This window comes from Oncorhynchus mykiss, chromosome 14 (assembly GCF_057628025.1).
Source record: "Oncorhynchus mykiss isolate SJ-2025 chromosome 14, ASM5762802v1, whole genome shotgun sequence".
NCBI classification, from domain to species: domain Eukaryota; kingdom Metazoa; phylum Chordata; class Actinopteri; order Salmoniformes; family Salmonidae; genus Oncorhynchus; species Oncorhynchus mykiss.
The window spans coordinates 27,813,475-27,877,500 of NC_143035.1; the positions used below are offsets into that span (position 1 = coordinate 27,813,475).

The 64,026-nt window shown below is 43.8% G+C and overlaps 3 protein-coding genes across 4 annotated transcripts; all 3 read right to left on the reverse strand.

The window, feature by feature from the left end:
• Positions 1–17,115: 17,115 nt before the first annotated feature.
• LOC110489033 (protein Wnt-8a) lies at positions 17,116–21,423 on the reverse strand. Of its 2 annotated transcripts, XM_021561581.3 has the most exons (6): positions 21,148–21,423; positions 21,005–21,038; positions 20,530–20,668; positions 20,058–20,183; positions 19,815–19,957; positions 17,116–19,630 (listed from the first exon to the last, which is right to left on the reverse strand). In XM_021561581.3, exons 1-6 carry the CDS (start codon positions 21,216–21,218, stop codon positions 19,073–19,075), a joined length of 1,071 nt encoding a protein of 356 aa, XP_021417256.2. In that variant the 5' UTR covers positions 21,219–21,423; the 3' UTR covers positions 17,116–19,072. The 2 variants fall into 2 exon arrangements, with proteins under 2 accessions (XP_021417256.2, XP_090054803.1); XM_090198677.1 differs by having other exon boundaries at positions 21,005–21,423.
• Positions 21,424–21,642: 219 nt separating this feature from the next.
• On the reverse strand, positions 21,643–26,354 carry LOC110489479 (protein Wnt-8a-like). Its single transcript, XM_021562178.3, has 7 exons — positions 26,334–26,354; positions 24,268–24,401; positions 24,084–24,117; positions 23,711–23,846; positions 23,374–23,499; positions 22,992–23,134; positions 21,643–22,738 (listed from the first exon to the last, which is right to left on the reverse strand). Exons 1-7 carry the CDS (start codon positions 26,352–26,354, stop codon positions 22,163–22,165), a joined length of 1,170 nt encoding a protein of 389 aa, XP_021417853.2. The 3' UTR covers positions 21,643–22,162.
• Positions 26,355–36,628: 10,274 nt separating this feature from the next.
• Positions 36,629–39,926, reverse strand: tmsb2 (thymosin beta 2). The gene is made up of 3 exons (XM_036943241.2): positions 39,674–39,926; positions 37,555–37,659; positions 36,629–36,823 (listed from the first exon to the last, which is right to left on the reverse strand). Exons 2-3 carry the CDS (start codon positions 37,652–37,654, stop codon positions 36,786–36,788), a joined length of 138 nt encoding a protein of 45 aa, XP_036799136.1. The 5' UTR covers positions 37,655–37,659; positions 39,674–39,926; the 3' UTR covers positions 36,629–36,785.
• Between the last annotated feature and the right edge of the window lie 24,100 nt (positions 39,927–64,026).

The window sequence follows — 64,026 nt, forward strand, 5'->3', positions numbered from 1 at the left end:
AATAGAGTGGAACAGGGGGTGGGTGACCTGGTCAAACATGACCTCATGCCGAGGAGTGAGGGAGAAGATGAGGAAGATGGAGGAGAATGGAATGGAAATTAAGGTGAAGGAGAGGAAGTGTGTGTGTGTGTGTGTGTGTGTGTGTGTGTGTGTGTGTGTGTGTGTGTGTGTGTGTGTGTGTGTGTGTGTGTGTGTGTGTGTGTGTGTGTGTGTGTGTGTGTGTGTGTGTGTGTGTGTGTGTGTGTGTGTGTGTGTGTGTGTTGAAAGCATGGAGCCAAAAGAACTGGACAGGGACCATCAATTGTCCACATATTCACACTTGTAATAAACCAATTTTTCTCTCAGGTTAATAATGATTACAACCTAAAAATGACAGGTGAAGACCCGTATATACAACTTCACTACATTTAGCTTACAACACGCAACTTCATAACATTTAACATTATAACATGAAAATAAACCCTCCATTGTGAATTGGCTACTGTACCTAATACAAATCTGGTTCCCTCTTTTCTCTTCTCCATACCAGCTACTTTGTACTCTTTCCCTCTGCAGAGTGGTCACTAGCTGGTGTAGCGTGGTTCGTTCTGCGTTGTGTACTTTTAATTAGGACGCTGCCACAACTGGAGGTCTGCTAGCTGTCCTAGCTTTCAGGCACCTGCGCAAGCACATTAAACACTCACTCAAACACTGTCCCAAGTACTCACAAGTTACAATAGATAGCCTAGTTAGCGAGCTTTGTGAAACTTGTTAACATACATTTTTATGTTTATCCGCATTGTAACAAACTTATGGTAGCATAACAGTACATTGTGTAACATTATGAAGGTTTTATATTAAACAATTTCGGAGCCAAGGACAACATACCTCGCTAGCTGAAGGTCAGGCAAAAGAGAATGGAAATGGAAATACAGATAACCCGCGATGGACCAAACCAAAATATACAAAACTTTTACAATCACATGTATGTACAATATTGATGTGAAAAAGTGTTTGTACACCAAAGAAAACATTAGCTATGCAGCTGTAATTAAATAAAAAAATACACTGAATTATTATTATTATTACTATCAAATTATTAACATCCCCTCTTTACCTGGCCTATTTGAATTGGTCATTGTGTGCAACTTGGTGTATAATCTAGGGGAACAACATCACACTGCTACATTGGCACAGCCATAAAATCTGATTTTAAACCTAACATTAACCACACTACTAACCCAAATGCCTAACCTTACATTAAGACCAAAAAGTAAAAACATTTTTTTTTTGTTGGACTTTGCAGCTCGACCATCTAGCTCTAGCGGATATCGCTCAGTTCTGCCTCCAGGGAAAGATTCATGACAATAAATGTCAAACTGCAATATCAAATTATTTCTGGGTAACAATTAAGTACCTTGCTGTGATTGTTTTTAATTAAAATGGTCAAAATAAACAAATATTGCTTCTTAGCAAAGAGCAATTGACATATTCACACTTGTAATCAAATACATTTTTCTCTCAGTTTAATGATCATAATTAAAAAATTACAGGTATAATATTTTAAACGACCAGTATAATATGTACAACACTACATTTAACTTACAACATGCAGCTTCATAACATTAACCTTATAACATGAAAATAAACCCTCCATTGTGAATTGGCTTAAGATGGTGCCAACAGAGGGGCCGCCTCGCTTCTAGTCCTCAGGAAACTTTGCAGTATTTTGTTTTTTTAATGTATTATTTCTTACATTGTTAGCCCAGAAAACCTTAAGTGTTATTACATACAGCCGGGAAGAACTTTTGGATATCAGAGCGACATCAATTTACCAGCACTACGACCAGGAATATGACTTTCCCGAAGTGGATCCAGTCTCTAGACAACAAGGTAGACGAAATTAGGGCAAGGGCTGCTTTCCAGAGAGACATCAGGGATTGTAACATACTCTGTTTCACGGAAACATGGCTCTCTCAGGGTATGCTGTCAGAGTCGGTACAGCCACCGGGATTCGTATCGCGCCGACAGAAATAAACATCTCTCCAGGAAGAAGAAGGGCAGGGGTGTGTGTTTCATGATTAACAACTCATGGTGTAATTGCAACAACATATAGGAACTCAAGTCCTTTTGTTCACCTGACCTAGAATTCCTCACAATCAAATGCGACTGTATTATCTCCCAAGAGAATTCTCATCGGTTATTGTCACAGCCGTGTATATCCCCCTCAAGCCGATACCACGACGGCCCTCAAGGAACTTCACTGGACTTTATGCAAATTGGAAACCATATATCCCGATGATGCATTTATTGTAGCTGGGGATTTTAACAAAGCCAATTTGAGAACAAGGCTACCTATATTCTATCAGCATATTGATTGTAATACTCGTGCTCGCAAAACACTGGATGACTGCTACACTAACTTCCACGATGCATACAAGGCCCTCCCCGCCCTCCTTTTGGCAAATCTGACCATGACTCCATTTTGCTCCTCCCTTCCTATAGGCAGAAACTCAAACAAGATGTGCCCGAGATAAGAACTATTCAACAGTGGTCTGAACAATCAGAATCCACGCTTCAAGGTTGTTTTGATCACGCAGACTGGGACATGTTCTGGTTAGCCTCAGAGAATAATATCGATTTATACGCTGATTCGGTGAGTGAGTTTATAAGGAAGTGCATAGGAGATGTTGTAACCACTGGATGTTGTAACCGTGCAAAACTGAAAGCGCGAACAACCGCATTTAACCCTGGAAAGGTGACTGGGAATATGGCCGAATACAAACAGTGTAGTTATTCCCTCTGCAAGGCAATCAAACAAGTGAAATGTCAGTATAGAGACAAAGTGGAGTTGCAATTCAACGGCTCAGACGTATGAGGCAGGGTCTACAGACAATCACGGACTACAAAAATAAAACCAGCCACGTCACAGACACCGTCTTTCTGCCAGACAAACTAAACACCTTCTTTGCTTGCTTTGAGGATAATACAGGGCCACCGACGCGGCCCTCTACCAAGGACTGTGGGCTCTCCTTCTCTGTGGCCGAGTAAGACATTTAAACGTGTTAACCCTCGCAAGGCTGCCGGCCCAGACAGCATCCATAGTCGCGTCCTCAGAGCATATTCAATCTCTCCCTATCTCAGTCTGCTGTCCCCACATCCTTCAAGATGGCCACAATTGTTCCTGTACCCAAGAAGGCAAAGGTAACTGAACTAAATGACTATCGCCCCGTAGCACTCGCTTCTGTCGCCATGAAGTGCTTTGAGAGACTAGTCAAGGATCATATCACCTCCACCTTACCTGACACCCTAGACCCACTTCAATTTGCATACCGCCCCAATAAGTCCACAGACGATGCAATCGCCATCACACTGCACACTGCCCTATCCCATCTGGACAAGAGGAATACCTATGTAAGAATGCTGTTCATTGACTACAGCTCAGCATTCAACACCATAGTACCCTCCAAGCTCATCATTAAGCTTGAGGCCCTGGGTCTCAACGCCGCCCTGTGAAATTGGGTCCTGGACTTCCTGACGGGCCGCCCCCAGGTGGTGAATGTAGGAAACAACATCTCCACTTCGCTGATCCGCAACACTGGGGCCCCACAAGGGTGCGTGCTCAGCCCCCTCCTGTACTCCCTGTTCACCCGTGACTGCGTGGCCATGCACGCCTCCAACTCAATCATCAAGTTTTCAGACAAAACTGAAATGGTCCACCCACAAAGACAGTGTGGTGAAGAAGATGCAACAGCGCCTCTTCAACCTCAGGAGGCTGAAGAAATTTGCCTTGTCACCTAAAACTCTCACAAACTTTTACAGATGCACAATTGAGAGCATCTTGTCGGGCTGTATCACCCTTGGTTCGGCAACTGCTCCGCCCACTTTAATAATGTTTACATATCTTGCATTACTCATCTCATATGTATATACTGTATTTTATACCATCTATTGCATCTTGCCTATGCCACTCAGTCATTGCTCATCCATATGTATATGTATATTCTTATTCCATTTCTTTACTTAGATTTGTGTGTATTAGGTAGTTGTTGTAGAATTGTTAGATATTGCTGCACTGTCAGAACTAGAAGCACAAGCATTTCGCTACGCTCACAATAACATCTTCTAACCATGTGTATGTGACCAATAACATTTGATTTGATTATTTGGCTACCTAATAAAAATCTGGTTCCTTCTCTTCTCCCTACCAGCTTCATTATTTCAGATATCTCTTCCCTTGTACACCTTTTTTATTTGTTTGTCCGTTATTTAACAAGGTAAGTCATTGAGAACATGCACACACACACACACACACACACTGTGTCTCCTGCACTGCTGGTTCTGGTCAGAGTGGTGTGTGTAGTGGTCTATCATCTCCTTCACTCCTGGGAAACTCTGCATCAGCAACAAGGCAGCAGCATAGATTTGAAAGAGCCATTGGTTTGTTTGTGTTAGCAGGTTGGCATTTATTGTTAAGAACTCTGCAGAGTGTTCACTAGCTGGCACAACCACAAAGTCATAAAATTGGATGTTAAACCTAACCCTAGCCTCAACCCTAACCACACTGCTAACCCTAATGCCTAACCCTAACCTTAAATTAAGACCAAAATGCACATTTTTGTTTTTAGGAATTTTTAAAATATAGATTATTGTGACTTTGCAGCTGGAAGAGCAATTCCTCAAGAAATAATTTAGCTAGGACTGTCTGGGAGTGGTCTGAGTGGGGAGGGGAAAACTGAAAAATAGCTGTTATTGGCAGAGAGGTTTGGAACTCTACCTTAAATTTGCAATGGTCTATTAACCATTAATGGTCTATTAACCATTAATGGTCTATTAAAGCCAAAACGCCATCCCACAAAAACAGGCTGAAATTTCAGGTGGCCTTTTCAAACAGCTCGTACACTAAAAGGGCATAATTTTCACAATTTCAACATATTATTCCAATATCATACTGTGGAAATGTATATAAAACACAGGAACTTCTTGTTTTTGACTACACTGGGCCATTAAGGCATCAAGTCAACAAATGGGTGTTTATCTGTGCACAGCCAATAAACCCTACAGCCCGAGTCTCTGATCTGTTTGTAAACTGTAAGCTGCTTTAGACAAAAGCGCCTGCTAACTAGATGACCAATGTTTAATTGCCTTTGCATGCTAAGCTGAAAACCCTTGAATTCCCCTGGCTGGTCTAGTGATAATGACGCCGAGACACAGTGTTGGCAAAACATTTCATCCGGCATGACCTCTATCTTTTCCCACTGTCATTCTCTCTCACTATCTGTTCAATAATAATTTAAAAAAAGAAGTAGAATTATTTTTTGTGAGGGGATCCCTTGACGGAGCAGAGAGGAGGCTGTTTGTTTACCTCGCTACCCATGAGGCCAGTGCCCAGGTGTTATGTGTTGCCTTGGTGACGTATCTGAATGTTGTAGACCTTGCCTTGGTTCAGCACTATGAGGGTGTAGGATTGCTCAGAAGAGCCTTGGAACTGACCCACACCAGAAACACTCCACCCTGAAACACACACAGCTACATTGATACACACAATGTGTGTGTGTGTGTGTGTGTGTGTGTGTGTGTGTGTGTGTGTGTGTGTGTGTGCGTGTGTGTGTGTGTGTGTGTGTGTTAGTGAGGCCCACCAGGGGAGGGGGATTCCTGACCTTGTTAACCCATCTGAGAGATGCTTCAGACTGGCCTCTGGTCACTAGTCTTCCATACCACCCAATGTCCATGGGTGGGGAACAGCAACCGACCAAAATTGTTAGAATGCAAAATAGAAAGAAAAAAAGTCCATCTAGATCCACCAACACTCTAGACCAGTTGTGCCTGGTTGTGCTTTGTTGGTTTTGTAGTGTTTTGTGTGTGGACCCTAAAAGAAGAATGCAACCATGGCCCAAATGTTTGCATACTGCAACAGTGCCATCTAGTGGCATCAGACCCCTACCGTTTCTTTCATGTTACAATCTGTCCATCTCTTACCCTCCTTTCTTTCTGAAATCAATCGTTGTTAATTTAGCTTCCAACTCTCTCCCTCTCTCTGTCACTCTCTCTTGCTGGCCAAACCTCCCACAACCAGGCTAGACCCCTCCCCTCAGAGGCCATTCAAAGCTGCAGGCTTTTTTGTCATTCTTACCATGTACTCTGAGATCACACTGTCTGTCTTTTAGCTGCTTGTGTTTCTATTGTAAAAGCAGGACTATTCCGATGTGATCAGCACCATGAAAATAAGGAATGGGAGGATAGTGGTTTAGAGCAGGGTTTCTCAAACTCTGTCCTGGGGCCCCCTGGGTGCACGTTTTGGTTTTTACCCTAGCACTACACAGCTGATTAAATAATCAAAGCTTGATGATGAGTTGGTTATGTGAATCAGCTGTGTAGTGTTAGGGCAAAAACCAAAACGTGCACCCAGGGGGGGCCCCAGGCCCGAGTTTGGGAAACCCTGGTTTAGAGGTAGACCAAGCTCACCGATGTAAAATTAGGACAGAAAATCAGGACAGATTACATTTGAGTCATTTAGCCGACACTCCTACATACTGGGACAATCAGTGCATTCTATGAGGTAGCATTCAACTAAGGTAGGTAAAACCATAGAATTAAAATGACTAGAACGGACGGACATGGGCCTAATCTAATTCAATGGTACCTTAGTTAAAACAACCTATCAGATCATACCTCTGCAACATCTTTAAATGCTTATCCCCCAGCCCCTTCTGTCCCCCTGATTGACCGAAGCAAGAAGCCTGGACAGTCTGCTCCCTCCAAGAAACAACCTCCTCACCATCACCTACAAGTTACCATCTGTCAACTGTCTGTTGCCCTGTTGATTTAGTCTCCTAGTCTGTTTATTCAGGTCGTATTTTCAATTCAATATTAATACCCAAGGGGCAATTAGAAAGGCATTGTCAGTGTGTGGAGACCCATTATGCTATATACTGTAGTTGCCTGGCAAAGACAAAGAAAAGTCAGCTTCGGTAGGAACAGATAGCCACCATTATGGCTACTATTGACTAGGTTGAGAATGCAATGTGTTGCCTAACTTCTATCTTTCTTGTGTCTGTTTGGTGACTACCCACAGTGTCCAGGAGAGGACAGTCCATTCAGCTCTCCCCAGCCCGCGATAGTGAAGCCACCTCAACTAAAGGCCCCAAAGCCACCAGACTATTCTAACGGGTAACCTAACCTTGACCTCTCCATTCCCATTAACCCCTTGGCTGTACCTCAACAGTCTAAAGGTGCTCCTTCCCCTTCTCAGTTTTACTATTGAAAGACAGTCTTGATGACAACAATGAAAGGAATTGTCTTTTTACCGGTTCAAGTTCACTCAGTAAATTCAGAGTGAGAATTAGAGGAGAAGAATTGAGATGAAGATCAAGCCAATACTCCTAACATATTGTACGAGAATATTTTCTCTACCAACAGATACAGCTCCAGTAAACTTCCTACTCCTCCTTCTCACCCTCCTTCAAATGCCCCCAACACAAAACCAGGCACTTGGAAGGTGAGCGGATAAATCAATCAAACACTCTTTTTATATCAGTAGTTACATCAGCAGAGCCTTTACGAAAAAAACACAAAGTTTTAATGATGAGAATGATAAACTGCATGTAATTAGCGTCACTGGCCACTAGATAGCACTGCTGCAGTATGCAAACATTTGGGCCATGGCTGCATTCTTTTAGGGTCCACACACAAAACACAACAAAACCGATCAAGCATGACCAGGCATAAAAAAAAAAACATAGATACAGTGCCTATGAATTGAACAGCATTAAAAAACAGGTTTAAAGGCCGGTGTGTGCGGTCTAGAGTGTTGGTGGATCTAGATTCTAGATACAATGCATTTTTTTTCTTTCTTTTTTGCATTCTAACAATTTTGGTCGGTTGCTGTTCCCCACTCATGGACCCTTGGTGGTATGGAGGACTAGTGACCAGAGACCAGGCTGAAGCATCTCTCAGGTGGGTTAACAAGGTCAGGAATCCCCCACCCCTGGTGGGCCTCACTAACACACACACAGTGTGTATCAATGTAGCTGTGTGTGTTTCAGGATGGAGTGTTTCTGGCGAGGAACAGTTCCAAGGCTCTTCTGAGCAGTCCTACACCCTCATAGTGAATGTGTGGCATGGGACCAATGTCATGTCAAATTTAGAGAAACACTACAGTACACAAACACTCACAAGCTCTTCTGAATACCAGGACTCTTCTCATATATATATATATATATATATATATATATATATATATGGAGCAGTATGGCAAACTTTTACCGTGTCTCTATAAATAGCACATCTCTCTCTCCTAGCTATCGAGAAATGTGCTATTTATAGAGATTCATAATTTTGGGGTGGCATGTAGCCTAGTGGTTAGAGCCTTGGGCCAGTAACTGAAAGGTTGCTGGATCGAATCTCTGAGCTGACAAGGTAAAAGTTTGTGATACTGCTCCTGAACAAGGCAGTTAACCCACTGTTCCTAGGCCATCATTGTAAATAAGAATTTGTTCTTAACCAACTTGCCTAGTTAAAGAACATTTAAATCTTGCTTTTTCTCTTTCTCTGCCTTTTCATAAGAAGATTCAACAGCTTTTTCATGGCTTACACTTACTCTTACACTTACACTTACTCCAGCATCAGACACACCACATCACGGTTATTATAAACCACTGACTGAAACAGTACTCAGCCTGAAGTGTCCCGCTTGCGTCACCTCATTAGCTAGCGTTTGAGGTGTCGTGATCGGCTAAGAATCTTGAGGGAGGACGGTCACGTGTGTTTGCGAGGCAGAGGTCTTGTGTTCGCACCAGGTATGGGTTGAAGTGGTACTCGCTAAGCAAGCAGCGCGACGTCCTTTACACGCACACGTGACCATGTCCAAACCAACGGTATTTATATGTGGGTGACTATAATTTCCACCCTCTGTAACGGACCGATTAAATGGTCTCAGTAAAATACTTTAAAGGAGATTTTTGTGCGGTAGACTTATTTAAGGGACCAGAGTTGCTTCACAATTGTTACTTTATCTGAATATGAATTTAAATAGTTTTGACTTTGGACTTGAATCGTGGGAAAATTCTGAATATCGCTCTCTTCTGTAATGTTAGAGTTTACAGCATAGATCATTAAATAAATGTAATTGACCATCTTAGTTTTATCACAGAAAAAAAATATTCATGAAAGCAAGAGCAAGAGCAACTGCACATACACACACCTACATACAAGCATTTCGCTACACTCGCATTAACATCTGCTAACCATGTGTATGTGACAAATAAAAATTTGATTTGAAAACCAACAAACCCTCACGCACCCACAAATACACACACACACATTCTCAACACCAGCACAACCCCTCACACCAATGCACACTCACACACCAGTGTTATGTTTGAGACCAATTCAAGACCAAGACTGGAGAACATCGAGTCTGAGTCAAGACCAAGACCGGGAGGGACCGAGTCAAGACCAAGACTGGGGGGGACCTAGTCAAGACCAAGACGGGGGGGACCGAGTCAAGACCGAGACTGGAGAACATCGAGTCTGAGTCAAGACCAAGACCGAGGTGGACCTAGTCAAGATCAAGACTGGGGGGGACCTAGTCAAGACCAAGACGGGGGGGACCGAGTCAAGATCAAGACTGGGGGGGACCTAGTCAAGACCAAGACCGAGGTGGACCGAGTCAAGATCAAGAAGGGGGGAACAGAGTCAAGATCGAGACTGGGAGGGGGGACAAGGGGTCTGAGATCGAGTCAAGACCATAAAAATGCGAATCCAATTCAAGCCTATGATTGGAATACAGAGTGGCAGGCAGGCTCGAGGTCAGGTCAGGCAGGCGGGTTCAGAGTCAAGGCAGGCAAGGGTCAAAACCGAGGGGACTAGCAAAAGAACGGAACAGACAGCACGGAATAACACGCTGGTTGACTTGACAGACAAGACGAACTGGCAACGGACAAACAGGGAACACAGGTATAGATACCCAGGGACTACTGAGGAAAACAGGTGACACCTGAAGGTGGGTGGAGACAATCAAAAAGACAGGTGAAACAGATCAGGGCGTAACAGATGTTCTGATTTAATCTCTTCATTTTTTGTTGGAAAGTTAAGGGTTAACACTGCTGATCTCTGTGGAGATAAATCTAGTTAATCTAGTTAGCTAGGTCATCAGAAGCTAGATAAAGGCATCTGCTATTCAACTGTATTAGTGCAAAATTTGGAGTGACAGAGGAATCAACCAATCACATTTTGACTTCATGGGTGGGACCGTTGTTTTTACAAAAACGTATAGAAACTTCTGCCTTATTGAAGGCCAACAATAGCGAGCAGTAATTTTCCCACGGTCTAGCTAGCTAGCTTTTGTTGTCGGTTAGTTTGCAGCAGCTGCAGCAGGTGTTATCAAAGAAGATGTTGTTGCTAATTTGTTAGCTTCTCCCTTTTCAAGAATAACTTAACTTTCAAACTATCATCATCTGGTGAGTGGAACTGTGTTATTTATTGGAGCGCGTTTGCTGTTGTTAGCCATCTTTTATAAAATAACTAACTTGTTGTGTGTGACACATTTTTGCATTTTAAAGGAACTGAAAGCATTTTAGCAACATGAAATATTGTTCAAATCTGTTCATATACACCCCCAGGAAGAATGACACTTTTTAAAACAGTTTCTGACAAGCGACCACTGTAGATATGGTCATTTTCACGTTTTCATAAATTCATAGAATGTTTGGGAATGATGTAAACTAAGGCCATTTGTGAAACTTCTATAGTAATATAGGGTGGGAAAGCAACCGTGTGTTTGGACAATTAAGACACTGCCGTAACTACAACCGAATAAGAACATCTGTTTTGTCAAGGACCGGAGTCTACACAGACCGGTGCGCTATAGCCAATCAGAGCTACAGTAGGCCTTTATACAAACAAGCCATTTGCCACACGAGTCTGCCATCATTCACTTTGAACTGTACTGTGCGTTTACAGGCAGTTACAACAGCACGACATTAGATCATTAGAAAGCATTCACCAAAAGCAACAAAATACACCAAATTCATTTCTGCAAATACAGTGGGGCAAAAAAATATTTAGTCAGCCACCAATTGTGCAAGTTGCCGGACTTAAAAAGAAGAGAGAGGCCTGTAATTTTCATCATAGGTACACTTCAACTATGACAGACAAAATGAGAAGAAAAAAAATCCAGAAAATCACATTGTAGGATTTTTAATGAATTTATTTGCAAATTATGGTGGAAAATAAGTATATGGTCACCTACAAACAAGCAAGATTTTTGGCTCTCACAGACCTGTAACTTCTTCTTTAGGAGGCTCCTCTGTCCTCCACTCGTTACCTGTATTAATGGCACCTGTTTGAACTTGTTATCAGTATAAAATACACCTGTCCACAACCTCAAACAGTCACACTCCAAACTCCACTATGGCCAAGACCAAAGAGCTGTCAAAGGACACCAGAAACAAAGTTGTAGACCTGCACCAGGCTGGGAAGACTGAATCTGCAATAGTTAAGCAGCTTGGTTTTAAGAAATCAACTGTGGGAGCAATTATTAGGAAATGGAAGGCATACAAGACCACTGATAATCTCCCTCAATCTGGGGCTCCACGCAAGATCTCACCCCGTGGGGTCAAAATGATCACAAGAACAGTGAGCAAAAATCCCAGAACCACACGGGGGGACCTAGTGAATGACCTGCAGAGAGCTGGGACCAAAGTAACAAAGCCTACCATCAGTAACACACTACGCCGCCAGGGACTCAAATCCTACAGTGCCAGACGTGTCCCCCTGCTTAAGCCAGTACATGTCCAGGCCCGTCTGAAGTTTGCTAGAGAGCATTTGGATGATCCAGAAGAAGATTGGGAGAATGTCATATGGTCAGATGAAACCAAAATAAAACTTTTTGGTAAAAACTCAACTCGTCGTGTTTGGAGGAGAAATAATGCTGAGTTGCATCCAAAGAACACCATACCTACTGTGAAGCATGGGGGTGGAAACATCATGCTTTGGGGCTGTTTTTCTGCAAAGGGACCAGGACGACTGATCCGTGTAAAGGAAAGAATGAATGGGGCCATGTCTAATGAAGGAACATTAGATAAACCCTATCAAACTTTTTCAGCTAGTTGGCTGTCAAAATTGCACTGATGAAAGATGGGGAACGGTAGCCTTCTCGTCCTTCTGCAGCTTGCCTGACAATGCATGCTTGTCCCAACCAAGCACCCAAGCTAACTGGCTAAAGTTGGCTAGTTTGCTAGCTACACTACCAATCAAAAGTTTTAGAACACCTACTCATTCAAGGGTTGTTCTTTATTATTGCTATTTTCTACATTGTAGAATAATGGTGAAGACATCAACACTATGAAATAATACACATGGAATCATGTAGTAACCAAAAAAGTGTTCAACAAATCAAAATATATTTTATATTGAGATTCTTCAAATAGCCAACCTTTACGCTTGATGACAGCTTTGCACACTTGGCATTTCTCAACCAGCTTCATGAATGCATTTCAAAATGGAATGCATTTCAATTAACAATTGTTCCTTCTTCAAAGTTAATTTGTGGAATTTCTTTCCTTCTTAATGAATTTGATCCAATCAGTTGTGTGGTGACAAGGTAGGGGGGTTATACAGAAGATAGCACTATTTGGTAAAAGACCAAATCCATATTATGGCAAGAACAGCTAAAATAGCAAAGAGAAATGACAGTCCATCATTACTTTAAGACATGAAGGTCAGTCAATACGGAACATTTCAAGAACTTTTAAAGTTTCTTCAAGTGCAGTCGCAAAAACCATCAAGCGCTATGATGAAACTGGCTCTCATGAGGACTACCACAGGAACGGAAGACCCAGAGTTACCTTTGGTGCAGAGGATAAATTCATTAGAGTTACCAGCCTCAGAAATTGCAGCCCAAATAAATGCTTCAGAGTTAAAGTATCAGACACATCTGAACATCAACTGTTCAGAGGAGACTGTGAATCAGGCCTTCATTGTTGAACTGCTGAAAAGAAACCACTACTAAAGGGCAACAATAAGAAGAACAGACTTGATTGGCCCAAGAAACACGAGCAATGGACATTAGACCGGTGGAAATTTGTCCTTTGGTCTGGAGTTCAAATTGGAGATTTTTGTTTTCAACTGCTGTGTCTTTGTGAGACGCAGTGTGGTTGAACGGATGATCTCCGCATGTGTATTTCCCACCGTAAAGAATAGAGGAGGTGTTATGGTGTGTTTTTTTGTTGTTGCTAGTGACACTGTCTGTGATTTATTTAGAATTCAAGGCACACTTTACCAGGATAGCTACCACAGCATTCTGCAGCGATACGCCATCCTTTCTGGTTTGGGCTTAGTGGGACTATCATTTGTTTTTTCAACAGGACAATGAACCAACACACCTCCAGGCTATGTAAGGGCTATTTTACCAAGAAGGAGAGTGATGGAGTGCTGCATCAGATGACCTGGCCTCCACAATCCCCCGGCCTCAACCAAATTGAGATGGTTTGGGATAAGTCGGACCGCAGAGTAAAGTAAAAGCAGCCAACAAGTGCTTAGCATTTGTGGGAACTCCTTCAAGACTGTTGGAAAAGCATTCCAGGTGAAGCTGGTTGAGAAAATTTCAAGAGTGTGCAATGCTGTCATCAGGGCAAAGGGTGGCTATTTGAGGAATCTCAAATCTAAAATATATTTTGATTTGTTTAACACTTTTTTTGGTTACTACTTGATTCCATATGTGTTATTTCAAAGTTTTGATGTCTTCACTATTATTCTACAATGTATAAAATAGTAAAAATGAAGAAAAACCCTTGAATGAGTAGGTGTTCTAAAACTTTTGACCGGTAGTGTACTTCCAGACACAAATGAGAGAACACTTCACTCTGACCATTTTACTCATCGTAGCAGAGCTGGTTAGGCTGTTTACATGTTATCTAGAGCGATCTTGACTAATTATTACTTTTTTTGCCTAAAATTACTGACAACGGTCATATTTAGTGGGTGATGCTCATTCGTAAATTCATCAGTGGTTCTTCGCTCTAGCACACTCGGAGTAGATAGTGGAAATCGGAGTAGATAGCCAGAGTGAATTTGCGAAAGCAAGAGATATGCTAACTGGATAACAATCATTCAAGTTCTTTCTAGCTAACCAAATGACACCTGCGTCTCTAGCTGTGTATAGCCACCGAGAAACGATATGAGGGAAAAAAGTAATTCACTCACCCACTCCTCCAATGACTTGACATCCTCCTAGCAGCTAGCTATCTAGCTAACGTTATGCTCCGTGTTTTTAGCTTGCTACATAAATAGATATGCTAGCATATTAGCCACGTTAAAACTGACTTGTAATCATTGCCCTTGCTAGTTTGATTGTATTGATATTCCCAGCCTTAGTTACTTTTGTCCATTTTTTGTCTTTGAAACTGAAACAGTGCATCCAGAATGGAGGCAGCAAACAATGTACCAGACCAGCTGTGATTTACAACCTGATAGCAATATTTGTTAGATTACCAAGAAATGTATTGGTGAATTATATTGATCATGCATTGAACTGCATCCATCTATTCTGCCAACAATGCCTTAGTGTACGTGATGCAACATTGAGTCAAATACAACCTATTTTTAAAAACTCTTATCAAGTTGGTTTTTGTAGCATAAACTGGGAATTTTATATTTTTCGATGATATTATGATTGTCTGTTTATTTCATATCTGCAAAGTAGTTAAAACGCTGTAGTTCCACTTTAAACTTGGTTAATTTGTGTGCTAAACGTGAAATGCTTTTTTTTGCAATGGGAAGTAATAGTTGTAAATTTCAATTGGGAAATGCTTAATGGTTGTGTTTTTGTATTCTTATGATTGGGACCTACTAGCTTATTATGTCTTAGTTTATGGACTGCTTATCCTTTAACATCATGCTGTGTGTGACTGCTGTTTTTCCATCGGCCCTATGCAGTGGTGTAGTGGTGCCTGGTCTGTATGGAGGAGTGGGCCAAAATCCCTGCTGCAGTGTGTGCAAACCTGGTCAAGAACTACAGGAAACATATGATCTCTGTAATTGCAAACAAAGGTTTCTGTACCAAATATTAAGTTCTGCTTTTCTGATGTATCAAATACTTATGTCAAGCAATAAAATGCAAATTAATTACTTAAAAATCATACAATGTGATTTTCTGGATTTTTGTTTTAGATACCGTCCCTCACAGTTGAAGTGTACCTATGATAAAAATTACAGACCTCTACATGCTTTGTAAGTAGGAAAACCTGCAAAATCGGCAGTGTATCAAATACTTGTTCTCCCCACTGTTGGTGGACAGATAAATACTTAGCATTAGTTTACTGACGATGGTACTGTTTCTACAGGGCTCCCTGGTGTCTCTTTAACTGTGAGTTCAGCGCAGTCACTACCCATGTGACTTTAAGTGTTATAGAAGATCATCTGTAATATCAATATGTCGCAAACCAGATATAAGGCCATTATAATTGTTCTTCTCCCTCTGCATCTGACTGGCACTGTGTAGTAACTCAGCCTGCTTAGATATAACATTACATTTCAGACTAATAGGTGTCGTCAAACACAGTTGCTAGTCTCTCTTTCGACCCTCCTCTTGTAAGATTGTTTAGGGACAGAAAGACAGTTTGCGCCTCCATTACTATATAGTAGGTTGAGTTTAATATCTGCCCAGCAACAGTGATTATTAGATGACATGTGATTGTGTCCTGAGTCTCTACGCGTTTAAATAGACAGTCCAATTCTGATATTTTAACCAATCGGACGAGCTCTGAAAAAGACAAGATGTCAAAAGATCTGATGTGATTGGTTAGTGGGACCAATCAGTGGGAAAAAGTTCAGAATTGGTCTGAATGTCTAAACGCAGCCTATGGCTCAAATGATGTTTTATTCAGCCTGTTTCCTGTATTTGATGTCTTATTCAGCCTGTTTCCTGTATTTGATGTCTTATTCAGCCTGTTTGATTTGATTTGCCTGAAGTTGAAAACCAAACAACATGAATGTAGCTCTAAACTCCATATTATATTCTTCACACTCCAATATGGTGGCCGAGCGTCCCACTTGGATCATAGCATTTAAATTAGAATATCTATTGTACTGCATTTCTAGCTACATGGACCAGGCCTGCAGACTGTTGTGATGGCACAGATAGCCAGCCCACCGTGCAGCCCACTGCTGTGTCTGGTATCTCACACTAAGGTGAGAGAGGAGGGGATATAGGAGGGATGGCTGATCAGTGAACCCCCAGGCATGCAGGGCTGTCTAGGTATGAATACATACCCCTGGGGGGTCCTAACAAAGGCTGCCCCCCAGCCTCCAGGCTCCACCATATTGAGACATTCCTTCATACGGTTGCAGCTGAATGGCACCGTATTACCTATACTGTGAACTGCATTTAATCAGGGCCCAGCTCTGGCTAAAAGTGAACTGAATAGGTAATAAGGCATGTGAAACCTAAGTTAGCCTATAGAGAACAGTGTTACAGTCTGTTGGTTGGTTGACTCTCAGGGACTCTATAGAACAGTGGGTTGGTTGACCCACAGGGCCTCTAGAGAACAGTGTTACAGTGTGTTGGTTGGTTGACCCCCCCGGGGGCTCTAGGTTACAGTGTGTTGGAAGGTTGGCCCCCGGTGCCTCTAGAGAACAGTGTTACGGTGTGTTGGTTGGTTGACCCCCCCAGGGGCTCTAGGTTACAGTGTGTTGGATGGTTGACCCACAGGGCCTCTAGAGAACAGTGTTACAGTGTGTTGGTTGGTTGACCCCCTAGGGACTCTAGGTTACAGTGTGTTGGATGGTTGACCCCCCAGGGACTCTAGGTTACAGTGTGTTGGATGGTTGACCCCCAGGGCCTCTAGAGAACAGTATTACAGTGTGTTGGTTGGTTGACTCCCAGGGCCTCTAGAGAACAGTATTACAGTGTGTTGGTTGGTTGAGCCTCTAGAGAACAGTGTTAGTGTGTTGGTTGATTGACCCCCAGGGCCTCAGCAGGTCTCCACTGTGTCACAAATGTCACACAGAGATGTCAGATGGTCCAGCACCACTTCAGGCAATTGAATACATTTTTGGTGTAATTCCTATTTCTGAATAAGGCTTAAAATACAGGATACAATCTTGCACATGATGTGCAAAACCCAGGGCATGGCCTACAACAATGACTTAATTGACATGTTATATGTCCCTAATAGGTTGATTGAGTCTTAATGGAACACATTACTTGAGTGGGGTAGTCAGTAAAATATACTATTGAAAGCATGCCTCCTCCCATAACATGATCTATATCTCCCCTCCTTCTCTTCTCCTCCCACAGCCACAACCACACTCCCCTTCTCTTTCCCACTCAATTCAAATTGAATTCAATTTAATGGGCTTTATTGGCATAGGAAACATATGTTTACATTTCCAAAGCAAGTGAAATAGGTAATAAACAAAAGTGAAATAAACAATAAAAAATGTACAGTAAACATTACACTCACAAAAGTTTAAAAAGAATAAAGACGTTTCAAATGTCATTATGTCTATATACAGTGTTGTAATGATGTCCTGTATTTGATGTCTTATTCATCCTTTTTCCTGTATTTGATGTCTTATTCAGCCTGTTTCCTGTATTTGATGTCTTATTCAGCCTGTTTCCTGTATTTGATGTTTTATTCAGCCTGTTTCCTGTATTTGATGTCTTATTCAGCCTGTTTCCTGTATTTGATGTCTTATTCAGCCTGTTTCCTGTATTTGATGTCCTATTCAGCCTGTTTCCTGTATTTGATGTCTTATTCGGCCTGTTTCCTGTATTTGATGTCTTATTCACTCTCTCCCTCTCTGCCTCCCACCAGCCAGACCTCCCCCCTCGCTGTCCTCCTCTCCTCCCCGAGGCAGACCCCTGGGTGGGGTAATATCCTTGCCATCAGTCACTGATCAGGGACCCAGTGGCAGGTTTATGGCATGTCCAGCAGAGAGGGAGAAATAGGGGAGGGTTGAGAGAATTAATGAGTGATCTACAGGGGAGAGGAGAGAGACAATGGAATAGTATTCTGCTATGTTTCTCCTGGTCATGCTCTCTTTCGATCTCTCTGAAAACCGTTAAATGTATTTTAGTGTCACATAAAAAATCATTGCAACAAATAGAGCGCATCATAGTCGTCGGTGCATGTTCATAGCCAATCAAAACAATGTCCTTCTAATAATTTAGGTAAAATTGAAATGTTCCTGAAACGCATATTGCCGATAACTACCATCCAGTTTGTAGCATCTATCCAAAAGATGGAGTGCAGCTTTTAAGTGACAATTACTTCATCACACATGTGGCTAGGTTACGCAAAATGTTGCCACGCCATCTTTCATAATAGGCTACAATTAATTACACTGAGATGCATTCCTGACCATAGTATTGTCTTCACAATGTAGCGTTCCACTTTGATTTATTGTGATGCAGTTGCATTAACTTTAAGTGTGACAGCGTACACGGTCACAGCAGTGTCCCGGATTACCATGGCAAACACCTATAAACACACCGGTAAGGAGGCTTCCTTCAAAAGGCTTGATCCTCATTCCGATCCTTAAACATGCCGTCGATACAACGTCCACATCAAAGCGCTGTTAAATCAACGTTGAACCTGAGCCCTGGTGGAGGTGTGAACCGCTACATGGTAACAATCCCCTTCTAGTGTATTCACCACTGCCTGCCTATTCACCTATTATTTTACTGAGTGAATTTAGTGTTGTTCTAATTTGTTTTGCAGAAGGATAAAATGCAGTCATTGAGCAAAAATAAATACATTTTCTTAACTGTTTATTCATCAGAAGATTTGTATGTAGTCCCATAAATAATAATTGAGAAGCAAAAACAACGAAGTATATTTTATATTTGTTTATTAAATATTTCCAATGAGTCACATACATAAATATATAATTTACATCCATATAGGCCTACAATAAGACAAACGTGGGTGGGTGACGGGGGAAGTGCAGAACATTTCACATAATCACGTGGAGTGGAGGGCAGTCTTTGTGAATAAAGATAGATTTGAAATAAGACAAAACTCATGATTTAACATTTGCCATCATAATAGTTTGCATAGAATAAAACCACAGTCCTCCCTCTTTTCATTCATTTAGGTCCTCGGTATCTCCTTCTGTAGTTGTGTCCGTGGCCTCCCTCTCTTCTGGCACACACGTGTTTGACCATCACTTGAGAGCAGTTCTCACACTTGACCGTGCAGCACCATTGGAACTTACAGTTACAGCTGCTGACTATCTCTGTCCGCCTCTCCTCTACCCTCAGGCCACACTCATGGCACAGTCGGCGGCAGCTCCTCTTCTCCCACTGGTTCAAGCCCTCGCCTTGCTGCAGGCACTCCCTGCCCTCAGTACCGTGAAGGCCCAGGCTGGCGTTCTGACTACAGTAGTCCGGAGATTCCTCCAGGTAAATGAGCTCCGTTCGGGCGATGCTGCTGAACGCGTCCGCAATGGCGCCCCTGTTGTCGGCGCTGTTCCCCGACCTCATCCGCCTCTTGTCCATTTCCAGTTTCTGCGCCTGGTCGTGTTTGATTTTGAGGTAGTTGCCGATGTCTCTGAAGTCTGACAGCTGCATCCAGCAGGTCTGAACGGAGCAACTTTCAGACATACCGTGGCACCTGCAGATGCGCTTCATGGTGGCTTTCACCGCCTGATCAACAGACACAGAAAATGGGGTTATAGTGGGTATTAACTCAAATGTGATTGAATTGAAGCACACAACCAACGCGTCACAACATGGCCAATTAATGTGTATTAACAAGATTAACCAATGCCTAATACCATGGTCAACCCATGCGTAACGCCATAGCTCTCCATGGAGCGAAATAACTCACCAGTCTACCGGCCTCGTTGTTATGAAGGTTGACAGCCGCCCGTGAGTCCTGGCCAGTCTCAAGCGCGTCCACGTACTGTTTTGACATCCTTTCCCCAAAGTCCAAGTTATCACTGCAGCCGCCCCACAACCACCCACGCCCCCCTGTGGACAGGAGACAAGCAAAAACATGTATGGGCACACATAGCAGGATGCAATAATATTATCACCTTCAGGTCTACTCTCTCAGTGTTGTGTGTGTTACCAATTTGACCATTTCTCGAGCCGTCACAGCCGCAGTTGTCCAGGTCCCCGAGACTACAGTTGCGGGTCAGTGTGTACATGACACCTGCTGCACTGATTGCGTGCACGAAAGAGGTCTCGCTCGTAGCTACAGAAACAGACATCAAACGTATAAATATGTATTCAAATATTTCACAATGTCAGGTAATTATCAATTCATTTTTATGCATTATGTAGCCAAAGCCTCGAACACACCTACAACGTTATGTATAAAATGGTATTCTGCATAATCTGGATATGTGTGCAACAAAAGCTCAACTTTCACCTTCTGCTACCATTTCTGCCAAGCCATCTACTCATACATTCGATTTATCCAACATATGCACGACACACAACGCACTGCAACTGTCTCTGTAACGCAATGCTGCTTCTCAACTCGCATACATGACATTTTATGCATTAGATTTGACTTATTGGGTATCAAAGCTCTGTACCGCTTCGAAGGCCTTTATGAGTTGACAGTTGGAGAGCACTCTCTGGGCAGTTCCACCTGTCCCAAGCAAACTGGTGTTTACATTCCTGGATCCCGCTCTGCGCGCCCACTTGCACGCTACTAGCATACGTCAGATAGGCCTGAGGTCACACGGATACAGAGAGGGAGAGAGCATGTTAAATCCACTATTGAATATCCTAAAAAATAAATAATAATAATCCAAGTGACATTTGGATGAGGTTAATAATTTCCTGATACTTTTGAATAGCCATTAAATTGTGATGAAAATGCTATTAAAGTAGGCTATGCATTCGTCTATCATTACGCACTACTGAAACGATTCTATTGAAAGACCATCAATGTTTCGTGCACTCATGATGCCAGGAGTGCCTTTTGAGAATCTTTGCATAATAGTTTGGAGCACTTGTTTTCCCTAAGGTTACTTATAAAGCAAACAATTCGAATACACATCTTACCTTGGGTCCAGTCATAAGAAAATTGTTCACGGCCCTGAAAGAACAAAGAAAATATAGAATGAAACAACCTTTTAAAACCGAGACACTAGCTGAATGAAAGCTAAAAACGTTATAAATAAAATGTGTTAGAAGTGGGGTCTTACCAGGCATGTCCAAGAAGAGTTTTGTGGAGAAGGAAAAGCACCAGGAGCCAGAGGAACGAACAGAAGACCATTGTTAGTGTTTTTACCTCCGAAACTAAGGGAGAGATCTGGGAATGTGATGAGGACACGCAGCTTTCACCTTTTAATTTAAGAGAAGGAATCAGAAACAAATGGGAACCTTGTCCTTTGTCTCGGGGTTCCGAGGACGCTGATTGGACAATGGCCACATAAATAAGACTGGAGGAAACGCCTATTGAGAACTTCAAAGGGTGTCAGGACAAGACAGTTTATTTTCTTCCCTCAGGCGATGACACCAGCGGCCAGATTAATGAGATGATCCCAGCCTCCCGTGGAGACCTCGCCCTCAACACCATCAATAAACAAAAACAGACTGCCGAATCAGAATATTGAAAGCGACAAACTTCGTCGGCACAGGAAGTAAATTCAGAACAGGACTCGAAATAAGATTCAAATATTTAATATGCAATTCCCCGTATAAAAATAAAAACGTGATAATGACACTTAAAACAATGTCATAATTGATATAAAAAGAGGACACACCGAATGTACGCATAGGCTTCTAACCCATTTAGACAACCATGTTTCTCCCTGTACACCCCCAAAGTGACAAGTGAACTTAAACGTGCATTAACAAAATAACATTGTGATGATAGACATTTATCAAAGGAATATATATATTTTTTAGAACATATCACATATCTATTCGATTGTCAAAATGTTAGCCTATAAAGTGCATTTTTAATAAGGGACAAAAGTGGAAATAGTTTGTCACCCGATGTGGGATGGATGAGAATATGTTGATCATAAACAAGTTACAGGAGAAATCACGTGTAAAATGTTTGGGTAACAACATACAAGACATACAATCCCAGACAGATGAACATGGATCAAATGAACTGTAATAAAACATGTTTTAAATAGCGAATATTAAAATAAACTGTCCCCTTCATAGTTATCCTCAAGTATAGATAACCACAGACTGTGCAGGCGCAAATCAACTGCGCTGCACGCGGGGCCTTCTCCCACTTTTCCTTGTGCTGTTCTGAGGCCTGCGCACTCTCTCCCTGCGCGCACAGTAGTATTTGGTCACGACCTGCGTGCACCGCTCGCACTTGACCGTGCAGCACCAGTGAAACTTGCAGTTACAGCTGCTGACTATCTCAATCCGCCTCTCCTCGACCCTCAGGCCGCACTCATGGCACAGCCGGCGGCAGCTCTTCTTCTCCCACTGGGAGAGGTTATTTTCCCCCTGCAGACACTCCCTCCCCTCGGTTCCCTGGAGCCCCAGGCTCTTGTTCTTGGTACAGTAGTCTGGAGATTCCTCCAGGTAAATGAGCTCCGTCCGGGCGATGCTGCTGAACACGTCCGCGATGGCGCCCCTGTTGTCGGCGCTGTTCCCCGACCTCATCCGCCTCTTGTCCATCTCCAGTTTCTGCGCCTGGTCGTGTTTGACTTTGAGGTAGTTACCGATGTCTCTGAAGTCAGACAGCTGCATCCAGCAGGTCTGAACGGAACAGCTCCCGGAGACGCCGTGGCACTTACAGACTCGCTTCATGGTCGCCTTGATCGCCTAGAGAGAGCTTCAGTCAGTTATGGATTCAATAATAGTTCATTTGTAAGTTTATGTTAGGCTGATAGGCTAAAAATAACTCCACAACGAATCTAAATGAGGCCTACCAATGGCAGTATAGCCTGTATGAGACGGCAGTATAGCCTGTATGAGACCGGCAGTATAGCCAGTATGAGACTGGAGGTATAGCCTGTATGAGACCGGCAGTATAGCCTGTATGAGACCTATAGCCAGTATGAGATCTGTCACTCACAAGTCTACCGGCTTCATTGTTGTGCAGGTTTACAGCTGCGCGCGAGTCGTGTCCGTTCTCCAGCGCATCCACAAACTGTTTGGACATCTTCTCCCCAAATTTCACGTTATCACTGCAGCCCCCCCAAATCCAACCCCTACCACCTGGAGAGAGACAAGGCAGGGTTAGTCTATGCAATTATGTCCATGTCCAAATATTACTGCTCTTATTTCTGTCAAATTTCAGTGTTGTCTTCTGTGCGCCCATTTTCGGTTCTGTACGTAATGGTGTAAATGTGCGCAATTTTGTTATTTGAGCATATAATACATACATGGTCACATAATTCAAATAGGTTGCTACACTCAATGTTATAAAGTCAGATGGTAATGGTATATAAACTCACCTATCTGCCCAATATTGGAGTCATCACATCCACAGTTATCAAAATCCCCCATACTACAGTTCTTGGTGAGAGTGTACATCACCCCCGCAGCACTGATGGCGTGGACGAAAGACGTCTCTCTTGTGGCTGGAATTTAAAGAGATCATGGTTGTCAATGTTATGGTTAACACATACCGTAATGATGTGATGACATCGGTAAATATTAGACGCTTGCAAATTGCCATGCGTAATTTCCTCTGACATACTCACTACAAGCCTAGTCTATTTGCCATTGGAAAACATTTATTTCGAGGGATTAGGTAGCCTATAGTATGCTGCATCGTAAATATATTCTCACCACTGCGCAGTCCATGAGTTGATAGTTGGAGCGCGCTCTCGGGGCAGTTCCACCTGTCCCAAGAGAACTGGTGTTTGCATTCCTGAATCCCGCTCTGTGCGCCCACCTGCACGCTACTGGCATACGTCAGATAGGCCTGAGGGGCACACGGATACAGAGACAGAGTAAATCACAGATTCTCGTATCAGGATTGAACCAGACATGTGTTATGTGTTTTCCAACTTGGCCTCCGTGTTTGAGCTATTCATTTGTTGTTATTAGAAAACACATTTCCCGTTAAATTACAGCGAAAACATTTGCAACGTAAACCATAAGGGCTATTTTAACCAAGCAGTCTGTGCACGAGCCCAAAAAGTAAATAAAGATCCGCTACCTTTGGTCCAGTCATCAGGAAGTTATTCACCGACCTATGGTAAACAGAAAGCAAACCCAGTCAAGACATAGTAATTGTGACATCGTGTAAACTGACCCCCTCCCTCCCCCCACACACTGCCAATATAACTGATCATGGCAGAACTGTTGAAATGCCAAAGACAACAGGTTTTAAAAAAACCTACCATGCTGTAGCGTACAGAACATGACAACACATGGACAGGACCAGTGATGTCAGCAGCTTGCACGGTCCCATGGCAGCTAATGAGTCTTCTGCGTCCAAAACAACGGCTTCAGTGGAGTATCCCAAGCGTAAATACTGAGGCGGGCGGTCAGAGAAAGAGAGAGAAAGAGTATGCTAGATGCAACTGAGCTCTGTGACTGGATCGTAAAGACATTTATAGTGTCGTTGTGTTTGATTGACAGATTTGTTCTGTTGGTAACATTTCACTGTGAAAATGCGGCAACCAAGTCATTGAATGCCGTGTTCTATAGACACATAGGAAACACGTCGGTGCATAACTGCACTTCAAAGCTTCCGCACAGACACAGTTTTATCAGCCCCACCATCCATCCCTTCCATTTCCCAGAGGTCACTCTTTATATACTTTTCCCACGAATAAGTGTATCAAGTGCTAAATTGCAGAGTTTATTATTAATATTATTATTAGTGGTGGTAGCATGATTAGTATTCAATTGGGTTCGGATCTATAGGCTTACAATACACATTCAATTAGGACGTGTAGCCTAAACGTGCAGCCATTTCTGGATGTGAAATGGGCACTCGCATGGATACACATTCCAAACAACACTATATGGTTGTTGGCTCAACATTTAAATGTATGCATTTACGTCGAACTGTCTTTTACCTGGATATACACGGATGTAGTGTGTAAGAACATAGCCTATATTCCATTCAAAGTACACTAGAATAGGCCTATATAGAGTATATTGTTCCTATAGGTATACACTTGGCTCTTCGGGGTAGGCTTATTCTCTATACCAATTTATGAAATGTCATAATATATTACTTTAGAAAAAATAGATAGTATTTATAATCAGACTGAATGTGTGTGTGTGTCCCCTATACTGACTTCATGCCCTAGTGAGTCTCCCGCCCTGTCCGTCTGTCTGACCTGGTAGGAGCTCTGTTCTTGGGGAACTAACACTGCGATCTGGGGGGCTGGGTGACTACAAAGTCATAAATTCATTCAGCCCCGTTCGCTAAGAGTCATGTAAATAAAGCCTCACACATCCGCGACATTGGCACCGTCGCGATAATAAGATAATAGCCGATTCCATGGGAACGAAGTCGGTGTGAAAATAGTCTGGAATCTAAGGAGAGGATGGGTATGTGAAAATAAATAAACGAGAAACAATGTAGGCGATCTGTAAGAAATGCAATATTAATGACAATACCCTGTATTTTAAATAGCCTAGGCCTAATGTTGAAACAAAAACATTAATTTCAATCCTATAGATTAAACATATGTTAACAAATTGGCACAAGTGTCTTCTGAATGATGGGTAAACTTGATATTCACTGACATTATTCTTATTTCAAATCACCCGTTATCATCTGTCAGTTTCTGTTAGGCCTAATTCACATTCATATCTGATTTGATATGAGAAAGATTAGCCTAACTTGTGATCCCTATTGATTACCATTGGCCTAGTTTATAGTTTCCATTTCAATCAGATCGCTGGGGCATGTTAAATCCTCTATAAGCCACTCAAAATCCCCTAAAACAACTTCTCACTCCACGGTCAGACAATAACCAAGTCCTTGTAGGACAATAGAGGCGCGAGCAGGTGACGATAATCCGCACTAATTAGATATCGGCCACTTGACTGTTCCACTGCAGCTGAAAGCTACATTTCCCACACCCAGCCGAGGAAAATAAAAGGAGATTAAACGATGATCTTTGATGGCTGATCTCAACCCATTTCTGTCTTACAAATAGGCTTTGCCGCTACTGGCTTTATGGGTTCATAACAACCTGTAAAACAATAGTCCATCAACCTGGGCGTTATTTTACATAGATGCTATATAAACATCGAAACTTCATCAAAAACAGAAGCTCATTGCGAAATAAACCAATCAATATTGATCGTGAATGAATCAAAAGGCTATTATTTAAATTCATTACAAGTTGATAAATCATCCCTACAACTCAAAAGAAACATCACATATTGATCATTTAAAATGAAATCAAATAAGTACGCTAATATAGCCTAGTAACGTGCTCACCTTTCGGCACAGGTATTCCATGTTCTCTTCCTCTCAGGACTCAGGTGTTGCTGATGGTCAGTGTGGATGACTCTCAGAGACAGACATACATGCTTTACATTGATTGCATACAAACAGGAATAGAAAATAATAGTAGTGGACATGGGGGATTTCTGGGGCTAATTAATATACAATACACTACAGCCAGTACACGTTGATTGAATGATGTGTATTATCCAACGGACTGGTCCAAAGCACTGGACATCGACCCGCATCACAGATTAAGATAAACATGTAAAACGCGTTTTAATTAAATTGTTCTAACTGACGTTTCAGACTCATTAGGCGCGTCCATGGTGTGCTGATTGGCGATTTACGCAGCGGTTATTCACCTCAAATTGACTAGGCTAGGCTATATTTACGGTGCAGGGTGTGATTAACGGAGTCATAAAACTGATAAAGGGAGCTGGAGGTGAGAGGCTAGACGTGCCAGGACTGGCGACGCCAGCGACCCATGTGCCTCCACCAAAACAGCGATAGCACTGCAGATAGTTCAAAAGAAAGCATACCTCACAAACTATTACACATGAGCCTGGGGTGGCCCAAGCCTTTTGGGTGCCCTAAGCACGGCTTGGTTGGGGGGGCCCACACCTACATCTTATTAACAGACATATAGGAGCAATTAGGGTTAAGTGCACTGCTCAAGGTTACATCAACATATTATTCACCTAGTCAGCTCAGGGACTCAAACCAGCAACCTTTTGGTTACTGGCACAACATTCCGCTAGGCTACCTGCCACCCATAGGGCATTGGTTAAAAGTAGTGCACTTAAAACATTTTAGTGGCCTCCCTCTTGACAGTGGAGATGAACATTTAACTTTTAAAGTCAATTTCCTGCAATTCTACACATTTTTCCATGGGAAAGACCATTTAAGCTAATTTCCTAATTTCCTGCCAGTCTACACATTTCCTAAGGATTTATGCCATGTTTACATGATCTGAGTGAGAATGACTAACAAAATCAATGGGGGGCCCCCTTGAGGTCAGGGCCCCTGGGCACGGTCAGTATTCGGTTGTGATTACTACAAGTTTAGATAGATTGGTAGTTAGTCTAGCCAACTAACAATTGTTAACTGACATGGCTAATTGAATGACTATCAGTGACAGACATAACAAGAGAACAACTAATGATGCACATCTACGGCTGGGCGACATGGCCAACATATATCACGGCATTTAAAAAAATGGACGGTATAACAGTATAATACACTATATTTATGTTTTTGATTAATAAAAGTTCTACATTTGCTTTATGAGTAGTGTGACCCTAGGGTGGCAACACATACATTCTAAGTGATTTCAATGGGTCTTTCTCCATTCTGATTGGTTTATACTGTTTAATTAAACTTCAACCTAAAATCATTTCCTGCATTTCCATCAATTTCTACATTTCCTGTACTCATTTCAGATCATTTTTATGTTTAAATTATTGTGACAGGGTAGGAACCAAGGTGTTTCCTAGGAGACCCTATAATCTTTGACTACATTGAATGTTTTCTCTTAGCTACTTCATGTAGCTAACATATTCATGCTTTGCGTATTCCTCTTTGATTTAGAAAATACTGTTGCACAAACAACATGCTGATTTAGGTGTACACCATCACTGGTATTAGCAGGTTGTAAAGTTAATTATGTTTTCTCTGACTCAGTATGCTTATTAGCTAGCTGGTAAGCTAACTAGCGATTAGCATTAACGACTGTCAAGATTTAGGCCCAACTTGCTAAGAAAAGACAAACTAGCTGTTTGCAGATGTAAGAAACACAAACTAATATTGTAGTTGTAGAACACTAGTGGGATTTATATTAAGAAGCAAAGTGAAAATGGCATCGGTGTCATCAACGTTGTTGCATGTGCTGCATTGGGGCATTGGTGCTGCATTGGGGCGGCAGGGTAGCCTAGTGGTTAGAGCGTTGGACTAGTAACCGGAAGGTTGCAAGTTCAAACCCCCGAGCTGACAAGGTACAAATCTGTCGTTCTTTCCCTGAACAGGCAGTTAACCCACTGTTCCTAGGCCGTCATTGAAAATAAGAATTTGTTCTTAACTGACTTGCCTAGTTAAATAAAGGTTAAATTTTTTTTTTTTTTAAATGGACCATGCAGACTGAATACTAGTGTCTTAAGGTCAAGCAACAACAAATACGCTCCTTGAGTGATGGGGGTGGGGCTTTGGTCAGTGTGGAATGTGTCAAGGAGAGAGATCAATGAAGTAGTGAAGTAAACTATAAAAATGGACATTACACGTATCACTTTAACAACCCAAACATTCAAATACCGTTATAGAAAGTAAAGTAAAAACCCAAACCGGTCTGTGCATCAATACCGGTATATCGTAAAATACGGTATAACGCACAGCCCTTTGCACAACCACATTTTGAAAAGCACCTGGTGTATTCTACTATTCTAACGCTCAATACTAAATTGAGACCCTGACTGAGTTCCTACATTTTTTAAAACAACACTTGATCAGTGGCTGGGGGACCTAAGCGACCACTTATATCATATATGCCTGAAACCAGCCCTGCATTAAAACAATACAATAAGATCTGAATGAGAGTCATAGGAACTCGTTATCAGTGATACCAGTCTCCCTTACAGGTGTGTGTATACCAAGAAGTATACGGACAATAAATGTAGCTCTGATTGTTGGACTGAGTTTTTGACCTGGTTTTCAATACTACAGTGATATCAGGCTTGTAAATGTATTAATTATGATTAATGAAATGTCTAAACTGTAGATGTGAATGTGCTGATTTAACTTCTCTCCCAGGCAAAGCTGTCTGCAAAAACCCACTATAGCCATGATAATTCCATCCATTCAAGAACCATGTATTATTTAATTTATTGTATTGGTAGCCTAATTTTGTGTTCTGTGTGTTCTGTGTTTGTCTAATGCACTATATATTCTCAGTAGGGACTGTCCATACCCCCTTTGAGACTGCTATATTATTCTCAAACATCAGAAATCATCAGAGAAAGTCAGACTCAAATCTGTTGTTTTGTATTACACTCTTTTGTCTTTATTTCATAAAGAAAAGTAAAAAGTGAATTATGAAAACACCTCCATAATCCCCCCACCTTCTTCTCCCCGACCTCTCTCAGCCTGGATGCCTGACTTGATTTGGTGAAGGCTAGGGGGTAAGGGTTATGGGGGTAGAGGCTAGGGGGTAAGGGCTAGGGGGTAGAGGCTAGAGGGCAAGGGAGTAAGGGTTAGGGAGTAAGGGGGTAAGGGCTAGGGAGTAAGGGGGTAAGGGTTAGGGAGTAAGGGGGTAAAGACTAGGGGGTAAGGGCTAGGGAGTATGGGCTAGGGGGTAAGGGCTAGGGGGTAAGGGGGTACATGCTAGGGGGTAAGGGCTTGGGGGTAGAGGCTAGAGAGTAAGGGGGTAAGGGCTAGGGGGTAAGGGCTAGTGGGTAGAGGCTAGGGAGTAAAGGGGTAGAGGCTAGGGGGTAAGGGTTAGGGAGTAAGGGGGTACATGCTAGGGGGTAAGGGCTTGGGGGTAGAGGCTAGAGAGTAAGGGCTAGGGGGTAAGGGCTAGGGAGTAAGGGCTAGGGGGTAAGGGCTAGGGAGTATGGGCTAGGGAGTAAGGGCTAGGGAGTAAGGGCTAGGGGGTAAGGGCTAGGGAGTATGGGCTAGGGAGTAAGGGCTAGGGGGTAAGGGCTAGGGGGTAGAGGTTAGGGAGTAAGTGGGTAAAGGCTAGGGGGTAAGGGCTAGGGGGTAGAGGCTAGGGAGTAAAGGGGTAGAGTCTAGGGGGTAAAGGGGTAGAGGCTAGGGAGTAAAGGGGTAGAGGCTAGGGAGTAAAGGGGTAGAGGCTAGGGGGTAAAGGGGTAGAGGCTAGGGAGTAAAGGGGTAGAGAATAGTTAGAGGCTAGGGAGTAAAGGGGTAGAGGCTAGGGGGTAAAGGGGTAGAGTCTAGTTAGAGGCTAGGGAGTAAAGGGGTAGAGGCTAGGTAGAGGCTAGGGAGTAAAGGGGTAGAGGCTAGGTAGAGTCTAGGGAGTAAAGGGGTAGAGGCTAGGTAGAGCCTAGGGAGTAAAGGGGTAGAGACTAGGTAGAGACTAGGGAGTAAAGGGGTAGAGGCTAGGTAGAGACTAGGGAGTAAAGGGGTAGAGACTAGGTAGAGGCTAGGGAGTAAAGGGGTAGAGACTAGGGAGTAAAGGGGTAGAGACTAGGGAGTAAAGGGGTAGATACTAGGGTGTAAAGGGGTAGAGGCTAGGTAGAGGCTAGGGAGTAAAGGGGTAGAGGCTAGGTAGAGGCTAGGGAGTAAAGGGGTAGAGTCTAGGGGGTAAAGGGGTAGAGGCTAGGGAGTAAAGGGGTAGAGGCTAGGGAGTAAAGGGGTAGAGGCTAGGGGGTAAAGGGGTAGAGGCTAGGGAGTAAAGGGGTAAAGGCTAGTTAGAGGCTAGGGAGTAAAGGGGTAGAGGCTAGGGGGTAAAGGGGTAGAGTCTAGTTAGAGGCTAGGGAGTAAAGGGGTAGAGGCTAGGTAGAGGCTAGGGAGTAAAGGGGTAGAGGCTAGGTAGAGTCTAGGGAGTAAAGGGGTAGAGGCTAGGTAGAGCCTAGGGAGTAAAGGGGTAGAGGCTAGGGAGTAAAGGGGTAGAGGCTAGGGAGTAAAGGGGTAGAGGCAAGGGGGTAAAGGGGTAGAGGCTAGGGAGTAAAGGGGTAGAGGCTAGTTAGAGGCTAGGGAGTAAAGGGGTAGAGGCTAGGGGGTAAAGGGGTAGAGTCTAGTTAGAGGCTAGGGAGTAAAGGGGTAGAGGCTAGGTAGAGGCTAGGGAGTAAAGGGGTAGAGGCTAGGTAGAGTCTAGGGAGTAAAGGGGTAGAGGCTAGGTAGAGCCTAGGGAGTAAAGTGGTAGAGACTAGGTAGAGGCTAGGGAGTAAAGGGGTAGAGGCTAGGTAGAGACTAGGGAGTAAAGGGGTAGAGACTAAGTAGAGGCTAGGGAGTAAAGGGGTAGAGACTAGGGAGTAAAGGGGTAGAGACTAGGGAGTAAAGGGGTAGATACTAGGGTGTAAAGGGGTAGAGGCTAGGTAGAGGCTAGGGAGTAAAGGGGTAGAGGCTAGGTAGAGACTAGGGAGTAAAGGGGTAGAGACTAGGGAGTAAAGGGGTAGAGACTAGGGAGTAAAGGTGTAGAGGTTAGGGAGTAAAGGGGTAGAGGCTAGGGAGTAAAGGGGTAGAGGCTAGGTAGAGGCTAGGGAGTAAAGGGGTAAAGGCTAGGGAGTAAAGGGGTAAAGGCTAGGGAGTAAAGGGGTAAAGGCTAGGGAGTAAAGGGGTAGAGACTAGGGAGTAAAGGGGTAGAGGCTAGGGAGTAAAGGGGTAGAGGCTAGGGAGTAAAGGGGTAGAGGCTAGGGAGTAAAGGGGTAGAGACTAGGGAGTAAAGGGGTAGAGGCTAGGGAGTAAAGGGGTAGAGACTAGGTAGAGACTAGGGAGTAAAGGGGTAGAGACTAGGTAGAGGCTAGGGAGTAAAGGGGTAGAGACTAGGGAGTAAAGGGGTAGAGACTAGGGAGTAAAGGGGTAGATACTAGGGTGTAAAGGGGTAGAGGCTAGGTAGAGGCTAGGGAGTAAAGGGGTAGAGGCTAGGTAGAGGCTAGGGCTAGTGGGTAGAGGCTAGTAAGGGCTAGTGGGTAGAGGCTAGGGAGTAAAGGGGTAGAGGCTAGGGGGTAAGGGTTAGGGAGTAAGGGGGTACATGCTAGGGGGTAAGGGCTTGGGGGTAGAGGCTAGAGAGTAAGGGCTAGGGGGTAAGGGCTAGGGAGTAAGGGCTAGGGGGTAAGGGCTAGGGAGTATGGGCTAGGGAGTAAGGGCTAGGGAGTAAGGGCTAGGGGGTAAGGGCTAGGGAGTATGGGCTAGGGAGTAAGGGCTAGGGGGTAAGGGCTAGGGGGTAGAGGTTAGGGAGTAAGTGGGTAAAGGCTAGGGGGTAAGGGCTAGGGGGTAGAGGCTAGGGAGTAAAGGGGTAGAGTCTAGGGGGTAAAGGGGTAGAGGCTAGGGAGTAAAGGGGTAGAGGCTAGGGAGTAAAGGGGTAGAGGCTAGGGGGTAAAGGGGTAGAGGCTAGGGAGTAAAGGGGTAGAGAATAGTTAGAGGCTAGGGAGTAAAGGGGTAGAGGCTAGGGGGTAAAGGGGTAGAGTCTAGTTAGAGGCTAGGGAGTAAAGGGGTAGAGGCTAGGTAGAGGCTAGGGAGTAAAGGGGTAGAGGCTAGGTAGAGTCTAGGGAGTAAAGGGGTAGAGGCTAGGTAGAGCCTAGGGAGTAAAGGGGTAGAGACTAGGTAGAGACTAGGGAGTAAAGGGGTAGAGGCTAGGTAGAGACTAGGGAGTAAAGGGGTAGAGACTAGGTAGAGGCTAGGGAGTAAAGGGGTAGAGACTAGGGAGTAAAGGGGTAGAGACTAGGGAGTAAAGGGGTAGATACTAGGGTGTAAAGGGGTAGAGGCTAGGTAGAGGCTAGGGAGTAAAGGGGTAGAGGCTAGGTAGAGGCTAGGGAGTAAAGGGGTAGAGTCTAGGGGGTAAAGGGGTAGAGGCTAGGGAGTAAAGGGGTAGAGGCTAGGGAGTAAAGGGGTAGAGGCTAGGGGGTAAAGGGGTAGAGGCTAGGGAGTAAAGGGGTAAAGGCTAGTTAGAGGCTAGGGAGTAAAGGGGTAGAGGCTAGGGGGTAAAGGGGTAGAGTCTAGTTAGAGGCTAGGGAGTAAAGGGGTAGAGGCTAGGTAGAGGCTAGGGAGTAAAGGGGTAGAGGCTAGGTAGAGTCTAGGGAGTAAAGGGGTAGAGGCTAGGTAGAGCCTAGGGAGTAAAGGGGTAGAGGCTAGGGAGTAAAGGGGTAGAGGCTAGGGAGTAAAGGGGTAGAGGCAAGGGGGTAAAGGGGTAGAGGCTAGGGAGTAAAGGGGTAGAGGCTAGTTAGAGGCTAGGGAGTAAAGGGGTAGAGGCTAGGGGGTAAAGGGGTAGAGTCTAGGTAGAGGCTAGGGAGTAAAGGGGTAGAGGCTAGGTAGAGTCTAGGGAGTAAAGGGGTAGAGGCTAGGTAGAGCCTAGGGAGTAAAGTGGTAGAGACTAGGTAGAGGCTAGGGAGTAAAGGGGTAGAGGCTAGGTAGAGACTAGGGAGTAAAGGGGTAGAGACTAAGTAGAGGCTAGGGAGTAAAGGGGTAGAGACTAGGGAGTAAAGGGGTAGAGACTAGGGAGTAAAGGGGTAGATACTAGGGTGTAAAGGGGTAGAGGCTAGGTAGAGGCTAGGGAGTAAAGGGGTAGAGGCTAGGTAGAGACTAGGGAGTAAAGGGGTAGAGACTAGGGAGTAAAGGGGTAGAGACTAGGGAGTAAAGGTGTAGAGGTTAGGGAGTAAAGGGGTAGAGGCTAGGGAGTAAAGGGGTAGAGGCTAGGTAGAGACTAGGGAGTAAAGGGGTAAAGGCTAGGGAGTAAAGGGGTAAAGGCTAGGGAGTAAAGGGGTAAAGGCTAGGGAGTAAAGGGGTAGAGACTAGGGAGTAAAGGGGTAGAGGCTAGGGAGTAAAGGGGTAGAGGCTAGGGAGTAAAGGGGTAGAGGCTAGGGAGTAAAGGGGTAGAGACTAGGGAGTAAAGGGGTAGAGGCTAGGGAGTAAAGGGGTAGAGACTAGGTAGAGACTAGGGAGTAAAGGGGTAGAGACTAGGTAGAGGCTAGGGAGTAAAGGGGTAGAGACTAGGGAGTAAAGGGGTAGAGACTAGGGAGTAAAGGGGTAGATACTAGGGTGTAAAGGGGTAGAGGCTAGGTAGAGGCTAGGGAGTAAAGGGGTAGAGGCTAGGTAGAGGCTAGGGCTAGTGGGTAGAGGCTAGTAAGGGCTAGTGGGTAGAGGCTAGGGAGTAAAGGGGTAGAGGCTAGGGGGTAAGGGTTAGGGAGTAAGGGGGTACATGCTAGGGGGTAAGGGCTTGGGGGTAGAGGCTAGAGAGTAAGGGCTAGGGGGTAAGGGCTAGGGAGTAAGGGCTAGGGGGTAAGGGCTAGGGAGTATGGGCTAGGGAGTAAGGGCTAGGGAGTAAGGGCTAGGGGGTAAGGGCTAGGGAGTATGGGCTAGGGAGTAAGGGCTAGGGGGTAAGGGCTAGGGGGTAGAGGTTAGGGAGTAAGTGGGTAAAGGCTAGGGGGTAAGGGCTAGGGGGTAGAGGCTAGGGAGTAAAGGGGTAGAGTCTAGGGGGTAAAGGGGTAGAGGCTAGGGAGTAAAGGGGTAGAGGCTAGGGAGTAAAGGGGTAGAGGCTAGGGGGTAAAGGGGTAGAGGCTAGGGAGTAAAGGGGTAGAGAATAGTTAGAGGCTAGGGAGTAAAGGGGTAGAGGCTAGGGGGTAAAGGGGTAGAGTCTAGTTAGAGGCTAGGGAGTAAAGGGGTAGAGGCTAGGTAGAGGCTAGGGAGTAAAGGGGTAGAGGCTAGGTAGAGTCTAGGGAGTAAAGGGGTAGAGGCTAGGTAGAGCCTAGGGAGTAAAGGGGTAGAGACTAGGTAGAGGCTAGGGAGTAAAGGGGTAGAGGCTAGGTAGAGACTAGGGAGTAAAGGGGTAGAGACTAGGTAGAGGCTAGGGAGTAAAGGGGTAGAGACTAGGGAGTAAAGGGGTAGAGACTAGGGAGTAAAGGGGTAGATACTAGGGTGTAAAGGGGTAGAGGCTAGGTAGAGGCTAGGGAGTAAAGGGGTAGAGGCTAGGTAGAGGCTAGGGAGTAAAGGGGTAGAGTCTAGGGGGTAAAGGGGTAGAGGCTAGGGAGTAAAGGGGTAGAGGCTAGGGAGTAAAGGGGTAGAGGCTAGGGGGTAAAGGGGTAGAGGCTAGGGAGTAAATGGGTAAAGGCTAGTTAGAGGCTAGGGAGTAAAGGGGTAGAGGCTAGGGGGTAAAGGGGTAGAGTCTAGTTAGAGGCTAGGGAGTAAAGGGGTAGAGGCTAGGTAGAGGCTAGGGAGTAAAGGGGTAGAGGCTAGGTAGAGTCTAGGGAGTAAAGGGGTAGAGGCTAGGTAGAGCCTAGGGAGTAAAGGGGTAGAGGCTAGGGAGTAAAGGGGTAGAGGCTAGGGAGTAAAGGGGTAGAGGCTAGGGGGTAAAGGGGTAGAGGCTAGGGAGTAAAGGGGTAGAGGCTAGTTAGAGGCTAGGGAGTAAAGGGGTAGAGGCTAGGGGGTAAAGGGGTAGAGTCTAGTTAGAGGCTAGGGAGTAAAGGGGTAAAGGCTAGGTAGAGGCTAGGGAGTAAAGGGGTAGAGGCTAGGTAGAGTCTAGGGAGTAAAGGGGTAGAGGCTAGGTAGAGCCTAGGGAGTAAAGTGGTAGAGACTAGGTAGAGGCTAGGGAGTAAAGGGGTAGAGGCTAGGTAGAGACTAGGGAGTAAAGGGGTAGAGACTAGGTAGAGGCTAGGGAGTAAAGGGGCAGAGACTAGGGAGTAAAGGGGTAGAGACTAGGGAGTAAAGGGGTAGATACTAGGGTGTAAAGGGGTAGAGGCTAGGTAGAGGCTAGGGAGTAAAGGGGTAGAGGCTAGGTAGAGACTAGGGAGTAAAGGGGTAGAGACTAGGGAGTAAAGGGGTAGAGACTAGGGAGTAAAGGTGTAGAGGTTAGGGAGTAAAGGGGTAGAGGCTAGGGAGTAAAGGGGTAGAGGCTAGGTAGAGACTAGGGAGTAAAGGGGTAAAGGCTAGGGAGTAAAGGGGTAAAGGCTAGGGAGTAAAGGGGTAAAGGCTAGGGAGTAAAGGGGTAGAGACTAGGGAGTAAAGGGGTAGAGGCTAGGGAGTAAAGGGGTAGAGGCTAGGGAGTAAAGGGGTAGAGGCTAGGGAGTAAAGGGGTAGAGACTAGGGAGTAAAGGGGTAGAGGCTAGGGAGTAAAGGGGTAGAGACTAGGGAGTAAAGGGGTAGAGGCTAGGGAGTAAAGGGGTAGAGGCTAGGTAGAGACTAGGGAGTAAAGGGGTAGAGGCTAGGTAGAGCCTAGGGAGTAAAGGGGTAAAGGCTAGGGAGTAAAGGGGTAGAGGCTAGGGAGTAAGGGGTAGAGGCTAGGGGGTAAAGGGGTAGAGGCTAGGGAGTAAGGGGTAGAGGCTAGGGGTAAAGGGGTAGAGGCTAGGGAGTAAGGGGTAGAGACTAGGGAGTAAAGGGGTAGAGGCTAGGGAGTAAAGGGGTAGAGGCTAGGGAGTAAAGGGGTAGAGGCTAGGGAGTAAGGGCTAGGTGTTGTTTCTGGCCCAATACTGGCAGCCAGGCTACAACTATATTCCCCTGATGATAGATAGACCCCTGTGAAGATATCAATCTGTGTCCCAAATGACACCATATTCTCTATATAGTGGACCAGGTCAATATTATTGCACTATATAAGGAATAGGGTTACATTAGGGATGCATCCCATGTACCCTCCTCCACTACTGCATCTCCCAGGGCCCTACAGCACCCTGTTATACAATACAAAGTAACTTCAAGTAGAATACTGAGACAAACAAAGTGCTTTTGTTGGTGGCATCTCTGCCTCCTCTCCTGTTTTCCTCCTCACGGCCTCTTCACCAAGTCACATCAAGGCGTTGCGTCCCCTTTCCTTTCCTGTTCAATGGCTGAAACAGAAGACAGGAAGACATGCATGTCAGTGCACACACCTGTATGGAGATTTGAATGTGAGTTGGGCTCCGGTGGTGGGTGGTTGCATTGCAGAGACGATACAGTGTCTGTCCCAAATGGTACCCTGTTCCCTATATAGTGCACTACTTTGACCTGGGCCTAAAGGGAGAGAGTGATGTTGCTGATTCAGTGATTTGTAGTAGACAAGTGTTTGTATATTGCAGGCCTAAAGGAAGGTTGACAGCGGTCGAACTGACCACCTATGAGAGAGGGAGAGATCCACAAAGAATTAGAAAACAAACCCGATTTTGATAAACTGCCATATCTACTGGGTGAAATACCACAGTGTGCATCACAGCAGCAATATGTGTGACCTGTTGCAAGAAAAGGGCAACCAGTGAAGAACAAACACCATTGTAAATACAACCCATATGTATGTTTATTTATTTTCCCTTTTGTACTTTAACTATTTGCACATCGTTACAAGACTGTATATATACATAATATGACATTTGTAATGTCTTTATCATTGTGGAACTAAAGTTTACTGTTCATTTTTATTGTTTATTTCACTTTTGTACATTATCTAGTTCACCTACTTCGGCAATGTTAACCTATGTTTCCCATGCCAATAAAGCCCCTTGAATTGAATTGAGAGAGAGAGAGAGAGAGAACTGCAGAGACAAATCTTCCCCTACGACACCCTTTAAAACACATGATCACTCACTCTCTTTGGTTGGCAAGGGGTTCTTTTCTATCGTCTCAGTCTTCTTCAGTTTGGTCTTGTCAAAGCAGGTGATCTCTGTCAGGTCAGGTTTGTCAGACATAGTGGCTGTGAAGGAGAGAGAGATGGAGCAGGGAGAGAGAGATGGAGCAGGGAGGGAGAGATGGAGCAGGGTGGGATAGAGAGATGGAGCAGGGAGGGATAGAGAGATGGAGCAAGGAGGGATAGAGAGAGATGGAGCAGGGAGGGAGAGAGGGAGATGGAGCAGGGAGGGAGAGATGGAGCAGGGAGGGATAGAGAGAGATGGGACAGGGAGGGAGAGAGAGAGATGGAGCAGGGAGAGAGAGAGAGATGGAGCAGGGAGAGAGAGAGATGGAGCAGGGAGGGAGAGAGGCAGAGAGAAATCATCATGTGTCAGTTATTTGACCTTTGCTGGTCCCTGTAAAACCAGCTGACAAATAATCTACACAGGCAGAATCTTGCGTTGGGAACGTTGGCACCCACACACCTCCCCTTTCCTCTCATCTAGGATGACACCATCCATTCTGCCTCCACCATGACACCATCCATTCTGCGTCCAACATGACACCATCCATTCTGCCTCCAACATGACACCATCCATTCTGCCTCCAACATGACACCATCCATTCTGCCTCCACCATGACACCATCCATTCTGCCTCCACCATGACACCATCCATTCTGCCTCCAACATGACACCATCCATTCTGCCTCCAACATGACACCATCCATTCTGCCTCCAACATGACACCATCCATTCTGCCTACACCATGACACCATCCATTCTGCCTCCAACATGACACCATCCATTCTGCCTCTAACATGACACCATCCATTCTACCTCCACCATGACACCAGCCATTCTGCCTCCAACATGACACCAGCCATTCTGCCTCCAACATGACACCATCCATTCTGCCTCCAACATGACACCAGCCATTCTGCCTCCAAAATGACACCATCCATTCTGCCTCCAACATGACACCAGCCATTCTGCCTCCAACATGACACCAGCCATTCTGCCTCCAACATGACACCATCCATTCTGCCCCCAACATGACACCAGCCATTCTGCCTCCAACGTGACACCATCCATTCTGCCTCCAACATGACACCATCCATTCTGCCTCCAACATGACACCATCCATTCTGCCTCCAACATGACACCATCCATTCTGCCGCCAACATGACACCAGCCATTCTGCCTCCAACATGACACCATCCATTCTGCCCCCAACATGACACCAGCCATTCTGCCTCCAACGTGACACCATCCATTCTGCCTCCAACATGACACCATCTATTCTGCCCCCAACATGACACCAGCCATTCTGCCTCCAACATGACACCATCCATTCTGCCTCCAACATGACACCATCCATTCTGCCTACCCTGCTCTTTCTTTCTTTCTTTCTTTCTTTCTTTCTTTCTTTCTTTCTTTCTTTCTTTCTTTCTTTCTTTCTTTCTTTCTTTCTTTCTTTCTTTCTTTCTTTCTCTCTCTCTCTCTCTCTCTCTCTCTCTCTCTCGCGCTCTCTCTCTCTCTCTCTCTCTCTCTCTTCCTATTCACCTTCTAATCTCTGCATCCTTGCCATCTTGTCTCTTCCTGAGTCTCAGCACTGTTCCACGATATTAAAATGCACTCCTGGCTAGCATTGCCTCTTTCATAGCCCAGCCCTACCTCAGCCCCATCCCAGCCCTAGTTCAGGCCCATCCCAGCCCTACCTCAGCCCCCATCCCATCCCTACCTCAGCCCCATCCCGGCACTACCTCAGCCCCATCCCAGCCCTACCTCAGCCCCATCCCAGCCCTAGCTCAGCTCCATCCCAGCCCTAGTTTAGCCCCAGACCAACTCAACTCAATCCTGCCTTGCTCACTTCATAACCCTGCTCTACTCAAATCCTACCACAGCACCTCTTACTCTCTCCATCTATCTTTTAATGAATTAATTCTCTCTATCCTTCCATCCCTCCATCAGATCAGTACACTTCAGTGTTCAGCCACAACCCAGATCCTTTGTTTCAGTACACAGAGACAAAGCTAAATGAATAAAAATGGGATGAGAGAGAGAGAGAGCGAGAGAGAGGAGAGAGACTGAGGCTTACCTTTGTTCCACACAGCAGTGTGCTTTAATCCTCCAGGGCAAGGTTGGAAAGAGATGGAGGTAGACAAGGCTGTGAGTGTCTTCCGGTTTCTGCACGTCTAGGTCTGCACCAGGGTGTGGGTTTAAGAGAGAAAAGGGGAGGAGGGAGGAGGGGAGATGGGGAGGAGGGAGAAACTGAGAGGGAGGGGGAGAGAGGAAGCACTAAAAGATAGGCAGAGAGAGAGAGAGAGAGAGAGAGAGAGCGAGAGAGAGAGGACGATATAAGTCTGTCGTCTCCCTTCTCTTTCTCCATCTAGTTAATATTCATGTTCTCCAGGGAAGACGGGCCAACCAGCAGCAGGCTGTCGTGCTGTGCTGAACTGCTTATGAAGATAGCATATGATGCACTATTTAATCAATGCACTGAGGTGATTTTGGGGTATTGGCATTCTGAGGTCAGGGACAGATGACGTAACACTGGAATGTCTCAAAATATAATTATTTATTTATTTTTCACAAGTAAAATAATTCAATTGGTTTTGATAATAAATATGGTGGAACTATTGCCCTTTTCTAAATACTGTATTTTGTCTGTACAGTATACCATTTTCTAATATTTTTCCTTCATGGATGAATGTTTTCCTTCTAAATGGCACCCTATACCCTTTATACCAGGGCCAATGGTGTTCTGCTTCAAAATTAGGGCACTATATAGGGAATAGTGTACCGTGTCTGAACTGACCCATTAGAAGGAGTCAGCCAGTAGGAATGAACCCTCTGTACACAGCACATACACTACATCCATTAGCTGACATCATACCTTCTTTGATTAAAACCCTTACATCTCCCAGAGGATTGTATTACAGTTTCATACGGCATGGCTGGACAGGGCCCCTGCTCATGTCTATTTTAGAACAGGCTGCTCACTCATATCTCTCCAACCATTGAAACAGTGGATCAAAATAAGACATGACTCATTTATAGCAGGACCTTGGTTTTTGACATTTGGTGACCCCCCCCCCACACACACACACACACACACACTCACTCACTCACTCCAGGATGGGAACAGGTCTGTTTGGTAGTGTCCTCCAGGGTCATACAGTACGTTGTGATATGTGTGGTGATTATGCTTGATGTCCTGGGTAGGCAAGGTGATGGGTGGTTTACCATCATTGTGAAATCATCAATGAGTCATGGCCCTGAGTCCCAAATGGCACCCTATGTCATATGGGGAATAATGAACCCTGTTCAAAAGTAGTGCACTATGTAGGGATAGGGTGCCATTTGGGACATAGACATTATTGCCCATTCACAGAGGTACACTCTAGCAGTCTGCAGTGCCCTCTAGTGGTCATTGTGGAAATGTACAGCTCTTAACTCACTTTCAAATCTAATTTTATTTGTCACATGCTCTGAATACATTTGGTGTAGACTTTACCATGAAATGTTTACTTACAAGCCCTTAAGCAACAATACAGAGTTTAGTAATAGTAACACAATAACTATAAAATTCACAGGAATTGCGCTATATACAGGGAGTACCAGTACCAGATCAATGTGGAGCTATATACAGGGTGTACCAGTACCAGATCAATCTGGAGCTATATACAGGAAGTACCAGTACCAGATCAATCTGGAGCTATATACAGGGTGTACCAGTACCAGATCAATGTGGAGCTATATACAGGGTGTACCAGTACCAGATCAATCTGGAGCTATATACAGGAAGTACCAGTACCAGATCAATGTGGAGCTATATACAGGGTGTACCAGTACCAGATCAATGTGGAGCTATATACAGTATACAGGAAGTACCAGTACCAGATCAATGTGGAGCTATATACAGGGAGTACCAGTACCATATCAATGTGGAGCTATATGCAGGGAGTGCCAGAAGCATGTAGATATGTAGATATGTAGATAGACATGAAAGCAGGGTAAAGTGACTAGGCATCAGGATAGATAATAATACGGTATTTGAGGTAGATATGTACATGAAGGCAGGGTAAAGTGACTAGGCATCAGGATAGATAATAATAAGGTATTTGAGGTAGATATGTACATGAAAGCAGGGTAAAGTGACTAGACATCAGGATAGATAATAATAAGGTATTTGAGGTAGATATGTACATGAAGGCAGGGTAAAGTGACTAGGCATCAGGACAGATAATAAGGTATTTGAGGTAGATATGTACATGAAGGCAGGGTAAAGGGACTAGGCATCAGGATAGATAATAATAAGGTATTTGAGGTAGATATGTACATGAAGGCAGGGTAAAGTGACTAGACATCAGGATAGATAATAATAAGGTATTTGAGGTAGATATGTACATGAAGGCAGGGTAAAGTGACTAGGCATCAGGATAGATAATAATAAGGTATTTGAGGTAGATATGTACATGAAAGCAGGGTAAAGTGACTAGACATCAGGATAGATAATAATAAGGTATTTGAGGTAGATATGTACATGAAGGCAGGGTAAAGTGACTAGGCATCAGGACAGATAATAAGGTATTTGAGGTAGATATGTACATGAAGGCAGGGTAATGTGACTAGGCATCAGGATAGATAATAATAAGGTATTTGAGGTAGATATGTACATGAAGGCAGGGTAAAGTGACTAGGCATCAGGACAGATAATAAGGTATTTGAGGCAGATATGTACATGAAGGCAGGGTAAAGTGACTAGACATCAGGATAGATAATAATAAGGTATTTGAGGTAGATATGTACATGAAGGCAGGGTAATGTGACTAGACATCAGGATATATAATAATAAGGTATTTGAGGTAGATATGTACATGAAGGCAGGGTAAAGTGACTAGGCATCAGGATAGATAATAATAAGGTATTTGAGGTAGATATGTACATGAAGGCAGGGTAAAGTGACTAGGCATCAGGATAGATAATAATAAGGTATTTGAGGTAGATATGTACATGAAGGCAGGGTAATGTGACTAGACATCAGGATATATAATAATAAGGTATTTGAGGTAGATATGTACATGAAGGCAGGGTAAAGTGACTAGGCATCAGGATAGATAATAATAAGGTATTTGAGGTAGATATGTACATGAAAGCAGGGTAATGTGACTAGGCATCAGGATAGATAATAATAAGGTATTTGAGGTAGATATGTACATGAAGGCAGGGTAATGTGACTAGGCATCAGGATAGATAATAATAAGGTATTTGAGGTAGATATGTACATGAAGGCAGGGTAAAGTGACTAGGAATCAGGATAGATAATTATAAGGTATTTGAGGTAGATATGTACATGAAGGCAGGGTAAAGTGACTAGACATCAGGATAGATAATAATAAGGTATTTGAGGTAGATATGTACATGAAGGCAGGGTAAAGTGACTAGGCATCAGGACAGATAATAAGGTATTTGAGGCAGATATGTACATGAAGGCAGGGTAAAGTGACTAGACATCAGGATAGATAATAATAAGGTATTTGAGGTAGATATGTACATGAAGGCAGGGTAAAGTGACTAGACATCAGGACAGATAATAATAAGGTATTTGAGGTAGATATGTACATGAAGGCAGGGTAAAGTGACTAGACATCAGGATAGATAATAATAAGGTATTTGAGGTAGATATGTACATGAAGGCAGGGTAAAGTGACTAGGCATCAGGATAGATAATAATAAGGTATTTGAGGTAGATATGTACATGAAGGCAGGGTAAAGGGACTAGGCATCAGGATAGATAATAATAAGGTATTTGAGGTAGATATGTACATGAAGGCAGGGTAAAGAGACTAGACATCAGGATAGATAATAATAAGGTATTTGAGGTAGATATGTACATGAAGGCAGGGTAAAGTGACTAGGCATCAGGATAGATAATAATAAGGTATTTGAGGTAGATATGTACATGAAGGCAGGGTAAAGTGACTAGGCATCAGGATAGATAATAATAAGGTATTTGAGGTAGATATGTACATGAAGGCATGGTAATGTGACTAGGCATCAGGATAGATAATAATAAGGTATTTGAGGTAGATATGTACATGAAGGCAGGGTAAAGTGACTAGGCATCAGGACAGATAATAAGGTATTTGAGGTAGATATGTACATGAAGGCAGGGTAAAGTGACTAGGCATCAGGATAGATAATAATAAGGTATTTGAGGTAGATATGTACATGAAGGCAGGGTAATGTGACTAGGCATCAGGATAGATAATAATAAGGTATTTGAGGTAGATATGTACATAAAGGCAGGGTAAAGGGACAGGATCAAGATAGATAATAATAAGGTATTTGAGGTAGATATGTACATGAAGGCAGGGTAAAGAGACTAGACATCAGGATAGATAATAATAAGGTATTTGAGGTAGATATGTACATGAAAGCAGGGTAATGTGACTAGACATCAGGATAGATAATAATAAGGTATTTGAGGTAGATATGTACATGAAGGCAGGGTAAAGTGACTAGGCATCAGGATAGATAATAATAAGGTATTTGAGGTAGATATGTACATGAAAGCAGGGTAAAGTGACTAGGCATCAGGATAGATAATAATAAGGTATTTGAGGTAGATATGTACATGAAAGCAGGGTGTGTGTGTTTGTTTTGTGTCGGTATGTGTGTGTGTTTGTGATGTGTGTGTGTTTGTGATGTGTCGGTATGTGTGTGTGTTTGTGATGTGTGTGTGTTTCTTTTGTGTCGGTATGTGTGTGTGTTTGTGATGTGTCGGTATGTGTGTGTGTTTGTGATGTGTCGGTATGTGTGTGTGTTTATGATGTGTGTGTGTTTGTGATGTGTCGGTATGTGTGTGTTTTTGTGATGTGTGTGTGTTTGTGATGTGTGTGTGTTTGTTTTGTGTCGGTATGTGTGTGTGTTTGTTTTGTGTCGGTATGTGTGTGTGTTTGTGATGTGTGTGTGTTTGTGATGTGTTGGTATGTGTGTGTGTTTGTGATGTGTGTGTGTTTGTTTTGTGTCGGTATGTGTGTGTGTTTGTGATGTGTGTGTGTTTGTGATGTGTCGGTATGTGTGTGTGTTTGTGATGTGTGTGTGTTTGTGATGTGTCGGTATGTGTGTGTGTTTGTTATGTGTGTGTGTTTGTGATGTGTCGGTATGTGTGTGTGTTTGTGATGTGTGTGTGTTTGTGATGTGTCGGTATGTGTGTGTTTGTGATGTGTGTGTGTTTGTTTTGTGTCGGTATGTGTGTGTGCTTGTGATGTGTGTGTGCTTGTTTTGTGTTGGTATGTGTGTGTGTTTGTGATGTGTCGGTATGTGTGTGTGTTTGTGATGTGTCGGTATGTGTGTGTGTTTGTGATGTGTGTGTGTTTGTGATGTGTCGGTATGTGTGTGTGTTTGTGATGTGTGTGTGTTTGTGATGTGTCGGTATGTGTGTGTGTTTGTGATGTGTGTGTGTTTGTTTTGTGTCGGTATGTGTGTGTGTTTGTTTTGTGTCGGTATGTGTGTGTGTTTGTGATGTGTGTGTGTTTGTGATGTGTCGGTATGTGTGTGTGTTTGTGATGTGTGTGTGTTTGTGATGTGTCGGTATGTGTGTGTGTTTGTGATGTGTGTGTGTTTGTGATGTGTCGGTATGTGTGTGTGTTTGTGATGTGTGTGTGTTTGTGATGTGTCGGTATGTGTGTGTGTTTGTGATGTGTGTGTGTTTGTGATGTGTCGGTATGTGTGTGTGCTTGTGATGTGTGTGTGTTTGTGATGTGTCGGTATGTGTGTGTGTTTGTGATGTGTGTGTGTTTGTTTTGTGTCGGTATGTGTGTGTGTTTGTTTTGTGTCGGTATGTGTGTGTGTTTGTGATGTGTGTGTGTTTGTGATGTGTCGGTATGTGTGTGTGTTTGTGATGTGTGTGTGTTTGTGATGTGTCGGTATGTGTGTGTGTTTGTGATGTGTGTGTGTTTGTGATGTGTCGGTATGTGTGTGTGTTTGTGATGTGTGTGTGTTTGTTTTGTGTCGGTATGTGTGTGTGTTTGTGATGTGTCGGTATGTGTGTGTGTTTGTGATGTGTCGGTATGTGTGTGTGTTTGTGATGTGTGTGTGTTTGTGATGTGTCGGTATGTGTGTGTTTTTGTGATGTGTGTGTGTTTGTGATGTGTATGTATGTGTGTGTGTTTGTGATGTGTGTGTGTGTGTTTGTTTTGTGTCGGTATGTGTGTGTGTTTGTTTTGTGTCGGTATGTGTGTGTGTTTGTGATGTGTGTGTGTTTGTGATGTGTCGGTATGTGTGTGTGTTTGTGATGTGTGTGTGTTTGTTTTGTGTCGGTATGTGTGTGTGTTTGTGATGTGTGTGTGTTTGTGATGTGTCGGTATGTGTGTGTGTTTGTGATGTGTGTGTGTTTGTGATGTGTCGGTATGTGTGTGTGTTTGTGATGTGTGTGTGTTTGTGATGTGTCGGTATGTGTGTGTGTTTGTGATGTGTGTGTGTTTGTGATGTGTCGGTATGTGTGTGTGTTTGTGATGTGTGTGTGTTTGTTTTGTGTCGGTATGTGTGTGTGCTTGTGATGTGTGTGTGCTTGTTTTGTGTTGGTATGTGTGTGTGTTTGTGATGTGTCGGTATGTGTGTGTGTTTGTTATGTGTGTGTGTTTGTGATGTGTCGGTATGTGTGTGTGTTTGTGATGTGTGTGTGTTTGTGATGTGTCGGTATGTGTGTGTGTTTGTGATGTGTGTGTGTTTGTTTTGTGTCGGTTTGTGTGTGTGCTTGTGATGTGTGTGTGCTTGTTTTGTGTTGGTATGTGTGTGTGTTTGTGATGTGTCGGTATGTGTGTGTGTTTGTGATGTGTCGGTATGTGTGTGTGTTTGTGATGTGTGTGTGTTTGTGATGTGTCGGTATGTGTGTGTGTTTGTGATGTGTGTGTGTTTGTGATGTGTCGGTATGTGTGTGTGTTTGTGATGTGTGTGTGTTTGTTTTGTGTCGGTATGTGTGTGTGTTTGTTTTGTGTCGGTATGTGTGTGTGTTTGTGATGTGTGTGTGTTTGTGATGTGTCGGTATGTGTGTGTGTTTGTGATGTGTGTGTGTTTGTGATGTGTCGGTATGTGTGTGTGTTTGTGATGTGTGTGTGTTTGTGATGTGTCGGTATGTGTGTGTGTTTGTGATGTGTGTGTGTTTGTGATGTGTCGGTATATGTGTGTGTTTGTGATGTGTGTGTGTTTGTGATGTGTCGGTATGTGTGTGTGCTTGTGATGTGTGTGTGTTTGTGATGTGTCGGTATGTGTGTGTGTTTGTGATGTGTGTGTGTTTGTTTTGTGTCGGTATGTGTGTGTGTTTGTTTTGTGTCGGTATGTGTGTGTGTTTGTGATGTGTGTGTGTTTGTGATGTGTCGGTATGTGTGTGTGTTTGTGATGTGTGTGTGTTTGTGATGTGTCGGTATGTGTGTGTGTTTGTGATGTGTGTGTGTTTGTGATGTGTCGGTATGTGTGTGTGTTTGTGATGTGTGTGTGTTTGTTTTGTGTCGGTATGTGTGTGTGTTTGTGATGTGTCGGTATGTGTGTGTGTTTGTGATGTGTCGGTATGTGTGTGTGTTTGTGATGTGTGTGTGTTTGTGATGTGTCGGTATGTGTGTGTTTTTGTGATGTGTGTGTGTTTGTGATGTGTATGTATGTGTGTGTGTTTGTGATGTGTGTGTGTGTGTTTGTTTTGTGTCGGTATGTGTGTGTGTTTGTTTTGTGTCGTTATGTGTGTGTGTTTGTGATGTGTGTGTGTTTGTGATGTGTCGGTATGTGTGTGTGTTTGTGATGTGTGTGTGTTTGTTTTGTGTCGGTATGTGTGTGTGTTTGTGATGTGTGTGTGTTTGTGATGTGTCGGTATGTGTGTGTGTTTGTGATGTGTGTGTGTTTGTGATGTGTCGGTATGTGTGTGTGTTTGTGATGTGTGTGTGTTTGTGATGTGTCGGTATGTGTGTGTGTTTGTGATGTGTGTGTGTTTGTGATGTGTCGGTATGTGTGTGTGTTTGTGATGTGTGTGTGTTTGTTTTGTGTCGGTATGTGTGTGTGCTTGTGATGTGTGTGTGCTTGTTTTGTGTTGGTATGTGTGTGTGTTTGTGATGTGTCGGTATGTGTGTGTGTTTGTGATGTGTCGGTATGTGTGTGTGTTTGTGATGTGTGTGTGTTTGTGATGTGTCGGTATGTGTGTGTGTTTGTGATGTGTGTGTGTTTGTGATGTGTCGGTATGTGTGTGTGTTTGTGATGTGTGTGTGTTTGTTTTGTGTCGGTATGTGTGTGTGTTTGTTTTGTGTCGGTATGTGTGTGTGTTTGTGATGTGTGTGTGTTTGTGATGTGTCGGTATGTGTGTGTGTTTGTGATGTGTGTGTGTTTGTGATGTGTCGGTATGTGTGTGTGTTTGTGATGTGTGTGTGTTTGTGATGTGTCGGTATGTGTGTGTGTTTGTGATGTGTGTGTGTTTGTGATGTGTCGGTATGTGTGTGTGTTTGTGATGTGTGTGTGTTTGTGATGTGTCGGTATGTGTGTGTGTTTGTGATGTGTGTGTGTTTGTGATGTGTCGGTATGTGTGTGTGTTTGTGATGTGTGTGTGTTTGTGATGTGTCGGTATGTGTGTGTGTTTGTGATGTGTGTGTGTTTGTGATGTGTCGGTATGTGTGTGTGTTTGTGATGTGTGTGTGTTTGTTTTGTGTCGGTATGTGTGTGTGTTTGTGATGTGTGTGTGTTTGTGATGTGTCGGTATGTGTGTGTGTTTGTGATGTGTGTGTGTTTGTTTTGTGTCGGTATGTGTGTGTGTTTGTGATGTGTGTGTGTTTGTTTTGTGTCGGTATGTGTGTGTGTTTGTGATGTGTGTGTGTTTGTGATGTGTCGGTATGTGTGTGTGTTTGTGATGTGTGTGTGTTTGTTTTGTGTCGGTATGTGTGTGTGTTTGTGATGTGTGTGTGTTTGTTTTGTGTCGGTATGTGTGTGTGTTTGTGATGTGTGTGTGTTTGTGATGTGTCGGTATGTGTGTGTGTTTGTGATATGTGTGTGTTTGTTTTGTGTCGGTATGTGTGTGTGTTTGTGATGTGTCGGTATGTGTGTGTGTTTGTGATGTGTCGGTATGTGTGTGTGTTTGTGATGTGTGTGTGTTTGTGATGTGTCGGTATGTGTGTGTTTTTGTGATGTGTGTGTGTTTGTGATGTGTCGGTATGTGTGTGTGTTTGTGATGTGTGTGTGTTTGTTTTGTGTCGGTATGTGTGTGTGTTTGTTTTGTGTCGGTATGTGTGTGTGTTTGTGATGTGTGTGTGTTTGTGATGTGTCGGTATGTGTGTGTGTTTGTGATGTGTGTGTGTTTGTTTTGTGTCGGTATGTGTGTGTGTTTGTGATGTGTGTGTGTTTGTGATGTGTCGGTATGTGTGTGTGTTTGTGATGTGTGTGTGTTTGTGATGTGTCGGTATGTGTGTGTGTTTGTGATGTGTGTGTGTTTGTGATGTGTCGGTATGTGTGTGTGTTTGTGATGTGTGTGTGTTTGTGATGTGTCGGTATATGTGTGTGTTTGTGATGTGTGTGTGTTTGTTTTGTGTCGGTATGTGTGTGTGCTTGTGATGTGTGTGTGCTTGTTTTGTGTCGGTATGTGTGTGTGTTTGTGATGTGTCGGTATGTGTGTGTGTTTGTGATGTGTCGGTATGTGTGTGTGTTTGTGATGTGTGTGTGTTTGTGATGTGTCGGTATGTGTGTGTGTTTGTGATGTGTGTGTGTTTGTGATGTGTCGGTATGTGTGTGTGTTTGTGATGTGTGTGTGTTTGTGATGTGTCGGTATGTGTTTGTGATGTGTGTGTGTTTGTGATGTGTCGGTATGTGTGTGTGTTTGTGATGTGTGTGTGTTTGTTTTGTGTCGGTATGTGTGTGTGTTTGTGATGTGTGTGTGTTTGTTTTGTGTCGGTATGTGTGTGTGTTTGTGATGTGTGTGTGTTTGTGATGTGTCGGTATGTGTGTGTGTTTGTGATGTGTGTGTGTTTGTTTTGTGTCGGTATGTGTGTGTGTTTGTGATGTGTCGGTATGTGTGTGTGTTTGTGATGTGTCGGTATGTGTGTGTGTTTGTGATGTGTGTGTGTTTGTGATGTGTCGGTATGTGTGTGTTTTTGTGATGTGTGTGTGTTTGTGATGTGTATGTATGTGTGTGTGTTTGTGATGTGTGTGTGTGTGTTTGTTTTGTGTCGGTATGTGTGTGTGTTTGTTTTGTGTCGGTATGTGTGTGTGTTTGTGATGTGTGTGTGTTTGTGATGTGTCGGTATGTGTGTGTGTTTGTGATGTGTGTGTGTTTGTTTTGTGTCGGTATGTGTGTGTGTTTGTGATGTGTGTGTGTTTGTGATGTGTCGGTATGTGTGTGTGTTTGTGATGTGTGTGTGTTTGTGATGTGTCGGTATGTGTGTGTGTTTGTGATGTGTGTGTGTTTGTGATGTGTCGGTATGTGTGTGTGTTTGTGATGTGTGTGTGTTTGTGATGTGTCGGTATGTGTGTGTGTTTGTGATGTGTGTGTGTTTGTTTTGTGTCGGTATGTGTGTGTGCTTGTGATGTGTGTGTGCTTGTTTTGTGTTGGTATGTGTGTGTGTTTGTGATGTGTCGGTATGTGTGTGTGTTTGTTATGTGTGTGTGTTTGTGATGTGTCGGTATGTGTGTGTGTTTGTGATGTGTGTGTGTTTGTGATGTGTCGGTATGTGTGTGTGTTTGTGATGTGTGTGTGTTTGTTTTGTGTCGGTATGTGTGTGTGCTTGTGATGTGTGTGTGCTTGTTTTGTGTTGGTATGTGTGTGTGTTTGTGATGTGTCGGTATGTGTGTGTGTTTGTGATGTGTCGGTATGTGTGTGTGTTTGTGATGTGTGTGTGTTTGTGATGTGTCGGTATGTGTGTGTGTTTGTGATGTGTGTGTGTTTGTGATGTGTCGGTATGTGTGTGTGTTTGTGATGTGTGTGTGTTTGTTTTGTGTCGGTATGTGTGTGTGTTTGTTTTGTGTCGGTATGTGTGTGTGTTTGTGATGTGTGTGTGTTTGTGATGTGTCGGTATGTGTGTGTGTTTGTGATGTGTGTGTGTTTGTGATGTGTCGGTATGTGTGTGTGTTTGTGATGTGTGTGTGTTTGTGATGTGTCGGTATGTGTGTGTGTTTGTGATGTGTGTGTGTTTGTGATGTGTCGGTATGTGTGTGTGTTTGTGATGTGTGTGTGTTTGTGATGTGTCGGTATGTGTGTGTGCTTGTGATGTGTGTGTGTTTGTGATGTGTCGGTATGTGTGTGTGTTTGTGATGTGTGTGTGTTTGTTTTGTGTCGGTATGTGTGTGTGTTTGTTTTGTGTCGGTATGTGTGTGTGTTTGTGATGTGTGTGTGTTTGTGATGTGTCGGTATGTGTGTGTGTTTGTGATGTGTGTGTGTTTGTGATGTGTCGGTATGTGTGTGTGTTTGTGATGTGTGTGTGTTTGTGATGTGTCGGTATGTGTGTGTGTTTGTGATGTGTGTGTGTTTGTTTTGTGTCGGTATGTGTGTGTGTTTGTGATGTGTCGGTATGTGTGTGTGTTTGTGATGTGTCGGTATGTGTGTGTGTTTGTGATGTGTGTGTGTTTGTGATGTGTCGGTATGTGTGTGTTTTTGTGATGTGTGTGTGTTTGTGATGTGTATGTATGTGTGTGTGTTTGTGATGTGTGTGTGTGTGTTTGTTTTGTGTCGGTATGTGTGTGTGTTTGTTTTGTGTCGTTATGTGTGTGTGTTTGTGATGTGTGTGTGTTTGTGATGTGTCGGTATGTGTGTGTGTTTGTGATGTGTGTGTGTTTGTTTTGTGTCGGTATGTGTGTGTGTTTGTGATATGTGTGTGTTTGTGATGTGTCGGTATGTGTGTGTGTTTGTGATGTGTGTGTGTTTGTGATGTGTCGGTATGTGTGTGTGTTTGTGATGTGTGTGTGTTTGTGATGTGTCGGTATGTGTGTGTGTTTGTGATGTGTGTGTGTTTGTGATGTGTCGGTATGTGTGTGTGTTTGTGATGTGTGTGTGTTTGTTTTGTGTCGGTATGTGTGTGTGCTTGTGATGTGTGTGTGCTTGTTTTGTGTTGGTATGTGTGTGTGTTTGTGATGTGTCGGTATGTGTGTGTGTTTGTGATGTGTCGGTATGTGTGTGTGTTTGTGATGTGTGTGTGTTTGTGATGTGTCGGTATGTGTGTGTGTTTGTGATGTGTGTGTGTTTGTGATGTGTCGGTATGTGTGTGTGTTTGTGATGTGTGTGTGTTTGTTTTGTGTCGGTATGTGTGTGTGTTTGTTTTGTGTCGGTATGTGTGTGTGTTTGTGATGTGTGTGTGTTTGTGATGTGTCGGTATGTGTGTGTGTTTGTGATGTGTGTGTGTTTGTGATGTGTCGGTATGTGTGTGTGTTTGTGATGTGTGTGTGTTTGTGATGTGTCGGTATGTGTGTGTGTTTGTGATGTGTGTGTGTTTGTGATGTGTCGGTATGTGTGTGTGTTTGTGATGTGTGTGTGTTTGTGATGTGTCGGTATGTGTGTGTGTTTGTGATGTGTGTGTGTTTGTGATGTGTCGGTATGTGTGTGTGTTTGTGATGTGTGTGTGTTTGTGATGTGTCGGTATGTGTGTGTGTTTGTGATGTGTGTGTGTTTGTGATGTGTCGGTATGTGTGTGTGTTTGTGATGTGTGTGTGTTTGTTTTGTGTCGGTATGTGTGTGTGTTTGTGATGTGTGTGTGTTTGTGATGTGTCGGTATGTGTGTGTGTTTGTGATGTGTGTGTGTTTGTTTTGTGTCGGTATGTGTGTGTGTTTGTGATGTGTGTGTGTTTGTTTTGTGTCGGTATGTGTGTGTGTTTGTGATGTGTGTGTGTTTGTGATGTGTCGGTATGTGTGTGTGTTTGTGATGTGTGTGTGTTTGTTTTGTGTCGGTATGTGTGTGTGTTTGTGATGTGTGTGTGTTTGTTTTGTGTCGGTATGTGTGTGTGTTTGTGATGTGTGTGTGTTTGTGATGTGTCGGTATGTGTGTGTGTTTGTGATATGTGTGTGTTTGTTTTGTGTCGGTATGTGTGTGTGTTTGTGATGTGTCGGTATGTGTGTGTGTTTGTGATGTGTCGGTATGTGTGTGTGTTTGTGATGTGTGTGTGTTTGTGATGTGTCGGTATGTGTGTGTTTTTGTGATGTGTGTGTGTTTGTGATGTGTCGGTATGTGTGTGTGTTTGTGATGTGTGTGTGTTTGTTTTGTGTCGGTATGTGTGTGTGTTTGTTTTGTGTCGGTATGTGTGTGTGTTTGTGATGTGTGTGTGTTTGTTTTGTGTCGGTATGTGTGTGTGCTTGTGATGTGTGTGTGCTTGTTTTGTGTTGGTATGTGTGTGTGTTTGTGATGTGTCGGTATGTGTGTGTGTTTGTGATGTGTCGGTATGTGTGTGTGTTTGTGATGTGTGTGTGTTTGTGATGTGTCGGTATGTGTGTGTGTTTGTGATGTGTGTGTGTTTGTGATGTGTCGGTATGTGTGTGTGTTTGTGATGTGTGTGTGTTTGTTTTGTGTCGGTATGTGTGTGTGTTTGTTTTGTGTCGGTATGTGTGTGTGTTTGTGATGTGTGTGTGTTTGTGATGTGTCGGTATGTGTGTGTGTTTGTGATGTGTGTGTGTTTGTGATGTGTCGGTATGTGTGTGTGTTTGTGATGTGTGTTTGTGATGTGTCGGTATGTGTGTGTGTTTGTGATGTGTGTGTGTTTGTGATGTGTCGGTATGTGTGTGTGTTTGTGATGTGTGTGTGTTTGTGATGTGTCGGTATGTGTGTGTGTTTGTGATGTGTGTGTGTTTGTGATGTGTCGGTATGTGTGTGTGTTTGTGATGTGTGTGTGTTTGTGATGTGTCGGTATGTGTGTGTGTTTGTGATGTGTGTGTGTTTGTGATGTGTCGGTATGTGTGTGTGTTTGTGATGTGTGTGTGTTTGTTTTGTGTCGGTATGTGTGTGTGTTTGTGATGTGTGTGTGTTTGTGATGTGTCGGTATGTGTGTGTGTTTGTGATGTGTGTGTGTTTGTTTTGTGTCGGTATGTGTGTGTGTTTGTGATGTGTGTGTGTTTGTTTTGTGTCGGTATGTGTGTGTGTTTGTGATGTGTGTGTGTTTGTGATGTGTCGGTATGTGTGTGTGTTTGTGATGTGTGTGTGTTTGTTTTGTGTCGGTATGTGTGTGTGTTTGTGATGTGTGTGTGTTTGTTTTGTGTCGGTATGTGTGTGTGTTTGTGATGTGTGTGTGTTTGTGATGTGTCGGTATGTGTGTGTGTTTGTGATGTGTGTGTGTTTGTTTTGTGTCGGTATGTGTATGTGTTTGTGATGTGTGTGTGTTTGTGATGTGTCGGTATGTGTGTGTGTTTGTGATGTGTGTGTGTTTGTGATGTGTCGGTATGTGTGTGTGTTTGTGATGTGTGTGTGTTTGTGATGTGTCGGTATGTGTGTGTGTTTGTGATGTGTGTGTGTTTGTGATGTGTCGGTATATGTGTGTGTTTGTGATGTGTGTGTGTTTGTTTTGTGTCGGTATGTGTGTGTGCTTGTGATGTGTGTGTGCTTGTTTTGTGTCGGTATGTGTGTGTGTTTGTGATGTGTCGGTATGTGTGTGTGTTTGTGATGTGTCGGTATGTGTGTGTGTTTGTGATGTGTGTGTGTTTGTGATGTGTCGGTATGTGTGTGTGTTTGTGATGTGTGTGTGTTTGTTTTGTGTCGGTATGTGTGTGTGTTTGTTTTGTGTCGGTATGTGTGTGTGTTTGTGATGTGTGTGTGTTTGTGATGTGTCGGTATGTGTGTGTGTTTGTGATGTGTGTGTGTTTGTGATGTGTCGGTATGTGTGTGTGTTTGTGATGTGTGTGTGTTTGTGATGTGTCGGTATGTGTGTGTGTTTGTGATGTGTGTGTGTTTGTGATGTGTCGGTATGTGTGTGTGTTTGTGATGTGTGTGTGTTTGTGATGTGTCGGTATGTGTTTGTGATGTGTGTGTGTTTGTGATGTGTCGGTATGTGTGTGTGTTTGTGATGTGTGTGTGTTTGTTTTGTGTCGGTATGTGTGTGTGTTTGTGATGTGTGTGTGTTTGTTTTGTGTCGGTATGTGTGTGTGTTTGTGATGTGTGTGTGTTTGTGATGTGTCGGTATGTGTGTGTGTTTGTGATGTGTGTGTGTGTTTGTTTTGTGTCGGTATGTGTGTGTGTTTGTGATGTGTGTGTGTTTGTTTTGTGTCGGTATGTGTGTGTGTTTGTGATGTGTGTGCGTTTGTGATGTGTCGGTATGTGTGTGTGTTTGTGATGTGTGTGTGTTTGTGATGTGTCGGTATGTGTGTGTGTTTGTGATGTGTGTGTGTTTGTGATGTGTCGGTATGTGTGTGTGTTTGTGATGTGTGTGTGTTTGTGATGTGTCGGTATATGTGTGTGTTTGTGATGTGTGTGTGTTTGTTTTGTGTCGGTATGTGTGTGTGCTTGTGATGTGTGTGTGCTTGTTTTGTGTCGGTATGTGTGTGTGTTTGTGATGTGTCGGTATGTGTGTGTGTTTGTTTTGTGTCGGTATGTGTGTGTGTTTGTGATGTGTGTGTGTTTGTGATGTGTCGGTATGTGTGTGTGTTTGTGATGTGTGTGTGTTTGTGATGTGTCGGTATGTGTGTGTGTTTGTGATGTGTGTGTGTTTGTTTTGTGTCGGTATGTGTGTGTGTTTGTTTTGTGTCGGTATGTGTGTGTGTTTGTGATGTGTGTGTGTTTGTGATGTGTCGGTATGTGTGTGTGTTTGTGATGTGTGTGTGTTTGTGATGTGTCGGTATGTGTGTGTGTTTGTGATGTGTGTGTGTGTTTGTGATGTGTCGGTATGTGTGTGTGTTTGTGATGTGTGTGTGTTTGTGATGTGTCGGTATGTGTGTGTGTTTGTGATGTGTGTGTGTTTGTGATGTGTCGGTATGTGTTTGTGATGTGTGTGTGTTTGTGATGTGTCGGTATGTGTGTGTGTTTGTGATGTTTGTGTGTTTGTTTTGTGTCGGTATGTGTGTGTGTTTGTGATGTATGTGTGTTTGTTTTGTGTCGGTATGTGTGTGTGTTTGTGATGTGTGTGTGTTTGTGATGTGTCGGTATGTGTGTGTGTTTGTGATGTGTGTGTGTGTTTGTTTTGTGTCGGTATGTGTGTGTGTTTGTGATGTGTGTGTGTTTGTTTTGTGTCGGTATGTGTGTGTGTTTGTGATGTGTGTGCGTTTGTGATGTGTCGGTATGTGTGTGTGTTTGTGATGTGTGTGTGTTTGTGATGTGTCGGTATGTGTGTGTGTTTGTGATGTGTGTGTGTTTGTGATGTGTCGGTATATGTGTGTGTTTGTGATGTGTGTGTGTTTGTTTTGTGTCGGTATGTGTGTGTGCTTGTGATGTGTGTGTGCTTGTTTTGTGTCGGTATGTGTGTGTGTTTGTGATGTGTCGGTATGTGTGTGTGTTTGTGATGTGTCGGTATGTGTGTGTGTTTGTGATGTGTGTGTGTTTGTGATGTGTCGGTATGTGTGTGTGTTTGTGATGTGTGTGTGTTTGTTTTGTGTCGGTATGTGTGTGTGTTTGTTTTGTGTCGGTATGTGTGTGTGTTTGTGATGTGTGTGTGTTTGTGATGTGTCGGTATGTGTGTGTGTTTGTGATGTGTGTGTGTTTGTGATGTGTCGGTATATGTGTGTGTTTGTGATGTGTGTGTGTTTGTTTTGTGTCGGTATGTGTGTGTGCTTGTGATGTGTGTGTGCTTGTTTTGTGTCGGTATGTGTGTGTGTTTGTGATGTGTCGGTATGTGTGTGTGTTTGTGATGTGTCGGTATGTGTGTGTGTTTGTGATGTGTGTGTGTTTGTGATGTGTCGGTATGTGTGTGTGTTTGTGATGTGTGTGTGTTTGTTTTGTGTCGGTATGTGTGTGTGTTTGTTTTGTGTCGGTATGTGTGTGTGTTTGTGATGTGTGTGTGTTTGTGATGTGTCGGTATGTGTTTGTGATGTGTGTGTGTTTGTGATGTGTCGGTATGTGTGTGTGTTTGTGATGTTTGTGTGTTTGTTTTGTGTCGGTATGTGTGTGTGTTTGTGATGTATGTGTGTTTGTTTTGTGTCGGTATGTGTGTGTGTTTGTGATGTGTGTGTGTTTGTGATGTGTCGGTATGTGTGTGTGTTTGTGATGTGTGTGTGTGTTTGTTTTGTGTCGGTATGTGTGTGTGTTTGTGATGTGTGTGTGTTTGTTTTGTGTCGGTATGTGTGTGTGTTTGTGATGTGTGTGCGTTTGTGATGTGTCGGTATGTGTGTGTGTTTGTGATGTGTGTGTGTTTGTGATGTGTCGGTATGTGTGTGTGTTTGTGATGTGTGTGTGTTTGTGATGTGTCGGTATATGTGTGTGTTTGTGATGTGTGTGTGTTTGTTTTGTGTCGGTATGTGTGTGTGCTTGTGATGTGTGTGTGCTTGTTTTGTGTCGGTATGTGTGTGTGTTTGTGATGTGTCGGTATGTGTGTGTGTTTGTGATGTGTCGGTATGTGTGTGTGTTTGTGATGTGTGTGTGTTTGTGATGTGTCGGTATGTGTGTGTGTTTGTGATGTGTGTGTGTTTGTTTTGTGTCGGTATGTGTGTGTGTTTGTTTTGTGTCGGTATGTGTGTGTGTTTGTGATGTGTGTGTGTTTGTGATGTGTCGGTATGTGTGTGTGTTTGTGATGTGTGTGTGTTTGTGATGTGTCGGTATGTGTGTGTGTTTGTGATGTGTGTGTGTTTGTGATGTGTCGGTATGTGTGTGTGTTTGTGATGTGTGTGTGTTTGTGATGTGTCGGTATGTGTGTGTGTTTGTGATGTGTGTGTGTTTGTGATGTGTCGGTATGTGTTTGTGATGTGTGTGTGTTTGTGATGTGTCGGTATGTGTGTGTGTTTGTGATGTGTGTGTGTTTGTTTTGTGTCGGTATGTGTGTGTGTTTGTGATGTGTGTGTGTTTGTTTTGTGTCGGTATGTGTGTGTGTTTGTGATGTGTGTGTGTTTGTGATGTGTCGGTATGTGTGTGTGTTTGTGATGTGTGTGTGTGTTTGTTTTGTGTCGGTATGTGTGTGTGTTTGTGATGTGTGTGTGTTTGTTTTGTGTCGGTATGTGTGTGTGTTTGTGATGTGTGTGCGTTTGTGATGTGTCGGTATGTGTGTGTGTTTGTGATGTGTGTGTGTTTGTGATGTGTCGGTATGTGTGTGTGTTTGTGATGTGTGTGTGTTTGTGATGTGTCGGTATGTGTGTGTGTTTGTGATGTGTGTGTGTTTGTGATGTGTCGGTATATGTGTGTGTTTGTGATGTGTGTGTGTTTGTTTTGTGTCGGTATGTGTGTGTGCTTGTGATGTGTGTGTGCTTGTTTTGTGTCGGTATGTGTGTGTGTTTGTGATGTGTCGGTATGTGTGTGTGTTTGTTTTGTGTCGGTATGTGTGTGTGTTTGTGATGTGTGTGTGTTTGTGATGTGTCGGTATGTGTGTGTGTTTGTGATGTGTGTGTGTTTGTGATGTGTCGGTATGTGTGTGTGTTTGTGATGTGTGTGTGTTTGTTTTGTGTCGGTATGTGTGTGTGTTTGTTTTGTGTCGGTATGTGTGTGTGTTTGTGATGTGTGTGTGTTTGTGATGTGTCGGTATGTGTGTGTGTTTGTGATGTGTGTGTGTTTGTGATGTGTCGGTATGTGTGTGTGTTTGTGATGTGTGTGTGTGTTTGTGATGTGTCGGTATGTGTGTGTGTTTGTGATGTGTGTGTGTTTGTGATGTGTCGGTATGTGTGTGTGTTTGTGATGTGTGTGTGTTTGTGATGTGTCGGTATGTGTTTGTGATGTGTGTGTGTTTGTGATGTGTCGGTATGTGTGTGTGTTTGTGATGTTTGTGTGTTTGTTTTGTGTCGGTATGTGTGTGTGTTTGTGATGTATGTGTGTTTGTTTTGTGTCGGTATGTGTGTGTGTTTGTGATGTGTGTGTGTTTGTGATGTGTCGGTATGTGTGTGTGTTTGTGATGTGTGTGTGTGTTTGTTTTGTGTCGGTATGTGTGTGTGTTTGTGATGTGTGTGTGTTTGTTTTGTGTCGGTATGTGTGTGTGTTTGTGATGTGTGTGCGTTTGTGATGTGTCGGTATGTGTGTGTGTTTGTGATGTGTGTGTGTTTGTTTTGTGTCGGTATGTGTGTGTGTTTGTGATGTGTGTGTGTTTGTTTTGTGTCGGTATGTGTGTGTGTTTGTATGTATGTATGTCGTGTATGTGAATGTGTGTGGGTTTTGCGTGGGAGCGTCAATGTAGTGTGTGTGAGTGTGTGTGTATAAACTGTATAGTGAGTGTGCGTAGGGTAGAGTCAGTGCAGATAGTTTGAGTACCATTAATTGACTATTTAGCAGTCTTATGGCTTGGGGGGAGAAGCTGTCTCAGAGCCTGCCTGCCTGATACAGAGTTCCTGGTTGGCAGGGAGCTCGGCGCCGCTGACGTACTGGGCTGTCCACAACACCCTCTAGCGTTTTGCAGTCAAGGGCAGTGCAGTTGCCATACCAAGTGGTGACGCAGCCAGTCAAGATGCTCTCGATGCTGCAGCTGTATTACTTTTTGAGGTTCAGAGGGCCCCATGCCAAATCTTTTCACCCTCCTGAGGGGGCTCTCATGAGGACTGCCACAGGAAAGGAAGACCCAGAGTTACCTCTTTTGCAGAGGATAAGTTCATTAGAGTTCACTGGACCTCAAAGTGCAGCCCAAATAAATGCTTCACAGAGTTCAAGTATCAGACACATCTCAACATCAACTGTTCAGAGGAGACTGCGTAAATCAGGCCTTCATGGTTGAATTGCTGCAAAGAGACCACTGCTAAAGGACACCAATAATAAGAAGAGACTTGCTTGGGCCAAGAAACACGAGCAATGGACATAAGACCGGTGGAAGTCTGTCCTTTGGTCTGAGATTTTTGGTTCCAACTGCTGTGTCTTTGTGAGACGCAGAGTAGGTGAACGGGTGATCTCTGCATTTGTGGTTCCCACCATGAAGCATGGAGGTGTGGGGGCGCTTTGCTGGTGACACGGTCTGTGATTTGTTTAGAATTCAAGGCACACTTTAACAGCATGGTACCACAGTATTATGCAGCAATACACCATCCCATCTGGTTTGCGCTTAGTGGGACTATCATTTGTTTTTCAACAGGACAATGACCCAACACACCTCCAGGCTGTGTAAGGGCTATTTGACCAATAAGGAGAGTGATGGAGTGCTGCATCAGATGACCTGGCCTCCACAATCACCCGACCTCAACCCAATTGTGATGGTTTGGGATGAGTTGGACCACAGAGTGAAGGAAAAGCAGCCAACAAGTACTCAGCATATGTGGGAACCCCTTCTAGACTGTTGGAAAAGCATTCCAGTGACTACCTCATGAAGCTGGTTGAGAGAATGCCAAGAGTATGCAAAGCTGTCATCAAGGCAAAGGTTGGCTACTTTGAAGAATCTCAAATCTCAAATATATTTTGATTTGTTTAACGCATTTTTTGGTTACTACATGATTCCTACTATGTGGATTGTCATAGTTTTGATGTCTTCACTATTATTCTACAATATAGTAAAGATAAAGAAAAACCTTTGAATGAGTAGCTGTGTCCCTAAAAATAATCAGTTAATAAAGCTGCATACAAACATGGTTTATTTTTTTTTAAGGCAGCTCCAAAATGCAGGTGTTCAGCCTAGCTTAGTGTTTTCTGTGGTGGTGGGGCAGCCAGCATAAAATAGGGGTTGGTAATGTTCTCTAGTTGCGAGGTGATTTGCTCTGTGTTCTGTCTCTCATGGGGACACTATGTCACTGCAAAATCCATGGGGAGATCTCCAAAATTCAAGTCCCTTGGGTGCTGGCATAGAGTTACATTAGAAGTGCCCATCCTGGCCTCCGGGTGGCGCAGTGGTTAAGGGCGCTGTACTGCAGCGCCAGCTGTGCCATCAGAGTCCCTGGGTTCGCGCCCAGGCTCTGTCGTAACTGGCCGCGACCGTGGGGCGACACACAATTGGCCTAGCGTCGTCCGGTTTAGGGAGGGATTGGTCGGTAGGGATCTCATCGCGCACCAGCGACTCCTGTGGCGGGCCGGCGCAGTGCGCGCTAGCCAAGGTTGCCAGGTGCACGGTGTAGCCTCCGACACATTGGTGAGGCTGGCTTCCGGGTTGGATGCGTGCTGTGTTAAGAAGCAGTACGGCTGGTTGGGTTGTGTATCGGAGGACGCATGACCTTCGTCTCTCCCGAGCCCGTACGGGAGTTGTAGCAATGAGACAAGATAGTAGCTACAACAACAATTGGATACCATGAAATTGGGGAGAAAAAGGGGTAAAAAAAATTTAAAAAAAGAAGTGCCCATCCAAGAAGGTCATTGGCCACAGATAAAATGACGTAAAATCACATTATATCTACCGTAGCTTTGATTGATCATGTTAACATAAAACTTTTAAACTCTTAGCTAGCAAGCTAGACAGGCAGTCATCATCATGAATTAAATCGACAATCTACTGGCAAATCCTTTTCAATCCTAGTCATATGAAGATAAATAATAAAGATAAATTATAGATAAAACGTATCGGTGCTCATCAGCCGTTGGACATAAACATTACACAACAAGTGGGAAATCGCAAATTCAACAATGAGGGTTTGGAAGGAATCAGTGGCTAACTGCAAGTGTTGCAAAGCCATCACTACCCTGCTATTCAGTGGAGTTGGTGTGTGGTCCAAGTCTGGGTTTAAGGGTCTATTTTTCCAAGCTTAAAAGGATAAACATTTAACACTATGGGCCAGAAAAGGTTGAATACTTTGGCCATGCTGTCAATCCAGCATGACTTCTGCCGTATTCAAAACAACTGGAAAATCTCAGACTTCAGTGAGTTCAAGACAACAGGGAGCTCTGAGAAAAAAACTAGCTCCGACTGGGAAAAAACTATCTCCGATCGGAATTCAAAGTCGGGAACTCAGGCCTCTTTCTAGAGCTCCAACCTGAAGATCACTGACAACGTGATTCAACCTTTCAGAGATCCCTGTTGTCTTGAAAGCATCATAAACCAAGAAAATGCCAAAAGTTGTACAACATTTGCCCATAATAAGGACTGCTGCGCTACATTACTGTTCAAGTGAGCACAGCACAACATGGTGAGTCCAAAAATGTATTGTATGCTGCTGCATAAATGATGTAATATGCCAGGGAGATATGTAAACTGTAGCTAAGAAAGTCATGCTAAGTGTATGTTGTGTAGTAAGCTGTTAGTAGCCCATGTGCCTCATCCTAATAATTTGGTCCCTTTCCCCCTCATAACTTAGCCTACTGTTCTGACTTGGTGGTGCACATGTAGCCTATAGCCTGTTTTAGAGAAATGTAATCATTGAATATTGTAAGAGCTTTCATTGTCTGCTTATATGCCCCCTTTATTTGTCCTACAGTTCTGACTTGGTGTATAAGGGAGAATATTGTAAGAATGGCCCATATTCTGAATTCTGTCGCTGTACATTTCAAAAGTGTTGAACAAAAAGTTATTTTGACTACGTCCATCCTAGCTCGCTCATTCATGTCTTAATTTAAATTACAGATTGCCTCTTATCTGCTCATCGTCCCCTTATGCAATATCGTCGTCCCCTTAGCCATATCAGCTATGTTTTTTTTAAAGACAGTAAATGAGGCTGAATGAACTGTTTTGCTGCCAGGCAAGGCTCTACTGATAGCCAGGAAAAGAAAGCTCTGCTGTTGGGACAGCTCTATGTCGTTTTTGTGTAGAGATTGTTTTGAAGTCTGTGAAAGCGTTTATGAGTGTGTGTGTGTCTGTATACAGTATGTGTGTGTGTGTGTGTGTGTGTGTGTGTCTGTATACAGTATGTGTGTGTGTGTGTGTGTGTGTGTGTGTGTGTGTGTGTGTGTGTGTGTGTGTGTGTGTGTGTGTGTGTGTGTGTGTGTGTGTGGACGGAAGAGGAAACTGGCTGTGATCTTCACTCTGTGTTCAGTCTCTCCCATTAACCTTTGTGTTGTAAATGTTAACATTGGTGAAAGCTTCATTACATAAAGGTCAGTCTGACCAATAGAAATGACCTGTCATAAAAATCTGCAGCAAGTCATTGAAGATCCTAACAAACATCTAAACTTGTTTTAATTAAAGTAGTCTGTTATTTATCTCAAAGAACCCAGTGTCTGATTCATGATGTTTCATAGCAGTGGTGATATGACATGGTCTGTAGCATGTAGAATGACATGACTGAGTTAGGTGCTTTATAAACGTTAGGCCTACTTGGGCGGTTGTGGGTTTTGAAGGTGGAATGTCTATGAATGGCCACACGGCTGCAGCAGGGGTTTAAGGTGGTATACCTATGAATGGTCACACGATGGCAGCAGTGCTATACACAGGGAGAACACAGATGAACTGACAGTAGAGAGATTATTGCTTAGAAGCTTTACACTGTTCCAGAACCGACTGTGCGGTGTGCCTGTGTTTTCCTGTTGATTTAGGATAGCCACAATTTTAAAAAACTATACATCTGAATCATATGGAGGACAGAGATGAGGACAGAGAGGAGGATTGAGATATAAATGTTTGGAGCGACGTAGATGCTTGTTGGGCACTTAAGAGATTGTAGACATCCCACAAATCACTGTACATGATGTTTTTCTAGTTTTCGTCATTAATTTATCTCTGTTTTCTGCTCAGAAACACACACACACACACACACACACACACACACACACACACACACACACACACACACACACACACACACATACTCCAAGGACATATTTCAAGGACAAATTTCTTCCAAGAAAAAGTAAAGGTAAAAGTTTGACGAAGAGACAAGAATGTAATCAGAAAGGGGAGGAGAGGACTGGGAGGAGTTGGAAGAGAGGACTGGGAGGAGTTGGAGGAGAGGACAGGGAGGAGTTGGAGGAGAGGACAGGGAGGAGAGGGAGGAGAGGACAGGGAGGAGTTGGAGGAGAGGACTGGGAGGAGTTGGAGGAGAGGACTGGGAGGAGTTGGAAGAGAGGACTGGGAGGAGTTGGAAGAGAGGACTGGGAGGAGTTGGAGGAGAGGACAGGGAGGAGTTGGAGGAGAGGACAGGGAGGAGAGGGAGGAGAGGACTGGGAGGAGTTGGAGGAGAGGACTGGGAGGAGTTGGAGGAGAGGACTGGGAGGAGTTGGAAGAGAGGACTGGGAGGAGTTGGAGGAGAGGACAGGGAGGAGTTGGAGGAGAGGGCAGGGAGGAGAGGGAGGAGAGGACAGGGAGGAGTTGGAGGACAAGACAGGGAGGAGAGGACAGGGAGGAGTTGAAGGAGAGGACAGGAAGGAGTTGGAGGAGAGGACAGGGAGGAGTTGGAGGAGAGGACTGGGAGGAGTTGGAGGAGAGGACAGGGAGGAGAGGGAGGAGAGGACAGGGAGGAGTTGGAGGAGAGTACAGGGAGGAGAGGGAGGAGAGGACAGGGAGGAGTTGAAGGAGAGGACAGGGAGGAGTTGGAGGAGAGGACTGGGA

What these genes read in the sequence shown, in the direction of transcription:
- LOC110489033 (XM_090198677.1), bottom strand. Translation starts at nt 21,154, where the DNA reads ATGCCTGGTAAGACCCCACTTCTAACACATTTTATTTATAACGTTTTT. An exon ending in TCATAAAGGCCTTCGAAGCG is followed by an intron (nt 20,184 to 20,529) that starts GTACAGAGCTTT and finishes CTGTTTCTGTAG; the next exon opens with CTACGAGCGAGACCTCTTTC. An exon ending in ACAACGAGGCCGGTAGACTG is followed by an intron (nt 19,631 to 19,814) that starts GTGAGTTATTTC and finishes TCTGTTGATCAG; the next exon opens with GCGGTGAAAGCCACCATGAA.
- tmsb2 (XM_036943241.2), bottom strand. Translation starts at nt 37,654, where the DNA reads ATGTCTGACAAACCTGACCTGACAGAGATCACCTGCTTTGACAAGACC. An exon ending in CCCCTTGCCAACCAAAGAGA is followed by an intron (nt 36,824 to 37,554) that starts GTGAGTGATCAT and finishes CTTCTGTTTCAG; the next exon opens with CCATTGAACAGGAAAGGAAA.
- LOC110489479 (XM_021562178.3), bottom strand. Translation starts at nt 26,354, where the DNA reads ATGGAATACCTGTGCCGAAAG. An exon ending in TGGAATACCTGTGCCGAAAG is followed by an intron (nt 24,402 to 26,333) that starts GTGAGCACGTTA and finishes CGCCCGCCTCAG; the next exon opens with TATTTACGCTTGGGATACTC. An exon ending in CTCCAATATTGGGCAGATAG is followed by an intron (nt 23,135 to 23,373) that starts GTGAGTTTATAT and finishes GTCTCTCTCCAG; the next exon opens with GTGGTAGGGGTTGGATTTGG.